Source organism: Citrus clementina, unplaced genomic scaffold (assembly GCF_000493195.1).
Source record: "Citrus clementina cultivar Clemenules unplaced genomic scaffold, Citrus_clementina_v1.0 scaffold_6, whole genome shotgun sequence".
NCBI lineage: Eukaryota > Viridiplantae > Streptophyta > Magnoliopsida > Sapindales > Rutaceae > Citrus > Citrus x clementina.
This window is the reverse complement of record NW_006262139.1, coordinates 8,315,598-8,387,686: the sequence shown is the minus strand read 5'-3', so window position 1 is coordinate 8,387,686 and position 72,089 is coordinate 8,315,598. Positions and strand designations below refer to the sequence as shown.

General features: G+C 33.7%; 2 protein-coding genes, 2 non-coding genes and 1 pseudogene across 5 annotated transcripts; all 5 read left to right on the top strand.

Moving 5' to 3' along the window:
• Positions 1-16,131: 16,131 nt before the first annotated feature.
• Positions 16,132-16,203, top strand: TRNAK-UUU. The gene has a single exon. It is a non-coding gene; the product is annotated as a tRNA-Lys (tRNA).
• A 10,273-nt stretch (positions 16,204-26,476) lies between these two features.
• On the top strand, positions 26,477-27,389 carry LOC18039959 (protein TIC 20-II, chloroplastic). Its single transcript, XM_006428568.2, has one exon. The coding sequence runs from the start codon at positions 26,568-26,570 to the stop codon at positions 27,183-27,185; it is 618 nt and encodes a 205-aa protein (XP_006428631.1). The 5' UTR covers positions 26,477-26,567; the 3' UTR covers positions 27,186-27,389.
• A 2,454-nt stretch (positions 27,390-29,843) lies between these two features.
• On the top strand, positions 29,844-33,022 carry LOC18039523 (pentatricopeptide repeat-containing protein At4g17616). 2 transcript variants are annotated; one of them, XM_024181521.1, is made up of 3 exons: positions 29,844-29,911; positions 30,343-31,678; positions 31,877-33,022. In XM_024181521.1, exons 2-3 carry the CDS (start codon positions 30,520-30,522, stop codon positions 32,656-32,658), a joined length of 1,941 nt encoding a protein of 646 aa, XP_024037289.1. In that variant the 5' UTR covers positions 29,844-29,911; positions 30,343-30,519; the 3' UTR covers positions 32,659-33,022. The 2 variants fall into 2 exon arrangements, with proteins under 2 accessions (XP_024037289.1, XP_006428630.1); XM_006428567.2 differs by having other exon boundaries at positions 30,343-33,022.
• Positions 33,023-42,988: 9,966 nt separating this feature from the next.
• Positions 42,989-43,139, top strand: LOC112097533. The gene has a single exon (XR_002905065.1). It is a non-coding gene; the product is annotated as a small nucleolar RNA snoR136 (small nucleolar RNA).
• Positions 43,140-59,488: 16,349 nt separating this feature from the next.
• On the top strand, positions 59,489-67,236 carry LOC112097326 (annotated as a pseudogene).
• The last annotated feature ends 4,853 nt before the right edge of the window (positions 67,237-72,089 follow it).

Here is a 72,089-nt window from a genome sequence, read left to right as displayed (position 1 = left end):
CCCATTTCCCTATCCTGTAATCTGATTCTCTCTCTTTCATTTTTTTTTCTCTTTCTGTCTCTCACTCTCTCTCTTTCTCAAAATAGATAAAGTTGGTCAAAAGTCAAAGTAGAGAGTGTGGGGTATTGCAGGAATGGACCGTCGTATTGTAACCATATTCTACCGATCCAACCATTTGTTGGGCTGATCAAGTGCAAAGCAATAAAGTCATTGTTTACATGTGCGATTAACTACTTTGGATTGGCCATATATTTGTAGATGATAATTAGAGTTCATACAGAGCGACGCCCTTTGCATTTGAAACAAAACTTTTCACAAAGCACTAACGAAAACCTTGTTGCGCTCATTAGTAATGGACCTTGACAACCCATGTAATTTAATAATATGACTTAGGAAAGTCTTAACTACTGTTAAAGCAGGTAAATGGATGCTTTGAGTGAATAAAGTGAGCATTTATTGGCAGACGGTCTACTACCACTATTATGACCGTATATCTTTATCAGGAAAGAAGACCTTCAATAAAATCCATTAAAATATAAGTACATTAGTTTGTCTAGAATTTCCAGAGGTAGAAGGGGGCTGACTGGGCTTAACGTCTTAATTTTACAAGGCTGACAAGTATCACATTCTTAGATAATTTGCTTGACTGAAGATTGCATTCCCGACCAAAGAAACATAGATCAAACTCGATTAAAATATTTTGAACCTCAAAATGAGTGATTATCTGAGAATATTGCCAGAATTAGAGTTTATGTAGGACTCAAAAAAGTTCAATTCTTCTTAAACCAAACTTCATCCCTCTAATATAAAGGTTAAGAGTTTTATTATGATGTAATTGAACCTGCTCATAAAAAGAACCAAATAAAACTTTATCCTTGAGAATGGCCCATCAATATGTATTGGTAATGAGATAGCCTCAAACTAAAGCTCGGTAATTCGGGACAAAGCATCATTCCTTTGCTGTCAACTCATTTCTTATACTATATCTCATAATCATACCCCAAAATCTTTCATAGCCAATATAGTTGTGTGGGTGTGGTGATGCGCTACTCCACGAGGTACTTCAAACTTCATTGATCCATTAGCACTATAAAGGTCTACTAAAAATATATAGTTTCCACTTCCTGATAGCTTTGACAATAGCCAACATCTTTTTTTCATAAGTTGATAATGCCAATGTTGCACCCTTTAACGCCTCACTAAAAAATGCAATGAGTCTGACTTATTAGAACAAAGAGCACCTATTTTGATTCTGCAAGCATTATACTCCACTATTAACTTTTTGAGAAAAATCTACAAGTTGTATAATTAAGGCAATTGTAAGTACCATTTTAAGTTGCAAGAATATTTTTCTTGTCTCAAAGTTCCAATAGAATCCATCTTTGGAACTTAGATGGGTAAGTGGAGTGACAATAGTTCCAAAACCTCTGATGAATTTGTGATAGTACTTAGCAAGCCTAAGGAATGCATACACATCTTTCACTATTGTAGGTACTGGCCAATCCTGAAAGGCCCAAAATTTTTTTGGGTCCACCGAAATGCCCTTAGAAATGATAATATGGCCGAGGAAATCCACCTAAGATTGTCAAATTTGCACCTTTGACTACTTTGCTCTCAATTGGTTATTGATAAAATCCTCAAGATTGTCTTAAGATGTTGAAAATAGTCTGCCTATGTCCTGTAATAGACAAGAATATAAAAAAAAAAGAGCAAATTTACGAAAGAAAGGTCTAAATATGACATTCACTAAACTCTTAAAAGTGGTTGGGGTATAATTAGTCCAAATGGCAATTACTATAACTTATAGTGCCCTTCATAAGTACAGAAGGTGGTCTTGTGTGTATCTTCCTCCTTAACTCGGATTTGATGGTAACCTAAGCGAAGATCCATTCTTAAGAAAAATTTGTTTATGAGCTAGCCAATGACCAGAATTAGGGATGGCAAAAATTTCCACGGGGACGAGTACCCTCGGGGATTTTTCCCATTCGGAAAGGGTATGGGGATAATTTCATACCCAATTTCTTATTTAGGGAACGAACGGGAAAATTTTTTTACCCAATTTCTTATTCGGGGAGGGGACGGGGATGAGGTGGAATCCCCATCCCCTACCCATTTCCCCATTTTAATTTTTATTTTTATTTTTATTTTTTAAAATTACTAGTAAATAAATTATAAAACTTGAATTATAAAATTATAAATATTGGTAAAAATAACAAATATCAAAATATTTATATTATTAAACTTTTAGTCATAATTAACTAATTAAAGTCCTAAATTTTTATTTAGGACATTAAAAAAATTGGGTAAATTCTATTAGCCCAAAAATTTTGTTTTAATTTTAATATTCATTAAATGTTTTAAACTTAATTTTATTTTTAGATGTTATAATTGTCCACAGCTAATCACAATTTTAATATCTAATCTAATATTTGCTCTTGATTTACTCCGACTTAACTATTGTGTTGTAAAGAGAATAATCCACATTTATAAAGTGCCCACGACACCATTGAAAAAGTTAATTTTGAATCTAAATTCGATTCTATTTTGTAACAATTTTGTATTAGACTATTAATTTATTCATGATAGTTTATAAAAGAAGTTTGTATCCCTTACATGGTGCGTTACTTACTAATTTAATGTATGTGACTTTTGTAATGGATATTAATGTAAGATATATTTCAAACTTTACTTTTATTTGAATTTTTTATTTTAATATGATTAACTCAAAATCAAAAACAAAAAATGTATTAGTTATTCGGGGATCGGGGACCCTCGGAGATCCCCTGTTATTATTCGAGGAGGGGATGTAAATTCTCTCAAGTAATTCTGACGAGGACGGGGAGGGGACGGGAACATACGCAAAATATCGGGGATAGGTACGGGGAGATTGGTCCCCTCCCCTCCCCTCCCCATTGCCATCCCTAACCAGAATCAAGTACTTATCTTTGATTGTGATTCTATTAAGTGCCTTGTAGTTAATAAAGAACCTCCAAGTTCTATCCCCTATTTTGACCAGCAACAATGGTGCATCATATGAACTTAATTTTTAATTAAGTGAATTATTTCATCTTTCTCTTTTAACCTAAAATTTTAAAATTCATTAAACTCATTACAACTATTACTGGCAAATTTAACGCAACTAGATTACTCGACATCAATAAATGGGCGTGGGTTGTCAAATTTGATATTAAATAGGTCATCTTTGATTAGTTTAATAACGCAAAATCGAGATAACCCGATAACCTTGTTGCCAACTTTTATTATAATACTCAAGTCCAATCATTAGCTTAATTTGTATTACGCTTAAAAAATGCAAGTTTATTATTGTAAATTGTGAGTGATAGAGAAAAATAAAAAGAAAGAGACAAAAAGTGAGAAGTTGAACCGAGTTAGACTCAAACCCGTAACGAAACATGAACCTGGCCTAGTCGTCATTTCTTATTCCAGCCACAAGATCGGCAATTGAAGGCACTGATTAGATCCTTAGCCCATACAAGTGATGCTTGCACCATCCAAGCCGAAAGGAAATGGCCAGAAGTCAATGATTGAAACCATAAAGATCCACAACAATCGTCGGCTCATTTCAGTGTAATTTTTTGCTAGATTTGTGACATGTCGCCACCTAGATTTTGTCCCTCACAACAACCACTTCAATTCTTGATTGTCAACCATTACCAAAACAATCGACTTGCCACCGATCAGTCATAGAAGTTCTCACAACTATGAAAGCTCGATCCAACGTTGGTGTGCATCAAAGCACACCGCCGCCACTGTCAGACTCAACACGATCCAAAGTATCTAACTTGACTATCTTGATCACTGTCACTTAATGTCACATTTTTTACTTTCTAGATATAATTTCTAAAATTGAGGATAATTTGGTAATATATGATTCTAAAATAATTCAGCAATTTATGATTTTAGGGGCGTTTTAGTAATTCACAAATGTGGGGTATTTTGGGAGTTTTATAGACACGAGAGTGTATATTGTAGAAAGATATTTGTTTCAAGCTATGTCGCATAAAGCTAGTTATATTTCACATTTACGCAAAGCAATTATGTCGTTTCCCTAATATAGAGGGAACCACTAGCGAGAACCTCTCTACAAACATTGACAATGGCCGAGTTTGAGCATCGTCAATATAAGTAGAACATACCAAATCTATCTTTGTAGTTTATTTTCCTTTTAATTTTAAAGTATAGCAAATCATGTTTGCAAAATAAGTATTTAATACTCCGATTTATTATTTTCTAAAAATGAGTTTTATTTACGTCTAATATATTATTAAAAAGTGTGATTATTGGTTTGCCCATCTATTTTGAGTAACGCATGATAATATTTTGAAGAAACGAAAGTAGTTTATTTTCTTTTATTTTAAAGTATAGTAAAACATGTTTACGAAATCAGTATTTAATGCTCCAATTTATTATTTTTTAGAAATGAGTTTTATTTACATTTGGTAATATTATTAAAAAAATGTGATTATTGGTTTTCTTATCAATTTTGAGTAACACATGATAGTATTTTAAAGAAAAGAAAGTAGATTTAAAGTATGTTAATGAAAAAGAAAAGAAGATTTAAAGAATGATTAAAATGTGTTATGGATATGTGTATAAAAAATTGTTATAAAAAATCATGAGACAAGTACCTTTCCCCTCCAGTTACAGTGATACCAATGAGATGAAAGGTCATTGGGGACCGTCTGAACACACATAGAAGTTTTAAGCCATGTGTTCGGGTGCTTTTGCCATTTGGGGGCTTATGCGGTAGTATGGTAATAACATAGATTTAGTTACTAAGATACATATAAGATAGAGGCTTTTGGGGCCTGTTTGAATACATACAGAAGCTTTGAGCCATGCACTTGGGCACATTTTGTCCTTTGTTGGACTAGTTTATGCATGCAGAGATATAATGAGATATATGAGATAATACAGCACTTGTTCTACCTGTGTAGATCCAGATACAATGGTACCTAATACAATGGTACCCAGGTAGTATAACATTACATCGTCTGTAGAGGTCCGATTATGGCAAGATTATTCCCCTGGGTATTTGTTAAGTGATAGCTTTAGGAGCAAGAATTTTGTATTATAATGTGATACGATTTCCTTGACTATACGTAGTATCATGTGTTCTTTTTTTTTTTTTACTTAGTACATGATTTAAAGTAATTAAGTTATTTATATTCGTTAAATATAGCTTGATGATATTAATTAATAAAAAGATATAATTATTTTAAAGTAAGCTATTCTAAAAAACTATTATACATTCACTAAGTTTTATACTCACCTTACTTCATTATTCTCCCTCTAGGAGGTTGCATGTACAGCAGTCGATCTAGCAACTGTATTTATTTTGAATTTTTGGCCATGTGACAATGCTAGGAGATATAGATAATATTGTTAGGCCTTTCGATCATCTCATTTTTGGATTGTATAACTTTATTAGGATACGATAACTATGAATGTTTAATATATGTTGAGATTAGCTATAATATAATCTTTTAATAGTTTAGAGATGTCTTTGGTAATATTAAATATTAAATATTATGGTTAAGGAAGTTGATCAAGGAAGTTGATTAATGAAGTTGGTTGTATCTTGAATTATTATGGGAGTGCTTGTTTTTGCACAAATTTGCAAGTTGAAAATGTTACAAATATAGAGGAGATTCTATCGAATTTTTGGCAAAATCCTTAGTAATAAGTTTATCAATAGTCAAGTTAGATGATATTAAATAAACTCGCCTTGTGTTGAGTTCAAGGAAGGTCATTTCAACCGAAGACAAAAGGGACTGTCACTGGACCGAATGATTTTGGAATTCAAAAATTCTTACACCATTTTTTCTATCTCAGCCTTTTGATATTATGGGTACTTACTTGTACAATCTTACATGTTGTGAAAAAATTAATATACTCGCAAATGCACAAATCTAAAAATAGAATAGTGGTAACGAGGTCGAACTCACAGGGATTGTTATAAATTAAAAAGTCTAATTTAAATCTAAAATTAATATTAATCCTAACCTAATTGAGCAAATTGAGAGTTTGAGGGAAATAAAACTAATTAAAATAAGAAAACAATTAAATCAAAGGAAAATTCGATAAGACAAAAATTACCAAGGTTTCAAAATCCATCATTATTCAACTAGTAATTATCTAATTGTTAATTAATCCCCAATTTTAGAGTGACAACTCGAAATCAATCTATGTCATCTCATGGATATAACAATTAAGCCCAAATAAAATTAATCTTGTGTAGGTTCTTTTTCTACTTAATAGTATGATATCTAAGTATCTCATGTAAACAAATTGAATAACAAATAGTCAAAGTTTTCCTAAGCACTCTGTGTAAACAATTTAATAAAGGACACAGAATCAAAGATAATAATGTATAAACTTTATAGACCCAAGTATAGATTTAATCGAATATTAATCCTAACAATCAATAATACATGACAGAATTGGTGAAAAGAATTTAATAACATTCAACTAATCATGTGAAATACGAACAATAAACATTAAAGAACATATATAGTAAATTAATTAAATAAAATATAATTATTTCATTGAATATGGTTTCATCATTAACTTCAGTATAAGAAAATTAACTAGACATACTTAAATTGAGAGTAACAAATAAAATAAAACCAACCACGGAATATTGAACTGTTGTTGCCGCTCCTGTCTTCTCTCCTGAATCGCGTCTGCTCTTTTTCCTTTCCTCTGGCGGCTGAACCTCTTAAAAGCCAAAGTTTGGCTTTTATAGTTAGCTGAATCCTTTTCAAATTTTGATTGCAAATAAACTACCTCACATAAGCTAACAATCGGCCCACTTATGTAAAGCCCAATTAAGCTTCCTTTAATCCTCCATGTGCTGGCCACTTTTAAAGTTAACACCACGTTCTCTTCCTTGTCTGCATGTGCATGATGAATGAATTTGTTGAGTACGGTTCCCTGGCTTGATTTCACATGCATATATGCCTAATTGCTCCCAAAAATCAATTAATCTTAATGCTTCCGAAATTAAGCTTCTTTATGCCCCTTTTTTTTATCCATAATCTCCAATTAATTCCCTATTCAATAAAATAATTCAATTAATTAAAAATAACAAATAAAAATAACTAGTAATAATATAATTAAGGATAAAATATGATATGTTATATGCTCATCATTACACTAACAAATTCTTGGATATTTTTTAAGAGAATTCGGTATGCATGACACCATTTAGGGGGAAGATATTCTGACTTAGTAAAGACTTCGGGGAATTCATTAATTATTGGACTCAAGTTTGTTGATTAGACCATCGTATTCTCCTCTTGTGCTTGGAAACTGAGTTCAATAAAAGTTGAAATCTGGAGGTAGTATACTATGCCAATTTGCTATTGTAATTCACTATTGTCAAAGGGCTCTAAGTCAGCTCAAAGCAATCCATAAAGTTCCTGGCTCCATTCATTATGAGTGAAAGTCATTACCAATTGGTGTGTGTAATCTCTAATGCTGTGAGTGTCAATGTATAAGTGTATACAATAAGTAATATACTAATCAGTATTCAAATTGTCTCCACAAGAATTTATGTTATCAGAATTACCACAACAATCTTAACAGTGCAGTTTTGTTTTAATTAAAATAGGACAATTTATGAAACTAATAAACTAATTAAAATAAAAATGTAATGAATAAAATGTAAATAAGAAAATTATCATGTTAACACAAGGATAAAACCAATAGGAATGAAGTAATTGAGTGGATAACCTCACCTAATGACATTGACTATTTTTCAATTACAGTACCGTTGCTACATCATTTAATACAGCACTGAGCAAAATCCCTCATGCATCCTCAGTTGCTGCCTATTGAATATCTTATATCTAATGCAAACCAACAGTGACCAATTGTTACGCCAATATTAAATATAGCATTAAAACGATCTAGGTTCCATTTACCCTACAAGGTGAATCTCTATGTCTAGTTCATAACTAATTCTAGATCAAGCATGACCCTATTCAAATTGATATTAACTCAACTTGGGAAACCGAATTTAAAACCAAGTATTGTCTTAATCAGATCCACTAAGTCAAACCGTTTTTAGGCTCTTTCTTAGCTAGTATCCATAAATGGGTGATCAGCTAAAATAGAGAATTAAAATAAATCAATTAAGATAAAATGTTATAGCAAACACAGAGCAACGTGTGTATATAAGTGAAACATCCATTAAGATTGTTTATCACTCAACTACAATCAAATTCAGTTCATGATTTGCGATAGAAAAATAAATAAAAAAGTTTCAGTCATCAAGTACATCCCCATAATGAAATAGAAAACAAGAAAATAATAACAACAAATTGATTTCTATTTTATTTTTGCGATCTCTCCTCTGTCAACCTTCAATCTCTCTCTTGTATATTCTCTTGTTGTTTCTTTGCGGTTTTTCTCCTTGGTTGATGGCTCTACCTTTTTTCTTTGCGTGTGTGTTTCTTTTATAGCTTAAAATTAGGGCAATCGGAAGTCTAGGGTGCATATCTTCCATTTTTAGAAACCTCATATCACAATCTTCTAAGTATCTTGTGCGAAACCTTTCTGTGTCAATGCTCCAGGATTGTTTCCTTCTATCATTTGATTTATTTATAAGATAAGTGTATTTATGCCTCATTCCCATTAAAGGTTGCCTTTCATCTAAAAACTCTTTCATGTACGCCTCCCTAAATACTAAAGTTCAAGACCTGATTCTATTGGACAAATAAAAGATCCCTGGATAATGCCTTATATCTTTATTAAACCTATCACATAACCCCAAATAATCTCCCAAACATAACATATTCTCCCTCTTTTTCTCTAATACCAAAAGCCACAGCAACTCATGAAGCACCACTAGTGCCCTATTCTCCACAAAGTCACCACCATTTGTCACCAAATGAAAGGCATCCTAAAAATTAAGGCGAACTGTATGGCAATTTCTACCATTGCTCAACCTAATTCATCACTTTCTTCTCTGAATCAAACCCACTTGGAAAATTCATTGAAACCTTAAAGAACATTCCTTTTTTCAAATTTAACAAATCACCACCACACAATCTCTCCTTCAAGAAACCAGCTCAAAAGCCAGCACTTACTTTGTAATTAAAACAATCTTCTACATAACTAAGACAATCTTCTACGTAACAAACCTGAAAATACAAATAACTGTCAAGAATGTACAATCATATAAGTACCCCTTACAAAACACTTCATTGTTAAAAATCATATCTTTCAGTTTCACAAACTTTTAGGTACTCTAGTGTGGACAATCAATAAGAAGCGAAGTTCCATGATTATAAGATAGACCTAGTTCAAATTTAAATTGATTAATTATTGGGTGCAAACGGAAGTGTGAAAGAAATTTGATTTAAGAACAGAGAGTTTACTATTAGAAAATTACTTTAACTTCATTGCTTAACTTTTCTCTCTACTTTCAAAATACCACTAGAGTTCATATTTATATGTGGTATACAAAACTCTAGAGATTACATTAATCATGATTTAGATTTCCAAAGCCACATTGCAAACATAAATTCTACCCTTTAATTCATATTGAAAAACAAGTTGTATGACCCTTCAAACTTCTTACTCAATTTACTAGATTACTGATTAATTACATCTCAACACCCCCGCTCTTAATTAGTAATCTTCAATTGCTTTTTGAATTTTTCAAACTTCTTAATGATAATTGCTTTGGTCAAAAAATCTCTTGGTTGTCCATTAGTGCTAATAGACTCGATGGTAACTTCTCATTCGCTGGCTAAGTCACAGATGTAATGATAACGTAGCTTAATGTGCCTATATTTAACATGAAAAACTACATCATTTGCCATAGCAATGGCTGACATGTTATTACAATAGATTGTTGTTGCAGCTTCTTGATCGAACTGCAGATTATTGAGAATTCTTCTAAGACAAACATCTTCACAAGCTAATTCAGTTGCTGCAATGTAGTCTCCTTCAACTGAGGATAAAGCTACTGATTTAACATGAAAAACAACATCCTTTGTCATAGCAATGGATGACATGTTGTTGCAATATATTGTTGTTGCAATTTCTTGATCGAACTGCAGATTATTGAGAATTCTTCTAAAACCAATAGCTTCACAAGCTAATTCAGTTGTTGCAATGTAGTCTCCTTCAACTGAGGATAAAGCTACTAACTTCTGCTTCCTTGAGCTCCATGAAATTACATTTATATTGTTGTGCAAATTTTATTGAACTCGCAAGTGCATGAATCTATTGTAGAATAGATCAATGGTGATGAGTGTCGATCCCATGAGGAGGTGGATTTTAATTATGTGTAGACTTAATTTTCTAAGTGGATGATTGGATTTGTGGTGAAAGTGATTTAGATTATCCTAAAATTTAAATTAAAATGGTGGGAATAAATTGAAGTGAAATTTATTAAAAGGAAATGCTTAGGTATTTGTATCTGGATCTGCATCAACATGTACCATAGGCTTATTATTCCTTATTAGTGCCAATTAAAACATGAGGGGGGTTTCCACTCCTCATGAACCACACTTTAATCAATATGGTGCTAAGGGTTTATCGCGCCAAATAGTAATAACCTTGCACTAGGGAGCCGGTTATACCGGTGCGGTATCTAGACAAAATTATTACTATCTGTCGACGAAAAGTCAAAACATCCACATAAATTAGAGGGGAAAAGAAAGTAAATTTACTAAATAAAGTCCATGGAACATGTTGAGACTTTACCTTCAACTCAAGCTTGAAAAAAAATTAGCTACTCATAATTGAATTAGAAGTAAAATGGAAATTTATTAAAATACGCTAAAAATACAGGATATAGAAGAAATTACAGAAAATGGAGTTTAAAAATGAATTCAGGCGTGTCCAGTTAGGGGGGGACAACCCCTTTTTTATAAATATAATGAGTAAATCATGACCATCAGATTAAAATAATTTGGCAAGTTCTAATTGAATATAACATATCATCAAGGCTATCATTCAGTGTAATGCATGTATCGTACACACGTTTTTTGGTCCATTGACGTCCTGCCACGTCACCGGTCAACACTACATAATCATTTTACTACAATAGGATCGCGACACATCATCAGTCAACGCCATATAAGAAGTCAATACCAAATCATTCATCCAATCGAACGCTGCCACATCATCGGTCGGTGCCACGTCATCGATCAATGCCACATCATCAGACCGTATATGTGAACAGTGCTGTGAACAATGCCGTTTACCCTTTTATGCTTCTCTTAAGATTTTCGACTATCCTGAGTCCAAAATTGGTGTCTGTTTTGCTCTCTGATCTTTCGTTCATTGAGAAATGAATATGATGCCCCTAAAATACATAAAATACTTAATTAAAATAAAACACACATCTTTAAATCACAAGGGACTTAAATATATAAAAGTAGGGATGCTAGTGAGACTTAAAGTGTAAAATGATGATTTTCTCCTTTATAAATATACACTTTCGAGGATATGTTTCCCATCCAGTTTTCTTATAAATTGACAAATAGAGTCATTTATAGCCAGATTCCTAAGACTATATCGTGCATACTCTTTTTAGAATAATGGTCATAATTGGAGAATTGCTCATTATACGTATCCACTGGAATGCGTTTCAAGAGACCAAAGGATATCATCCAATGACTCTTTATTCAAGTCATCCCTAATGAATTGAATCTTGTCTTCCCTGTTATCAGACACCATTCCTAAAGAACATAGTTTTTTATAGCATCTCATTCTAGCACACTTATGACAAGCAACAGAAAGTTTTTGAGCTCTTTGTTTTCTTGCATAATTTCCTTTACCATAACCAGGCATGTATGCAAAAAATTTGGGAGGCAACTCACCTGCCAATCGTACCTTGGTGTCGATTAACTAGCGGATGTCAGCAGGTATGTTATTCCTCATAAACAATTGTATGTGTTTAGACCGAGCTTTATAGATTGTAAAGAGGGCACTCTGAGGAAGTGAATGGAATCGATTGTGAAGCTTTACTAAAATCTCGTTTCTATCCATACCTTCGCCTCAGAAGATCCATTATTATGGGAAACTAAAGTAACCGACTTTATTGTCATAGAGTACCGTTATCCGTCACTTAACCGGGGTAACAAACTAAAACACACAAAAAAAATTACAATCGTCCTCTGATTTAATTTACCTCAAGCTCCAACTGGATGTTGAAGATACTTTCCTCAATGTCTCTGAGTTGTCTTTCTAAAGCCTCAACATGGGATACTAACTCTGGTGGTTTTAGATCCCAAATATGATGTGTTTTACAAAATCAAATTTGGCTTCTGAGATGAGATTTTACACGTTGAAGCTATCTAAGAAGGTCTAAGAGGATTTGTCTAGCTGAGGCACTCATGATTAACAGTGATAAAAGAAAACTTAATGGTTATGCAAAAATAATTTCAATTAGCAAAAGAATAGTAAAAATAAAAAAATCAAATCACCGAAAAGAAAAATCTCAATTCAAATTTAGTGGGTCACCTAAATTTATTTTGATATCCTCTCTATGTGGTTGGTACTCTAGATATGGCTTTAATCTTTGACCATTAACTTTAAAAGTGACACCGTTTTTTGGATCCTTAATTTCAATTGCTCCATGTGGAAAAACAGTGAACAATAAAGGGGTCATACCATTGAAAGCATAATTTACTTGGGAATAGGTGCAAACGACAATGGAATAAAGATACTTTCTGATCTGGGGTGAAAGATTTTCTCAAAATTTGCTTGTCATGAAAGACTTTCATTCACTGCTTTTAAATCTTGGCATTTTCGTATGCATCATTGCGAATTTCTTCAAGTTCTGCCAAACTGTAATCCTCTTTCTGAGCTAGTTTGCTTCATGTCAAAGTTGAATTTCTTGATGGCTCAGTACGCACAATGCTCGAGTTCCACATGTAGGTGGCAAGCTTTTCCATACACTAGCCTGTAGGGTGACATCTCAATCGGGGTCTTGAAAGCCGTTCTATATGCCCATAATGCATCATCGAGTCTTAACGATCAATCTTTTCTGTCTGGTCTCACCGCCTTTTCTAATATGTGCTTTATTTCTCGATTGGAGATCCCAACTTGACCACTAGTTTACGGATGATATGGGGTCACTAGTTTGTGAGTGATGGAATATTTTGTCAAAAGAGCTTTGAATGATTTATTACAAAAGTGAGCACTACCATCACTGATTATTGCTCGAAGGAATCCAAAGTGTGAAACAATGTTGCTTTTCAAAAATCATATCACCACATTGTGATCATTGGTTCTACATGGAATTGCTTCTACCCATTTTGATATGTAACCAACAGCAACCAATATGTATTGATGGCCAAAAGAAGGGGGAAAATGTCTCATTAAGTCGATACACCATACATCAAAAATCTCCTTTGTGTAATGCTCCTCATTCCATGACACATATCACATGAAGAGCAAAAAGTGTAAGCATCTCGAAATATAGTTGGCCAATAGAAACCACATTATAAAACTTTAGCAATTGTTTTCTTAGCGCTGAAATGGTCTCCACAAGCTTGTTCATGGCAGAATGAAAGGATATTTTGAAATTCACTTTCTAGGACACATCGTCTGACAATTTGATCTGCACAATACTTGAACAGATAAGGGTCATCCTAAAAGAAATTCTTTATTTTTGCAAAAAATTTGTAAAAATAAGATAAACGAAAAATTACAAAGAAAAATAACTTGAAAATTAAATTACAAAATTTTAAAGAATAGAAAAAGAAAAGAAATTTTTACCTCAAAATGCAAATTTACTTTTTTTCTTTTTTTAATAAGAAAAAAATTACAAGAAAATAACTAAAAGAAATTATTTACAAAAATTAATTCTACGAAATAAAATAACTTACCTCCCCGGCAACGGCGCCAAAAACTTGTTGTGTAAATTTTATTGAACTTGTAAGTACACAAATCTATTATAGAATATATCAATGGTGACGGGTGCCAATCCCACGAAGAGGTGAATTTTAATTATGTGTAGAGTTAATTTTTTAAGTGGGTGATTAGATTTGTGGTGGAAGTGTTTTAGATTATCCTAAAATTTAAATTTAAATGGCGGGAATAAATTGAAGTGAAATCTATTAAAAGGAAACGCTTGGATATCTGGATCTGCATCACATTGCACAATGGGCTTAATATTCCTTATTAGTGCCAATTAAATCATGAGGGGAGTTTCTACTCTTCATGAACCACACTCTAATCAATATGGTGCTAGGGGCTTATCGTGCCAAATAGTAATAACTTTGCACTAGGATGCCGGTTATACTAGTGCGGTATCTAGACAAGAATATTACTATCTATCGACGAAAAGTCAAAACATCCACATAAATCAAAGGGAAAGAGAAAATAAATTTACCAAATAAAGTCCATGGAATATGTTGAAACTTCACCTTCAACCCAAACTTGAAAGAAAATTAGCTACTCATAATTGAACTAGAGGTAAAGTGGAAATTTATTAAAATACGTTGAAAATACAAGATAGAGAAGGAATCATATAAAATAGAGCTCAAAAATGAATATAGGCATGTCCAATTGGGGGGGAGAGTCCCCTATTTTATAGATACAATGAGAAAATCATGGTCATCGGATTAAAATAATTTGGACGCTCAAGATTGCGCCACGTAGTAAGTTTTGATTGGATAGAACACATTATCAGGGCTGTCATTCCGTGTAATGCATGTATCGTACACACATTTTTTGGCCCACTGACATTCTGCCACGTCGCAGGTCAACTCTACATAATCATTTTAGTCCAATAGAATCGCGACACATCATCGGTTAACACCAACAACTAGTTATATAACTAGGGTTCTTTTATGGCAATAAATCAATATAATATTTGTTGTACTTTACTAGTTTAGCGCGCAAAGGCTTTAAGAGCGTTGGATTGACTCAATTTGATCCAACCGCTTATATTCAACATGCGGAGGATAACTAATATACGGACATTCAGATAATAGAAATATTGATATATATATATATATATATATATATATATATATATATATATATATATATATATATATATATAAGTTAAATGAAAAAAATAATAGGATTAATTAAAAAAAATATAGGAGTTAAATTAAATTAAGAAATATATTGGGATCCACAATATTTTGTGTGGATTTGTGGTTTTTTTATAATTTTATTTGTGTATTTGTGCGATGCTAGACTTGAATTTATGTTATTCTTGATGTTTGATTTATATTGTAGTATTTTTGTTTGTGACTTTATGGTGTGGTATGTTATTCTAGGTATTAAATTATTGATTGTTGAATTATAATTGAAATTTATTTAATATTATTACGTCAATTATTAAATTTTAAATTATTAAATTTTTATTTTTGTGGATCCAGATATTCGAAATATCCGTCCGCAATCGTGCGAATATTACTCGCATCCGAATCTATATATATATATATATATTTTTTACGAATCCAGATACAAGAATATCAATCTGAATCTGAATTTTGTCATCTCCACGTAGAACCCTCAAACTACTTGCTCAATTTCCTATATTACTAATTAATTACATCTCAACATTAACTACATAAAAGGGTAATTTCCTTGCATTGGTTAGCATCAACAATTTAGCCAGCCTCCTAACGACGTCATCACGCTGAGCTGGCAAGCCGTGAATGGCTGATTCTTCCTTGCGGACAGTCAAAGCCTGTGGGGAGACTTTGACGGGTAGAGAAGCGACGGCAGGGCTGGAATCGGGTTAAGACTGAGGGGTATTTTTGGAAGAATATAAGGGCAGTGGTAGTGGGGAAGTCGGGGTGGGGGTTGAGTAAAGAGAGTGAAAAGAGAGGGAGGTATTTGGAAGGGGAATTGGTGATGATATGGTTTTCGAAGGAGAGGATTTGTTTTTTCTTAGGAAACGACGTCGTCGAGAAACGGATTGGGTAACCATTTCACTCTGGCGTTTATGAATGTTCGGAAGCTGTCGAGGCGATGTGGGAGCTTGGCGGCCAGCACCGGCAGTGGGTTGGAGCCATGAGACGAGTCTTTGGCCAGGGAGGATTTCTGACCCGCAGTAAATGGCGGTGCTAATCCCTAGTAATAAATTAATTTAATGTATGCTACGGCATTTCGTTGAACACAGCCGTCTTAGCTCAGTGGTAGAGCGCGTGGCTTTTAACCACGTGGTCGTGGGTTCGATCCCCACAGACGGCGTAGTGTGATTGGATAATTGGATTTAGATTTTTAAAGTTTTGCGATACCGTTTTGCAGTCAGAAGGCTTACGCCTTGTCATACAATCGTCAACGATATGTCGGATGCGGTGCATCCGGATTAAGATCAAGATTTATATTTCTATATCCTAATCTGCAAAAAACAGATGCGGATTTTGATGTATGCAATGTCCACAACACATGCAGGCTGATATTCTGAATATTTATATCCGCAATAATTAAAATTTAAAAATTTAATATATAATTTAAAAACTCAACAATTTATCTAATAATATTAAATAAAATTCAATTATAATTCAACATGAATAATATACAATAATTTTATAAATCTACAAATAAAATTTAATATTTTATTTTTAATATATATTTTTAATTTAAAATAAAATTCAATAATATACCTAATAATATCAAATAAAATCCAATTATAATCCAAAAATATAAGCTCATAAATCTACAAATAAAATTTACTTTTTTATTTTTTATTTCATTTTTAATATAAATTTTTAATTTAAAATAAAATTCAATAATTTACCTAATAATATCAAATAAAATTCAATTATAATCCAACAATTAATAATTCAACATGAATAATATACAACAACATCACAAATTCACAAATAAATTTATTTTTTTATTTTTATTTAATTTTTAATTTAATTTTAATTTAAAATAAAATTTATTCGAATCTGAATGACTGAATCCATGCGGATCCCAAATTTCCATATTAAAATTTGTATTTTTTAATATGCAGATTTAAATTTTTCAGATGCAGACCGGATCCTGATTTAAATATCATCCCTAGAACTGTACAAAAATGTCTCGGTATCAGACTGGAAGGGTTAAGCATTAAACGACAACAAGTTACTGTCGTTTTGAAGAATAGAAAACTCACATTAGGAATGGCAAAAATCCCCACGGGGACGGGTACCCTCGGGGATTTTCCTTATTCGGTGAGGGTATGAGGATAATTTCGTACCCAATTTCTTATTCGGGGAAGGGACGGGGAAAAGTTTTTACCTAATTTCTTATTCGGGGAGGGGACGGGGATGAGTTGGAATCCTCATCCCCTACCCATTTCCCCATTTTAATTTTTAATTTTATTTTAATTTTTTAAAATTACTAGTAAATAAATTATAAAATTTGAATTATAAAATTATAAATATTGGTAAAAATAATAAATATCAAAATATTTATATTATTAAACTTTTAGGCATAATTAACTAATTAAAGTCCTAAATTTTTATTTAGGACATTAAAAAGACCGGATAGATTCTATTAGCCCAAAAATTTTGTTTTAATTTTAATATTCATTAAATATTTTAAACTTAAATCTATTTTTTTAATTTATTTTTAGATGTTATAATTGCCCACAGCGAATCACAATTTTAATAGCTAATCTAATCTAATATTTGCTCGGACTTAACTATTGTGCTGTAAATGGAATAGTCCGCATTTATAAAGTGCCCACGCCACTATTGAAAAAGTTAATTTTGAATCTAAATCCGATTTTATTTGTAACAATTTTGTATTAAACTATTAATTTGTTCATGATAATTTGTATCCCTTGCATGCTGCGTTACTTACTAATTTAATGTATATAACTTCTGTAATAGATATTAATGTAAGATATATTTTGAACTTTACTTTTATTTGAATTTTTTTTTTAATATGATTAACTCAAAATCGAAAAAAAAAATGTATTAATTATTCGGGGATCGGGGACCCTCGGGGATCCTCTGTTATTATTAGGAGAGGGGATGCGGATTCTCTCAAGTAATTCTGAAGGGGACGGGGACATACGCAAAATATCGGGGATGAGTATGGAGAGATTGGTCCCCTCCCCTCTCCTCCCATTGCCATCCCTAACTCACATGCACTGCACTTGTGGTCAAGGGTGGTCAAATGGTTATTGAGTTAGTTAGAGAACACTGGGCATTGGAACCAAGATATTTAGCAATTCAACACCTTAACCACTAAGCCAAGCTATTAAGGATTATATAATGTAAACATATATTTAAGTAGGGTAGAGCAAGTTCAATCATTCAAATATTTTAAACTATTCAATCATTCAAAATTTTTAAACTATAATAAAAATAAAAATTAGTCAAATTATAATATGTTCTATTAAAATTTTATTAGAAGGGGATTAATTCATTGACTCGGGCATATTAAAAGAAATTATATTTGCATAACATAACAACTAAGATAGACAAAAAAGGCCGGTCCAAGCCTGCAAGCTTAGGTAGGGGTGGCAAAATGAATAAATGAATAAATAAATAATATTCAAATCAAATCGTAAATAAATTGGATCAAAATTATGATGATTCAGTTTCGATTTATTTATTAAACGAATTGAAATTTTAAGATTAAAATTCAATTAGTTTATTAAATGAATATTCAGATTAATTCATTTTATTCGTTTAGTAAAATTAATGAACGAATTGAATCGAATCTGGATCCATTTACAATTCATTTATCCTATAAAGAATCAAATTGAATATGAATTCATTTACATAAATATAATTAATAAATAAAAATTGAGTAAAATAAAATATAAAAATAAAAAACTTAACTTCCTAATTCAAAAATCAATAATGAGTCAAAAAACCTAAAATTATAATAGTAAACTCTCTCTTAAGCGTTAATTAGTTGAGAAGGTGCTTGAATTAAATAATTAAATATTTAAGCTCTTATTTGTTTTATTTTCTTTATTTATTATTTTATTTTGAAATATTCATTTTCATTAATTCATTATTGATTATAATAACTTGTTGATTATTAACTCATTTCGAGTTTACAATAATTTAACAAAAAATTAAAAAAACTTAATAAATATTACAACTTAATTACTATACAAATTCAATTTAAATTTAATTGATAACATATTAATTTATAATTTAAAATAATGTGAATAATAAAAATTCAACTCAATTGAAATACAGTAAAATATAATTAGATTTAATGTTACTCAATTCAATTACATTTATTGAAAGAATATATTAGTCTAATTAAATTAAAATTAAACCATAAAATTATATGCATGTTTTTTGTGAGCCTTTTCACTTGTCGTACTTTGGCCCGTCCCAAATCATATTTAAGACTAGCCCAGTCCATGTGCATGTAGTTCCTTACCGCATGTCTTGTCGAAACGTGTATGTCCCATGCCTGAATATGTATACATAAGATGTATATCTAAGATGATTCGTGCCTGGATTATACTATGAAAAAGTATAGATACTATTTCTAGTTTATGATAATTCTATATATTTTATGAGAATTGCAATCGACTGATTTTCACTATAAAATCATTTTTATTTCAACAATTATAACTTTTGATTTGGTAATTCTATTTTATTTGTATTTTTGCTACTGCTATTGATCTTGGATGTCATGAAGAAGTAATTAAGCTCCTGCCACCTATCCCTACTCTTTGGTAGGTATAAGTTATACATGGTTCATGTAGGTATAAGTTATACATGGTTCAAGCAGTAGTTTGTGATCAATTTATTTTTGTGTGTTAATTTTTGTTGATTGTGGAATCTTTTGTGATTTCTCTTTCTCTTTGGGTGCAATTGACAAATCATCTCACTCCACACTGCTCTTCTCTTGGCTTTTATATCCAAATTGTTTTTGCTATTGATATTTCTTCTTATGTTTTTGCTTCTTCAATGATTATGATCACATGCTGATTTCTACGGAGGCTTTTATTGTTTAAGCTGCTAGTGCTATTTTTTCCTTGCGGTTGTAGTACATTTGATGTCACCAGTACGATAATTTGGATTTTATTTGCTTGTATACAGTTTAAACTCCACAAATACTTATAATATTATCACGGTACTAGTCATTGTAACAAAACGTCTTTCGCTGCACAAAACAATCTTTGCACAAGAGAACGAACGGTAGTTGAAATTTCAATTTTTGTCGACATGTGTTGTGCTTGAGATAGAGCTAGGGGTGGCAAAACGAATAAACGAATCGAATTCGAATCGAATCGTAAACGAATTGGGTCAAAATTATATGGATTCGAATTCGATTCGTTTATTAAACGAATTAAAATTTCAGGATTCGGATTCAATTCGTTTATTAAACGAATATTCGGTTCGATTCATTTAATTCGTTTAACAAAATTGATAAACGAATCGAACCGAATCCGGATTCGTTTATTATTCATTTATCCTATACGAATCCATAACGAATCGAATCGAATTAGGATTCGTTTACGATTCGTTTACAATTCATTTAGAAAAATATAATTAATAAACAAAATTAAGCAAAAAAAACACAAATTTAATATCCCACAACAAAATATGAAAATACAAATAATTCAAATCATATTATACAGTCATCCAAATACCAAATACCAAATCCTTAATATTACAAATAACAATAATTCAAATTCAAATTATAAAGAAATGTAATTTCTTTAATTCTCTTCATTTATCTTTGTCACCTTAAAAACAAAAATCCTACACCAAAAAGTAAATAAAATGTTATTAACATGCTGCAATATTGATAATAATCATTGTAAAATTTCAAAAATCAAATATATAGCAAATTTGTAGCATTTTCAAGGAAATAATAATTAAACAAGATAAAAACTTTACCTACCACACTCACACACTGTCATTTGGACCATTGACACTCTCTGCAGATGGAACACAATTAGTGCTCATGGTCATAATGTTTTGAGTAAGTTGGTCCACAATGACATCTAAATTTTCTACAATAATTTTATAAAAATAAATCTTAATTAGAAAAATTGCACATAATATTATAAAAGAAAAGTAAATAAATTTTATGAGCAAGTTTTACCAATCTCTCCAAACTTCCAATCTCTAGTAGTAATAATTGCTTGGACTGTCTCTGGCTTCAAAACACTTCGAAATTGATCAAGAACTCGACCGCCAACACTGAAAGCTGATTCAGATGCAACAATGGATATAGGAATGCTCAAGATATCACGAGCCATGAAAGAAAGGTTAGGATAACGAAATCCATTTCCTTTCCAAAAACTTAGAATGTCCAAATCAATCTTTCTATCAATTCTTGGCTCATCTAAATAAAGCTCCAATTCAGATTTTCTAACATAAGCACTACAATCCATGTTATCAAAATCATCAAACTCTTACAAAATAATTAAGAAATAAGAATAGTCAAAATTCAAAACAAGCATCTAAATAATAAGTCTTACAATGAACAAATAAGAAAATTGTAAATATACCTTGAACATATCCATGGTCCTTTGGTTAAGTGTACTTTAACTATTATCATTACGTCCCGCACTTGAACCAACATCACTCATTTGAGTGAGTACGGATGTAGTGGAGGAAGATGGTGTGATCAAATTATACTCACCAAAAATTGAAAACAACTTATCTCGAACATGTTTCAACTCCTCCGAATTTTGACCATAAACCTTACTATAAGCAAACTCAATAAATGCCATCTTATATCTAGGATCCAAGATGATCGCTATGGCCAAAATGGTACAAAAATCAGACCAATACTTCTCAAATTTTTCGATCATTTTTTGTGCCATAGTTTTCATGTACACATCCTCACTACACAATAATTGATCCAAAGCAACCTTAGCTGCAAACACCTTCGGAAAATACAAATTTGAAGTGGGGTATTTTGAACCAGAAAAAATGCATGTGATCTCATAAAACATAGACAAGAATTTGCCAATCTTTTCTATTTTCCCCCATTCTTCTTCAGAAGGACAATTCTTGTAATTAGAATCACTCAAATGTAAATGACGGAAAGCATTTTTGTAATACAGAACACTATCAAGCATGAGAAAAGTTGAATTCCATCTTGTAGGAACATCTTGTAGGAACATCTTGTCTTAATCCTTTCTTGTCATCTAGAGATACTTGCTTAACACACTCTAAAAATTTTCTTTTTCTCACTTGTGACCCTTTGACATATTTCACACTCTCACGGGCTTTTTTTATTTCTTTCTCAATTTCTTTCAATCCGTGTTGAACAATTAAATTAATAATATGAGCACAACATCGAATATGAAAGAAATCTCCATCACACACCAAAGCATTCCTTAATCTCAATTGACTTTTTAACATTACAACACAAACATCATTACTTGAAGCATTGTCTACAGTCAATGAAAAAATCCTTTTCTCAATACCCCATTCACACAACAATGACAATATTTTTTCAGCCAAAGCAACCCCAGTGTGTGGAGTTGGCATTTCACAAAAATTCAGCACTTTTTTCTGTAAATTCCATCCCTTATCAATGAAATGTGCAGTGAGACACAAATAACCATCTGTAGTTATAGAAGTCCATAAATCAGTAGTAAGACATATTCTACTAGGAGCTTCTTCTAACATGCTTCTAATTTTTATCTTTTCCCTATTATGCATTTTTAACACATCGGCTTTCGCAGTGTTCCTACAGATGTTGGGCACTTCATCACACAAATAATTCCAAATTCTTCTAATTCCCTCATATTCAACAAATTGAAATGGCAAATCATGCATAATAATGGCACAAGATAATAATTCACGAAACACATGAGCTTCAAACTTGGGAACACGAGTTGACAGTCCATCACTACGATCTAACATCATTTGTACAGGATCACGCTTTTTAAATTTTGCACAAGTTTCATAATGTCTTCTTAGATTACCTGTACCAGAATTGCGCACAGCCACGTACTCAATGCTGCATTTTTTACACACTGCTCTCGGCTTGTCCGGATACTTATCTCCCAAAACCTTACGGAACAACGACCAAACTTGTGAAGTTAGTTTCCTTTGCCGTGGTGCCTTTTGTTCGACTGGCCTTAAACCTTTTTCAATCTCTTCTTCCAATTCGATTATGTCATTTACATCATCATCTCCAACACTAGAATCGTTAATTGTGTATGTTGAATTACTTTGGCTTGTGTCCATTCTCTTAAAAATAAAATAATTCTAAATTATTTAAGGGCCCTGATTAATCAAAAAAAATTATTTCAAAAGAAAAGAAACAGAGAGTACAAGAATAAAAGAAAGCCAAAGCCACATGAGTATAATTAGAATCTAAACAAATCTAAGACTAATAAATCAAGGAAAAAGTATAATAAAGACAAACCCATGCCAATACGTAGTAGTTACTAGTTAGCACTTGCTGGTAATTAGAATCTAAACAAATCTAAGACTAATAAATCAAGGAAAAAGTCTAATAAAGACAAACCCATGCCAATAAGTAGTAGTTAGCACTTGCTGGACTTGAGCCTGGATGCAAAAATTAAAAAATAATAATAAAAGAAAAGGATTTGGAGCTTACTGTGAGTCTGTGATTTACGCAAGATGGTTGCTGTTGCCGGTTGAGAAATTGTTGAGATGGTTGTCGGTGATTTACTAGCCGCTAGTTGCTAAGAGATGGAATTAAAGGGAAAGATTCAAAGAGATGGCAAAACGTAGTAGAGCAGTGGCTGGTGAGTGGTGTTTGGTGATTAGATCTACTCACGATTTTGACTTTTGAGTTGCTAAGAGACAAGGGAAAGAGAGACAAAGTGTGAACTGTGAAATTAGGGTATTTGACTTTATATATTAGGCTTAAAATTACAATATTAACCTTAAAATTTTAAAAAGCTTTTAAATAAATTTAAGGATAAAAAAGTAATTTAATTAAAAGAATAATAAACAAATTTTAAACGAATTGACCCGTATTCGATTCGTTTATGACCCATTTATTAAACGAATTCTAAACGAATAAACGAATCAAAATTTTCAAACCCGCATTCAATTTGTTTAATTAACGAATCGAATCGAATTCATCCATTTATTAAACGAATCAATTTTTTCAAACCCAAACCCATTTAATTCGAATCTAATCGAATCGAATAAACGAATCCTGACCCATATTGCCACCCCTAGATAGAGCATCCTATATAGGACATGCTAAAAGTAAAGCTACACATGTTTTTACCAAAAAAGTGATGTGAGATAGGCTAACCCATTATGTTGGATATACAGGCCAGTTAAGAATGTAAATTTAGGCAGGTAACTAGAGACTAAATTTTTTTGTCCATTATTGTATTAAAATTTTCGTTTGTTGGTACCTTAGAGAAATCCTCACTTTATTATAATGATGATCTCGTCATTGGAAAATTAGTCATATATATATAGAGAGAGAGAGAGAGAGTTCTTCTCCAATGAGTACATCTTTACTTTATTCTAGTGAGAATGTTACCAAAATACAAAAGATACATATTTCAACACAGTGGGAGACTGATTGTGTGCGTGTTTATATATATATAAATTCTTAAGTGCGAGCACCTCATTTTTCTCCTAATGCCAACATGCTATTAAGTCATTGTTTAATATAATTAGTTTTTAATACATTATAAAGAGATTTGGTTTAATAATAATATGTCCACACTAACTTTATTAAACTACACAAGTTAATAGTGTGTCCGTATGAAAAAAAAAAAGACTCGCATAAGAAAATGATTCTCTCTTTCTATATACATATATATATATATATAAAAGATTTATTAGTATTTGTCTCGTACTACAAAAATATTATAACGTAGTATTAAAAAAAGAATCCACTTCAAATTTTTTTTTTTAAAACTAAATTTTGAATTTGCCATCAATATAGTTCAAACTTCAAAGATAATATGCTAAACATAAAGATAATAAGTTCTAACTATGGGTGGGCAAAAAAAGCTGATTAATTAAAAACCGAACCGAACCGTTCGGTTCGGTTCGGTTTTTTTGCGGTTTTTTTACATTCAAAAAACCGAAATAGTAATTTAGCATAAGTAGTAAAATCAGTCGGTTCGGTTTTTGGTTTTAAAAAAAAAAACCGAAAAACCGAACCGACCACACGAAAAAACCGAACGCAAATTAATTTTTACAAAATCCCTAATCTAACACATTCTGATCTTCACAGACTTCACAGCTTCACTCTTCAAAAGTGTCGTCCCTGCTGCTGCTGCTGCTCATCCTTGGAATCTCGTCCCCGCTGCTGCTGCTGCTCATCCTTCACGAATCTGATTTGCCACTGCTGCTCATCGCCGACTCTCGTCCCCGCTGCCACTGTCACCTACCGCTGTCACCTACTATCAACTGTTGCTGCTGTCACGGTGCTCCCCTGCTGCCATGACTGCTGTTGTGAGGTGCTGCTGGTAACTTGAGCTGCTTGAGCTTGAGCTATTTTTGCGGAGAACTTGAGTTGCTGCTGGCATGAAAAGGTGAGATTTTCTTCGGTGCAACCATAATTAAAGTGATTGTGTGAGAGTGGGAAGGGATTTTAATTGTTTTCCACACATAAAATAAGGTGAGATTTGAGAGTGGGAAGGGAAGAGCCTTTTAATTTTTCTTGTATGCAAGAATACACAAAAATAATGTGAGGCTGGCGATTTCAGGCCTCTCATTTTTTTCTTCTTTCAATTCCTCAGTAACACCTCATCGTAATCTTGATTGACCCCAGCGCTCTTTTATTTGCCATCTAACTCGATTTGGAAGATCGTCATTGGAAAGAATGGAATGCCTTATTTGGACTCTTGTTGATGGGTTATTGTCTTCTGTGACAAGGTCCAGAATATTTAAGTGGTTGACAACGTTAATTCTGTTAGATTAGAAAAACAAATGAGCTACTTTCCATCTACATGCAATCTCTAAATTGTCGACAGTTTTTAGTTGTTCAAAACTCACTCAATTATGTTGATTTAATCCAATATATGATAAATAACAAATTAAGTTTTATAATTATCTATTCTTTAGTTAAGTTAATTGTAGATAGTTGTTGTGAAACAATTGTTTGGCTAAATTTAATCCATGATAATTAACAACTAAATTTTTCCTTGATCAATAAATTTGATGATTATTTTGAGTGAATTAGATTAAATTTTTTTTGTTTGTTGTTTGTTAACTTTTTATGTTTGTGGTAGATTTATTAATTTAAGGTTTTAAATTTAAAAAAACCCAAAATAAGCCTAATAGGCCCATAATCGAAATAATCGAACCGAACCGAATCGAATTATTTCAATTAATCGAGTATTTGATTATTTCGGTAATTTGATTAATCGCGATTATGATTTTAAAATAATCGTAATCGAACGATTATGAAAAATTTAGTAAAAAATCAAACCGAACCGAACCGAACCGCGCCCACCCCTAGTTCTAACTTGTAACAATCCACTAATTCGTGAAAAACCGCATCCGCATTATTATATATGGCAGGGATCCGTGTAAGAGAATTACAAATTATATGTGTATTTGTGATTTCATTAAAATACAGGTTGCCCCTACACCAAATAAATAGTATTGCCACTCCGTTGCCTCACTAAAACCCCCAATGCACTTGAACCCTAATTCGTCAAACTCGCCATGGCTTCTCCTCTCAGTCTCTGTCTCTCTTTGCACTCTACTCCAAAACCCTTAACCTCTAAATTCACCCCACGTCTGCCTTCCCTCTTCAGATCAACAGCCACGTTCCCAAACCCTATACCCAAAACCGCCATCACTGCCGCCAAAAACTCGACGACTCCGGCAACCGACCGCATAATCTCTGCCGCCGCCTACACTCTCCCCTTCTTCAACTCCCTCCAGTACGGCCGCTACCTCTTCATGCAATTCCCCAATCTGGGTCTCCTCTTCGACCCGGTACTCCCCTTATTGTCCCTCTATAGATCCGTCCCTTTCGCCAGCTTCGTCGCTTTCTTCGCGTTCTATCTGGGCGTCGTCAGAAACCCTAGTCTCAGCCACTACGTGAGGTTTAATACGATGCAGGCGCTCGCTTTGGACGTTCTTTTGGTGGTGCCCTCGCTCTTGACCCGGATTTTTAACCCGGGTCGGGCCGGCATCGGGTTCAAGTTGATGATTTGGGGGCATAATGCGATTTTTATTTTTACTTGTTTTTGTTTTGTTTATGGTTTTGTTTCTTCTTTGTTGGGAAAGACTCCGTACTTGCCGTTTATTGCTGATGCCGCCGGTAGGCAAGTTTAGGCTGTACCTTGCTGTTGCTTTTTTTTTTCTTTTAATGCCATTTTGGAAACAACGTACAACCCGTTGAAGCGTGTCGTACCTATGGTTCATGCCATTCAGCAATACGTTTTAATTACCTGACACTTAGTGGTTGAAGCATGGCCTATATAAGCTGAAGCAAAAGGAACGTAGCATTTGGGCTTTCTTATTTTATTTTTTTTGGGTGTTATAGATTAATGTCATTTTCTTTTGTGTAAATTTTTTGAAGGTAATACAAAAATAACAACATTATTGAGGGAATAACTTATTTGTTGCCTTGAGAAAATTTTAGAAGCTAGAATTGGTTGCTTTTCGTTCAATGTGTATATAAGTTAAGATTGCTAGAATTTCCCGAATCCCCGTCGGCATTTGGATCACAGTCCATTGGAAACAAAATCCGCAACCTAAGAGGAGATGTTGAATTAGGATTTTAAAAATTTAAGTAATTAAAACTTAATGCAATTTAAACAAAGTAACTAAATTTAAAGGAAATAAAATAATGTGTAATGAAAAATAAAAAGATAGGGTAAGAGAGAGCTGGTTCGGTTAACTGTGTTTACATCCACGCTTCTGAACTTATTAGGCTTGAGTGTTTCACTAAGTGAGTTTTCAAGGCTTCAACTAAGTAAGCTTTCAAGGCTTCAACAATGCTTACAAATGACTTTTAATGTGTCAATGGACTTTTACATAAAAAGATTATCTCTAATTTCTTAATCTAAGTGTATCCCAACACCTTGATTTTACAAAAAGGATACAAATAAATTTTCCTTACACAATGTGTTTGATTACAAATGAAAGCCCAATGTGTGAATGAATTAAATGAATACACAAATTTTAAACTTAGATTGTAGATGAATGCTCAATGATAACAGTAGTTGTTGAATTCTCATTTGAATTTGATTAAGTCATTTTAAAGTTGGAGCAGAAAACTAACCGTTATTGACTTTCTAGTGCTAATCAGCTTGCCGTTTATGCTAACCAGTTTGCTGCTTGATGTTACCGTTATAGTAAAAAATTTGAATTTCTGCATAACCGGTTTGTTGCTTCTCATTATCCAGTTAGCCATTTTTATTTGAGAGAGATTTTGCCTGATAATCGATTTGCTGCTTCTGAATCTGGTTAGCCGTTTTGATTCAAGAGAGCATCTCTTTGATAACCGATTTGCTGCTTCTGAATATGGTTATCCGTTTTGATTCCAGAAAGTTACTGTCTCTTAACTGAGTTATCGTTTATTTTATCTAGTTATCCGGTTAATTCTAGAAATACATTTTTGTTTCAAACATACTCATTTTCTTGTTTTATAAGATTATAAAGTGTAATTCATTATTTATCAAAAACATGTGATTTGTTATTAACTTATTATCAAAATCAACATTTTATAGCCATATAGGCTAACAGGTACAAAGAATTTTATTTCAATTTATTATTTAGATCGGGATTTGAGATTCAAATTTGTCTTGATTCATTGTTCCAACAAGATTCTAGACATTTGAAAATCTCAATTGGAAGTATAAATGTCTTGAAATTAGGGTTTTAGAAATGTATGACAAGTCGGTTTAATAAATTATATAAATCTAATGTGTCGGTTGTATATGTATGATAAGTTGTCATGATAAATAATATATATGACATGTTCATTATAGGCATATAATATGTTGTTCATGATAGAATTTATAGCATATGATAGAAAATTCATATCATCTGAAACAATTCAGGATCTAGATGGGGACATGATTAAGTCGCATTTTTGTTTCAATTTATTATTCGGGACTTTTTTTTAATCCAAATAATCAATTAGGACATAATCAAGATCGGTAAATTTAAGCTCATCCTGTCCATTGCCAATCCTAATACAAATATTAAAATATTTTATAAAGGAATTCCAAAAATTGATACTAAGAAATTATTTGATAAAACCATAATATCAACAATACCTTTTATGAAGCCTTACTTGTAACAAAATGCACACAACAAGCATCATTATAGCCTACAATTTGGTTTAAAAAGCTAACTTTGTGTGATACAAATTTGTAAGTCATTATATATTTTTTCCCTGAAAAAGAAAAATGCCTCAAATGATGGAGCCGTTTTTATCTCTCAACATATTAATTGTAATTTTTAACAGATTTTTAATCTTAATTTACTTTCACTAAATTTCATCATTAAATCCTTTTAAATAAAATTACTTGAAATCAATTTTTTTTTCAAATATTAGAATATTAATTTATCACAATATTTATCTAATAACACACTACTAAATTTTTTTAATCATAAAAGTCCAACAAAATGATTTTTAATTAATTTTATTTGATTGGCTGTGTGAGATTAATTTAAATTTATTCTGAAAAAAAAAAGACAAAAATTTATTGTCTTCGCAGCATTTTCTCAGCTCTTCACTTATAATTTATATGACAGAAGAATAAAACTGGAACAGTTTTATTCATTCAAGAAAAACGAAATTGAATAAATAGCAGTTCAGTCATTTCAATAGGGGTATGTGACATCTTATTGAAACAAATGGAAAGCTGTGTAAGGAATTATAAAACCTTAAGGACTTATATGTTATTTTACCTACTTCATTCTTTAATTGCATCTTTTAAACGCTTCTCCATTTTCAACTTCCAGGATTTTACCCCCTCCATTTTGAAAGACAGAGAAGAAATCTTCGCTTTCACATATACACAATTTGGTGAGCACTTTCTGATCATGTAAGATTTTACTCTGTTTGAATCACAAAGTTCTTAATGTTCTATTAAATTTTTACTGAAAGCAATTATGATATATCATCTGGGTTTTTCATTTTTGTTTTATGAAGTGCTTTTAGCGATTGGGTATAGTTAAGAACTTAAAAGCTGAAGGGGTATAGTTAAGTGCTTTTCTAAAAGCTAGCAAAGCAATAGCTTTTTGGACAGAGAAAGCATTTACTAAGAAGCTCCTTTCAAGTGCTTGTCTAAAATTCACTCCCAACAATTTTTTGTTTATATAGTGTTTTTTCTTTTTTTGAGCCGATAATAGAAAATGGAGAGGACTTTTAAGAGTCACAAAAGAACTCCGAAAAAGACTATTAGTGGCTTTGATTCGTATTATTGGTTGCGTTAGCAATATGTTGTGCCTCATTCAGATAATTTCTTCGTAACAGATGATTTGTTGAAGATATCAGAAATTCAGAGTTTTAGGAGGCTTCTATTTACTGAGCATAAGTTTCTATCCTGGATATGTTTGTTTGATGAAGATATTGGTGAATAAAGTTTTGGTGCTTGGCTTTCTGGTCTTGGAAATACTATAGATTAGTCCAATGTGAGTTTGTTTTGGCATAATGGCACTAACATTGACTAGAAAGATATTAGTGCGTGGCTGCTTTCTTAAGAGCAGCTATCCTTTGCGATTCTTTGTGACTTCAGCTGCTCGGAAAACTGTGTTTGTTAGCAATAGTTTTGGAAAGTTTCGAGTATCATATGTGTTATGTGCCTATAGTCATCTGTTGAATCTTCAGTGCTTTTGTTCTAGTAGTGTTCAGCAGGAAAAATTATCTTGGGAAGGTTCTTCTCGTGAAGTTCTTCTGAGAAAGCTTGAATCTGCATCAAAAAATCATCAAGCGGGTGAAGCATGGGAAACTTTTAATGATTTTCAAAGATTGCATGGTATCCCTGAGCGTCATGTTGTGAATAGGTTCATTATTGATTTGTGTTATTCGGCTGAGCCTCACTGGCTACAGAAAGCATGTGATTTAGTTTTAAAAATCCAAAAAGGAAAAGCAGATTTACTTCAGCTTGATCTCCTTGCTAAGCTGTCCCTGTCTTTAGCAAGAGCTCAAATGCCTGTTCCTGCTTCAATGATACTTAGACTGATGCTTGGGAGAGAGAATCTACCTCGCAGTGATTTGCTGTCGTTGGTTTTTGTGCATATGGTGAAGACAGAAATTGGGACATGTCTTGCATCTAATTTCTTGATTCAGTTATGTGATGTTTTCCTACATCTATCTGCTGAGAAAAGTAATGGTGCTGAGCTGATCAAACCTGATACAATGATCTTTAACCTTGTGCTTCATGCTTGTGTGAGATTTGGATCATCTCTTAAAGGCCAACATATTATGGAACTTATGTCACAAACTGGTGTTGTTGCTGATGCCCACTCAATCATTATTCTTGCGCAGATTCATGAAATGAATTGCCAGAGGGATGAGCTGAAAAAATTTAAATGTTACATTGATCAATTATCGACCCCTTTTGCTCATCATTACCAGCAGTTCTATGAAAGTTTGTTAAGCTTGCATTTTAAGTTCGACGACATTGATGCTGCTGGTGAGCTTATATTGGACATGAATAGATATCGGGAGCCTCTTCCTAATCCAAAACTTAGGCAAGATGCACAAAAGCCTTACCTTATTTCAATAGGATCTCCTAATCTCAGGTGCGGATTGAAGTTACAGATTATGCCAGAGCTGCTGGAGAAGGATTCTATCCTCAAGATGGAAGGTAAGCAAGAGCTTGTCCTCTTCAGAAATGGTAAACTTCTTCATAGTAACAGGGCTATGGCAAAACTCATTAATGGATACAAAAAACATGGCAAAAATTCTGAGCTCTCAGGGCTGTTACTTAGCATTAAAAAGGAGCATCATTCATTTGGAGAATCCACTTTGTGTTCTGATGTGATTGATGCATTAATCCAATTAGGTTTTTTGGAGGCTGCTCATGACATTTTGGATGACATGGAATTTGCTGGGCATCCCATGGATTCTACTACATATAAGTCGCTTCTGACAGCTTATTACAAAGTAAAGATGTTTAGAGAGGCTGAGGCACTATTAAAACAGATGAGGAAGAGTTGTTTGGTTCAGAATTTGTCTTGTGAGATGATTGTCTCAGAAAGATTTTCTGAAGTAGAAGATAAAAGTGCTTCATTTACAGACACATCATCTTTGATGGATAAATCAGATTTAGCCGAGTCCTTGATTCAGGAGATGAGAGAGGAGGCAGCGCTTTCTATGATATACAAATTAAATTCTTCTATTTACTTTTTTTGCAAGGGAAAAATGATTGGGGATGCTTTGAAGATATATCGGAGAATGCAAGAGATGAAAATCCGACCGACAGTTGAAACTTTTTATTATTTGGTATATGGATATTCTTCTTTAGAAATGTATCGTGATATTACAATCTTGTGGGGAGATATTAAGAGGAACATTGAGAGTGGAGTTTTGGCAGTTAGCAGGGACCTATACGAGACCTTACTACTGAACTTTCTTCAAGGTGGTTACTTTGAGAGAGTGATGGAGGTCATTGGCTACATGAAAAAGCAGAATATGTATGTAGATAAGTTGATGTATAAAAGTGAGTTCTTAAAGCATCATAAGCATCTCTATAGAAGGTTAAAAGTATCAAATGCCAGAACCGAGGCTCAAAGCAAGAGGCTTGTGAACGTTCAGGCATTTAGGAAATGGGCTGGCATTGATTAAAGTTCCTTGTAAGTATTCCTGTATAAAGGGGATTTGAATTGAAAGTTCTTACTGACCTAGTCTTGCAAGTGACCATCTTGGACTTGCCTACGTTACATTTTTTTTTTTTGCTGCTGTACGTGAGGGTGTATGATTTGGATTGTGTTGTGCCAATGTAAGAAGAGCTCAAGATCAAGCTAAAGATGTAACCTTCACTATTCCCAAAGTGAAGGAAAGCACAAAAATTAATTTAAGGTGCTCAATCTTTCTAGTTGGTAATATGACTTTTATAAATGTTTGCTGCACCATCAGCCTGTCTGGTGAGGGTGCCTTACTGTTGCATCTAGTACTTTGTTATATTCTCTATAAAAAAAAAATTGTTGAAAACAGGGACTTTGTATCGTAGTTGTTGATTTCATGTACAAGTTTGCTACAATTTTCTTCTTTGGTTTCATAGTGAGGAGTTTGCATCTATTTGCCTATAAACTGATAATTATGTGTGTTTCAAGTTCCATTATTCATTTATTTGCCCCTCCTGTCGTGCATAAGTGGGTGATAGTTTTGTCGTCAAGAAATGTGCCTACTGGTTGCAGAGGTTAGTATTAATTTTGGTGGAGATATAGTGTGTATGCTTTGGCTAGAAGTACTCACGGCATTAAGGCACAGTTAAATGAAGAAGAAAGTATGAGATTGACTAACGTAAGCTGTTAGGGACAAACCTGTAAATCCGTGTCTTACCTTCTCTCTGTTTTAATTCAAAAAATGGGCCAGAAGGCAAGAATTTAAATGATCTAAATTGTTGGCAGCAAATCTTGATTCTATTTCTCTCCTCCCCGTTTTCTTAACTTTTTCTTTTCTTGTCTTCCTGCTCATGGCTGTATGACGCTGGGAACAAGGCCGGCTTTAAAGTATACGAGGCCTTGGGTAAAATTTTTTTGTGGGACTTTTTTTATTTTACAATTTTAATACTTAAAGAAATATAAAAGACTAAAAAAATCATTCGGCTTTTAACTTTTGAATTTTAATAGTAATAAAAAATATCTTAAAAATTTTCAAAAACCAAACCTAAAAAAATAACTAAGAAGATATCTTTTTTACTTCCATTAAAATTATTACAAAAATAAACAAACAAATAAATAAAAATAATATTATTTTCAAATAGAATATTTAGAATAGCCGAAAGTTGAGATAATGAATTGATTATGAAATAATAGATATGCACTTTATATTTTAAGAAACTAATTTTTTTATTTTTTACATGAATTAATGAATGTAATAATTCTCTTTGTAAAAAAAAAAGAGCAAGAAATCTATTTATTTATTGATTTTTATATTATATTACAAGGTTTTAATTGTAATTAAAAGGAATATTAAAAGTCAAAGAATTTAATTTTTTTAGGAAACTTAGAAGGTAAAAAATTAATTTTTTTTGAAAAAACTAATAATGAATGAACTAATAGCTAAACAATTTTATTAATTATCTCTTGAACATTAAGGTTACCAAATATTGATTTTCTATAAAAAAAAAAAAAAATTCTTAGTTGTGGTATAATTGTTAATTATAAAGATGTCTAATTGGCTTGTCTACAATACATAATTAAAAAAAAGGATATTTATTAATTAAAGAACTATTAAGAAATACTAAAAAAAAATGAGGCCTTCAAAAAATATAGGGCCTTAGGCAATCGCCTTGTTCGCCTATACTTAAAGCCACCCTGGCTAGGAAAATAATAATGGTGGTTACGCTTCTGAAATGGTGACCAATGAGCAGCGTAATTTGATTAGTAACTCGGTGAACTGTTGTGTCTGGTTTGAAGACATGACGACTATTTGTCAGCAGTATCAGATTTCCAGGCTCTTGTTTGTTGTTCAAGTACAACTGGTCTAAATTTTACTTGCAATGATTCTTATTAATATTGTTATGGTGTAATAAAATTAGTTTTTGCCATGCGGGCTGCTGCTGCTAGTTAAACTACTGAGATTGAGTTAAAAGTTAGCTTAAGGGGTGGAATAAAAGCGCAGTATTTGTAAACTCCGTGTTGATATTTGTATACAGAGAGGTTGAAGAAGAACTACCAATGTCAAAATTTTGTCACACCCATCACTACCACAGCTGCATGTTGCAACCATCATAATTGCCCTGAGTTCCTCGCCTGGATATTTGTTTAGATAGGACTCCGACAATTCATGCTCAATGGCGAAAGGTTAAGAGGCAATGATGCAGTGATTTGTTAAGTATCAAAAGTGATGCTTTTTATCAAAAGTGTGTGGAAATAAAAGAAAAAAATTTCAATATTTATTTTTTTTAAAAAAATTATTAGCTATGTACACCATGTTGTGCTTTTTCAAGAGCTATTTTCTCCTGTGTTTCATGAAGGGATGAATATATATTGAAGTATGAAAGTAAAAAGATTAAACAATATCAAGTACCATACTAATATTGGTATTGCGTTTGGATATGCATGTTCCTTGGCTGATTCTTATTGCATATGTTGATTTCTGTACTAGCAGGAGGACACATACCGATCATCGGCGATATCGGAGTCTCTTGAAGTTAAAGTGTAACTGCAGCATCCCTCGTTCAAAAGTGCACTTGAATCCTTGCTTAGAACTATACTCCCATTCTCTGTTAACAATTCCGAACGCTATGTCTTCGTAAGGAGGTCCTGCATGGAACCTTATGATGCAAGTCTGGCTGCCAGTGCTCTCAGTGTCCTCCTCGAAACTGTAAGTAGGTGCTTTCGTCTTGAGACTAAAGTCTGGGTAAAAGATGTTGAATTTGTATCCTTGTACCGTTTTTTGGAGGAGGGTTTTCACGGTCGTAGTGAGTTCGATTGTATTTGTTCCATTCATATCCAGTGCGTACATGATTCAGATACTTTGGTTTTCTTGGCCGGTGTTTATCGTGCCAGAAACATTCCTGTGAGTCTAGTGTCACTTCTGCGCTGGAATCTAGTATTAGGTCACCCTCTTCCATGGCTGCCATTGCAATTTTTTCTGATGCTGATGATGCCATTGCTTGCTTTCTTGCTTGATGATTGTTTCAACAATACTGTGTCTGAATTAAGCAATCTGATGATATGATGCGAGTTAGAATGAAAATAAAGGCACTGTATTTATAGTGGGGCGCAATCCAAAACAAAAGAGGAAAACTTAAGGTTTATTTGTATGAATTAAGCAATCTGATGATATGATGCGAGTTAGAATGAAAATAAAGGCACTGTATTTATAGTGGGGCACAATCCAAAACAAAAGAGGAAAACTTAAATGTTTATTTGTATGAAAATAGAAATTCTATTCCGAAACTGATAAGGAAACTTTAATTTACTTAAACAAATACCAAGGATTGGAGCATGTGGAAAAGTTGCATTATGATAATCCTCAATGAACCAGGATATTAAAAAATTAATTGCCAATCATAATTTGCTGTAGCTATAATGAGAGATATACTCATTTTTGTGGATAAGGGTTGAAGTCACGCTTATGCAGTATGGAATAAATTTTCTTCTAAATTCTATGTTACAATATTTTGGTCCTGCCATTATAGAGTTAATCAATGCAAGATCCTAGTATTATGTTGACTGATATAAATAATTTTACGAGTCATAAAATTGATATTCTAATAAATTAGGATTACATTAGTGCTTGGAGTATGACTCTTCGATAAATTGAGATTATCTTATAATTCTTTCACTTGGAGGAATTATTCACCTCACCAATTTTTTTTTTTTAAAATAATTTTTAGAAGATGCTTGGGTTTTACCTAAATTAGAGAGAGCTCTGTCCTATTTATCACCAACACATCTAACAATTTATATAACCAGGCTAGGCTCGGTCTTTTATGCAATGTTAATTTTCTTCATTTCTTTCCATATTTGTCGTTTTACTATAAGTTTCCACAATTCTACCTTTCTTCTGCACTTGAATCATGCTTTCAAATTAATTCCTTTTCATATTTGTCATTGTTTCAGGGTTCAAAAGCGCATGCTAATATATCGTAACAAGTCCAAAAATTCATTAATAATCGATAATATATGTAAGTTATCAATTGAATCAGTGCATTATTTTTTCAAACCATATCTAGGCAACTGAGATTTAATCAAATACACTTTTGATAACATATTAAGAAATCATAAATTCTTCTATAAATATGTCATTATTCTATGAATTAATTTCAGTTTACCCCTTCATAAAATGACATAACTCAATTTACTCTTTAAACTCTTGAAAACATTAAGCCACCCCCATTTATCATTAAGAAAATAAAAACTTTGAAATCAAAAGTTTGATGAAGAATTTGGTCAATGCAACCCTCAATTTCCCAAATCTTTAGAATGATAAATGGGGATGCATTGATACTTTTAATAGTTTGAGGGCAATTAAAAGTATGTCAATTTATGAAGGAAAAAAATTAAAATTTATTGTTGATATAAAATTTTTAAAATCACGCTTTATGAAAAGTTGCGTGTCTTATGCCATGAATAAATTATCAAAGTATTGATATACTCTAATAAAATTCGAATACGAATCCTTGGCTTTTCTTTTTTTCTTTTGGTCGAAACGGTCAAAAATTAATTATAAATTCCACACATTTTATATTTTATTGAAGAAAAATAATATTTGACTTGAAATTCCGTTAAACCAAAATTTATCATTATTTTTTTGGGTCTAGGTGGTGGCTGAGCGATGGCCTAACACTCAATCTAGGTAATGGGTCATCACTGAGGAGATGTGATGGGTGATGGCCTATCACTCAATTTTGAATTGATTTTAGCATAAAACATTAATTTTAGAGTGTCGCTACTAGTAATCCCTAAAAGTCCTCTTAAAAACCCTTTTCTTTAAACATTCATTTAAATATTCAAAAAATTTGTAATTTCTTTTAACACTCCATTTAATATAAAAAATAACTTAATTTACCTATTCATAAGCAACTCCATTTATAAACAAGATATAAAATTCTTTTCCAGGTGTGTCGTTAAAAAAATAATAATAAATACAAAAACACTAATGGGAACTTGTTTGTCTGCTTAACAATTTACTACTGCCAAATCTTCACTGCTTCAATTATCACCACAAGTCCATTTGTAACCCAAGTCGATAGAGATCAGCTTTCATGGCATGAACTTCAAACTCAAAATTTTAAGACGCCATGATATAGATTGATAATTAACTGTTTTACTGATCTTGTAAGCAGTCAAGTCATTAAAGGAATTGAGCTTCCATAATAATTAAGGGTCAACACGTTGGTCATCTCAAAAGCCTATAAATTCATCCGGCTAGCCCGTTCTTATGTCACATCATCAACTGACCATTGTTTTTTGATAAGGTAAATATTTGTTTCTCTATTCTTCATCAGCCTATTTCCAGCTGATTGCAGGCTTCTTAGCGATCATATAATATTTTCTTTCATTTCTGAGCACTCAGTAAACTTCCAACATGGATGCTGTATCATTGGGGTCATCTAAGTACACGTAACAGAGCTATTTGCAGACATTAACGATTTGTATTGCCAATGATGAATTTAACAATCTTATTCTCTACACAGCACTTAAATAAATTAAACTAATTAATTTTACCGAAAGTAATAAATTGCAGAAAATAAAGCACGCTTGTATCTTTTACGTGGTTTAAAAACTTTCATAAATCTACGAGCCACATTCAACAGCAATTCGCTGAGGGTAGATAGATCACAACCAGCTAGACTTGAACAACTTAAGGCACCCTCTTACAAAATTACCATAAATTATATACATTTGTTGAAATCAATCTTACCTGAGATATCATTATCACTGAGATAAAATCTTCTTCAAACGGAGTAATTAGAAAAGTTTTTCTACAATTTCTCCAGTAAAGAGAATGTCATCTAATTTTTAAGCACGGCAAGCTTCTCAAGGTAAAATTTCTAGAGAGTACATGACCTTGCATGTTGTTGTTTGATAATAAAAATAACTCAAAATTAAGGCAAACGATCATTAAGTGATCAGGAATTTTACTAGTCTATTGACTATTAGAGAAAGCCCTGACTTCCCTATTCGTTCATATAACCAGACAAAGAGGGAATGCCACCGTTGAAGGAATTTCTAGAAAATAAAAACTAACATCAATACTTCCAAGTTATATGCGTTGTGAATCGGCAATTATAATTTTCTTATTTCGGAGCAAGTTATACATGTAATATAATGAGGATTCTAGTATATGTTGTAAGTTGAACAACCTGTTTCGAAATGGCCTGAAAAACAATACCAAATAATTGAATCCCACGTAATTTACATATATACATATAAAACCGTGCAATTGAAGTTTTATCTTCTTATATACTTACTCTTTAAAGGCAAAAGTGATACCAAGCGCTACTCTCGTCACATGGCCACACCTTAAAAAACCCTAGTACCAGCAAAATCAAACTGCAAGAGTTCAATTAAGTTTTTGTTCATATAATAACCCAATGAATCAAAATCCATTGGTGAAGGAGGATGAATACAGAATTTTCCGGGTCCTGGTGAAAACTCCAATCATAAAATTGAGGTGAAATCTGCGAGAGTAGATTATCACCCTATCCATATTTGAGGAAGTATCCCCAGTAATGATGTATGGTGTACTTGAATTCACTCGCACAATTTTCATCTTCATCTCATCTTTTACTTGAAGTAGTAATGACAACGTACAACCACCAAGAACAATAACTTGTTATTTAAACTTTTAACTTGTGTCCACTTCATCCTTGTTGAATCAAACTTGTAACCATATACCTAAATGGTATATCAACTCAAATTTTGCTAGTAATTATTGTCACCTGAGTCAATTAAGTAATCAGTAATTACCAAGTATTTTTCATCATCGCATTGAGGGTACGGAAGCAATTTTCACTGTTTCATAGCAGCCTTAAAATTTAACCCAACCAATGCTAATTGAGCATGCTAATGGAAATATTTTCCACCATTTCTGAGCAACGTAACACGATAACATTAGAGTCAATGTTATATTTACTATATTGTTAAGCTAATTTATGGATTTACATTGTCTCTCTTATTGGAGAAGGATTAGGATTTAGTAGCTACTAATATAACTACTTTTATTATCATAAACTTTCAGACATTTCATTAATAATATTTTAAATACTCAAAATTCCTAAAATAAAAAAATCCTAAACTCTTTTGAGACCTTTCTATATCAAGCCTCCTCCCAATCGATATCATCTCCTTCTCCGTCCTCTTTCCGTTTTCACTTCATGCCCACTTGGCGATTAGAAGATACACCAAAAAGACCATCAAGCACAGGTTCCTGTTGATTCTTAGCAGCTTCTTCTAATTCTTGTTGTTTCTTCGTAAGAGCAGCATTATACTCCTTAATATACTCATTTCGTAAACTTGTTTTATCATCTTCAGCATTTGACTCCTGCTTAACCTCTCCACATTGTTCCATTGTAAGGTTCATTTCTTTTTTGATCATCCAAGGAGGTAAGACTTTCGGAGATGTACTGTCGGGTTTCTGATTTGATATCCACTTGCTTGCCTTAGCCACCAGAAAAGGCAACTTCAAGCTTTGTGTCTCCAAGAATTGGCATTGTTGTCCAGCCATATCCCTGAGAAGATTTTTTTGGATCATTGGAACTAGAATCTCCATTAGCAGCACGTCTAGCTCGGACTTCCCATGCTTCAAGTTTAGTGAACCAATTATAAGAAGCCACGTATCAATAATAGTTAAATAATTAAAAAAAAGAGTTCATTTTGTTTCCAGCTAAACTCATCCACAAAGGGCACAAAGCCACAAATTAAGAAGCCACGAACTGGATTTGGATTTAACTAGATAAGATTATCTATTCAAAATTTTGTTCTTTGGTTATATAAAAAAAGGTTAATTAGACTAATTCTCTCTTTAGTATTAAGATGTTGTAATTTTTTAAGCTATAGCAGTGGAAAAAAAGTTGTAATAATGAAAAATAATTTTGACAAAATAATAAAGATATTATATATTTTTCATCATACAATTGTCGGATCAAATAAACTTAACTTCTAATTCACAGTAGTTGATATTTACCAAACACTTTTGTAGCTACATTGCCCAACCTCTAGGCCTAAATTAGTATTTCGAACGTTTAAAATGTTTGGATTAAGTTAAATTTTTTAGGGTTTGATTTGTTATTACTTAATGTAGCTCTAAGCTTGTAGGGTTTTGATTAAGGTTATTTTTCAATGCATGAAGAGAGAAAAATCAAAATCCAAATCATATTTTGAATGTTGTAAAGACATATGAAAGCCATGTATCCCATTTTCATAGTATATTTTGTCTCTTTTATCGAACCTTGATGCACGATAACATTCTATTATAGATAATTAAGAAGAATTGGACAAGACAGAATTAAAAAAGTAAAAAGAGGCATTGCTAATAAAAGAAAAAAATGGCAAAAAAAATATAGAACAAATTAGTTTTTAAGCAATGTAACGCTTAATAAGTTTTCGGAGGAGGTATTGCTATTCTGTAAATTGTAGATTTTGAGAGACAAACGACTATGTCTAATGATCAAAGACAATTTTTTTGTTCATTTAAAAAAAAAATTACAAGCACAAGAATTGAGAGATCAATTTATACAATGGTAATTTTGACCTTCAATGGGGTTTATTAACAAAATAACACATTTTAAGAAATTATAATGGGGGCATATTTAAAACTTGAGTGTTATCACAGAAAATTTGGGGGAAATATCAGCGTTCTCTCCTTTAACACTAACGACTACTGGTCTCTGGTCATATTAGAGTCCTGAATTTTGATTGTCATGTGCTCTATAATCATTTTAAGTACTTAATTTTGCTGAATTGGAATTACTGTAGATTGGGAGGAATTGAATAACAAAAAGTTATTTACAGAAGCATTCTCAGGATTAATTGTTTCGGAATTAGGGAGTTCAAATTCTGTTGGGAATGATTTTATATTTCGCCAGGAGATTGCCAATTTTCCTCCTACTGTAATCAATATATAACATTTACCCATATTGTTTATAGTAGCCAATAACCCCTCTAATAGCATAAGTTTACAATATTGTCCTTATTTTCAAATACACTTTTATTTATATTTATTGTAGATTAAATAAATCCACATGAATGGAAATTAAAATGAAAAATTAAGTATTAAAAACAAGAAATATATGTTTTGAAGTGAAAAAATTAACAATAATTTTTTTGTACTTTTTTATTTTGTAAACATTTTCTTATAATAAATATTTTATAATATTTTAAAATTAAAAGTAAAAAGTACAAGAAAATATTTTATTATTAATTTTTTCCCATCAAAACATATATTTCTTGCTTTTAATACTTAATTTTTTTATTTTAATTTCCATTCATATGATTTATTTAATCTAAAATAAATATGAATAAAAGTGTATTTGAAAATAAGAGTAATATTATAAACTTATATTGTCAGGGGGGTTATTGGCTATTATAAAAATAGTAAGAGTGTGAATGGTATATATTGATTATAATAGGGAGTAAATTGGTAATCTCCCTATTTCACCACATCTCAGGATCTTGGCAATGAGGCAGCCAATTGGCTATCTAAGTTAGCTTTGATGAATTCTGATGGTATATATTGATTATAGTACTTGGATTTATTTATCGTAAAAAGACTTGCTCTCTTTGTTTATTGAAATATTTTATTTAAAAAAAAGTACGACAAAAACTGACCAAATGTGGATTAAAAAAAAAAGGAAAAAGGACACTGAGACCCCCAACGTTTAAATAAGGGACACAAAACTCCTTAATGTTTTAAAAAAGACACTGAGACCCCCATTGTTTAACAGAAATCGTTTCGTTAAATCATTACAAGGTTAATACCGTAATTGCAGATTAATAACAAGTGAATTGACTAAAAACCCACACACACATGACACGCACAAACAAACCACACACACACTGCTTCCAGACAAATCCTTTAACACACACACTCACGGTTTGCCTTGCCGAAAACTGTTGGGGCTGCCGGAAGTTGCTGGAACTGCTCGCGCTACCAGAAGCTGCTGGAACTTCTGCTCGTGCGTCGATCGAGACCGCGTCTGGTTGCCGAAACTGCTCGTGATCGAGGAAGCTGCTGGAACTGCTCGCGTTTGGCTGCTAGAACTGCTCGCGTTTGGCTGATGCTTGTGCTCGCGTTTGGCTGCTGCTCTTGCTTGTGGAATCTCGCGTTTGGCTGCTGGAACTGCTCGCGTTTGGCTGCTGCTTGTGCTCGCGTTTGGTTGCTGCTCTTGCTTGTAGAATCTCGCGTTTGGCTGCTGGAACTGCTCGCGTTTGGTTATTTGTGCTTAGTTTATGTCTGTTAGTTTTGTTTGTGTATGGAGATTATTTCATCAGTTCAAAGGGCTTCAAATAATTTGATTTTCGTTATTGTTTCTTACTTACTATTTGTGAGGCAATATCATCACTCAATGGAGCCCAAAAATTTGTTCCCCTCGCTATCCAGGGCGGTATTTGTATTTGTGCTGTACTTGGACGTCGGGGACTACATTGTTTCAAAATGTAAACTGCAATTTTCTTGCCAAAATTACATTTTCTTTTCTTTGTTGAAGAAAAAAAGCCTGCCATAAAAAATTTGATGAATCAGATCCTGATCCTGATCCTGATGTAAAAATAAATTTATTTAGTTTGAAGAGAAAATTTGACAAAAATTAAATGGAAAAATTGGGTAATGAAGGTATATTCGTAATTTTATTAATAATATAGGAATAAATTAGACAATGAACAATTATTTTTTAATATAATATAAGGGTATAATGGTAATTGCACTTTAAAATTATAATTTCTATTAAAAGAAATAGTTTCTGTTAACCAATGAGAGTATGAGTGTCTTTTTTGAAACATTAGGGGGTTTTGTGTCCCTTATTCAAACATTGAGGGTCTCTATGTCATTTTCTCAAAAAAAAAAAAGACTTTTCCAATAATTGGAGGTAGATTTACTGAATTTGGCAGAATGGTGTTGTGCAAATTTTAATGTACTCGCAAGCGCATGAATCTATTGTAGTATAGACTAATGGTGACGAGTGTCGATCCTACGAGGAGGTGGATTTTAATTGTATGTAGAATTAATTTTGTAAATGGGTGATTGGATTTGTGGTGGAAATGATTTGGAATATGCTAAAACTTAAATTAAAATGGCGAGAATAAATTCTAAAGTTGGAATTGAAATGACGAGAATAAATTGAAGAGAATTCTATTAAAATGACGTACTTTGGTATCTGGATCCGTATCAACATGCATCATGGGCTAAATAATCCTTATTAATGCCAATTAAATCATGAGGGGGGAATCCACACCTTATGAACCACGCTCTAATCAATATGGTGCTAAGGGCTTATCGTGCCAAATAATAATAACCTTATACTAGAGAGCTGGTGTAACCAAGGCGGTATCTAGACAAGATTATTATTATTTGTCGACGAGAATTCAAAACATCTACAAAAACTAGAGGGGAAGAGAAAATAAATTTACCAAATTAAGCCCATGACACATGTTGAGACTTCACCTTCAACCCAAGCTTGAAAGAAAATTAGCTACTCATAATTGAACTAGGGGCAAAATGAGAATTTATTAAAATACGAAGAAAATACAAGATGGAGAGGGAGTTACAGAAAATGGATCCCAAAAATGGATTCAGAGATATCAAATTAGGGGGGGGAGGCCCCCTTTTTATAGATACATGACGTAAATTATGGCCATCGGATTAAAAACAGTTTGGACGCTCAGGATTGCGCCACGTCATCAGTCAACAGTCCACGGTTTGACCACGCGGATGAACAGTAACACGGTTTGACCCGGATGAACAGTAACGCGGTTTGGTTGAAAATAATCCTGTGTGATGCATGCACCGTACGCGAGATTTTTCGTCCACTGATATGCTGCCACGTCACCATCAACAGTACATAAGAATTTTAGTCCAACAGGATCGTGACACCTCATCAGTCAATGCCACATCATCGGTCAATGCCACATCATTGGTCCGTCTATGTGAACAGTGCTGTAAACAGTAACGTATACAGTACCGTATACGTGAATAGTACCGTACATGTGAATAGTGCCATTTTTCCTTTTATGCTCCTTCTAAGGTTTTCGACCGTCCTGAGTTCAAAAGTGATGTCTGTTTTGCCGTCTGATCTTTCCTTTATTTTGAAATGACTATAATGCCCCTAAAATACATAAATTACTTAATTAAAATAAAACACACGTAATTAAATCACAAGAATGTTAAAAACATAAAAGTAAGGGTTGTTAGTAAGACTTGAAATGTAAAATGATGGTTTTCTCCTTTATAAATATGCATTTTCTAACACTCAACACACCCCCCAACCAGCTTATTGCTAGTCTCTAGCAAATAAAGCGAAAACAAAATTCAAATTCAAAATGGTTTTTTTTTTTGAAACACTCGTATTTATTCAATCAGATGAATGATAGCAATCAAATAAAAGTATAAGCATTATCTCCAGTCTAAAGAAATATCACACCCATATTAACCATCCACATGAATCAGCCCAGTAGACTTTGTTATAGTTACTTTCAAGAATGACATGTCAAACCCCAAAATCTCACTGGAAGTAGTGACACTCTCACAAATAAATTAAACCCAATAAAAATAGTCACTTCAATGAATGGTAATTGAGAGAGAAAATAATAAAGAAGTGATATCACATGCTCTCACCAAGATGAAATAAATATGCCCTCAGCTTAGAAATAATATGATCTCAAGTCAAACAAAAATGCTAGTCAACCCACTTTATTTATCTTTTTTTTTTATGCATCACTACATCTTTTTAGCTTATATAACTAGCTTCTACTTCAAACTATAGTTCCCTAAAATCAAGAAGGACTTTTATTAGGACGTAACGTAGGCTAGGGACATGGCTAACAAAGAAGGGAAATAAGGAAAACAAAGTATATGTTTGAGAAAAATGTAGCGATTTTTTTTTTTAAGAAGATGCGAGGTGGATTTCACCTATTGTTGTTATTTTTATTCTTTTGAAACAACAACTTTTGTTTTGTTTTGTTTTTTTTTTGTTTTTTTTATTTGGCATAACTTCACTGAACAAAAAATTATTTATATTTTCTCAAACATAAATAGGTGATGGAACTTATAAGGCATCGGGTAATACTCCAAATCAGAGTGGGTCAAGATGATAAGTTGACAAAGAAAAAATATATATTTTTTTTAAAGGCTCAAAAGGGTTAACTATGGATATTTAATAAAAGGGATTGCTAGAAAGGCTCAAACGGATCAAAGATGGCCTTTCTATCGTCTTTTAGGGCTCTAAATAATCATCCATATCTACTAGTTAGATAGGCCTCCAAATGTAGCAACACACATTTTTTTTTCTTTTTTTTCTTTTTTTTTCTTATTTTTTTAATTTTACAATTTTTTTTTAAGGGTTAACTCAAAAGAAATATAGAGATCGTGTATACAATAATAAACTGTTAAGCTGTATAAAGAATGAGCAAAAGGGTTACTCTCCAAGAAAAATGATAGGCTCAAAAACTCACTTGGTACTTATTATGACATGTTCATTCCTTCAAGCAACTCATATTTATCTCCAACATCAACATGTAGAGTAGCAAACATAATGTAACATCACTTAAGACCAAAGATAATACAAATACTAAAATTTGAAATTAATCATGTCATCTAATGTTAAAAATAACCACACAATTTTTTTTTTAAACAACATTCTACCCCCCAACCTATTCTAAACATAAAAGAAAAATATGCATGCAGAAATGTGAAAATGATATAGAAAAATTAATTAGAAAAGTTATACTTAAAATGATAGAAAAAAAAAATGATTTTTTTTTTTTAAAGAAGATGCGTTTCTAGAGGCACTACACTCCATATTCAGCCATCTTCGACTCAAAAGTTGGAAAATGTATATTTATAGAGGAGAAAATAAAAAGAAGAAGAAAAATAAACATAAAAACAGAATAAAGAAAAAGAAAAAGTCTGAATTTTTTTTTTAGTTTTTTAATTTTTTTTAAACGGTGAAGATGCGTTTCTAGAGTCACTACACTCCATATTTAGCCATCTTCAACACAAAAAGTTAGCAACAGTTAGTTTCTACAACAAAAAATTAGTAAAAACTTAACCAAAATTCTATAATTGTCGACTATTCCCTCCCTCCAACCAGAACGAAACATTGTCCTCAATATTTGAAAGGAAAGAAGTAGAGTTTAGAAGACATCACCTGGGTGGTGCAACACAGAAAACAATATTTACAAGCGGAGAGTTAAATCTAATTTGTACTTCTTACTGCGGCTACTGTTACCATCATTATTTGGATGCTCCAACACAAAGGTCCAGGGGTCTGGCTCTGGTCTATAAGCTTGTAACATATCAAGTAGCTCATTAGCAGTGTGAGCACAAATAAAGAGTTTTTTCACATTAGAGGGAATGGAATAGTTTTTTATTGCATGGTTAAGAAATGCGATAAAGCCATCATAAAAGTTATTGACATTTAACAAACCGATGGGTTTCTGGTGGATGTGCAGATGGGCCCAAGATGCTAGTGTGATAAGTGCCTCTAGTGTTGCAAGATCTCCTGGAAGGAAAATAAAAGCATCAGCATGATTAAGCATTTCAGTTATTCTTTCTTGCATACCTGAGACGACTAACTCTTCTCCAGTTGATGAGTCAGACGAACTGCCCAAAGGTTTTAGGGCTCTTGGGATGATGCCTAACACTTGGCTGCCTCTGATAAAAGCTACTTCTGAGACCATTTTTGATAACCCTTGATTACCTCCTCCATACACCAAGTGTAATTTTCTCGCTGCTATGCTGCGACCACAATCTATGGCTGCCTCAACGAACTCTTTATGTTTGCCATATGTAAATCCAGAAAGCACACAAATGTTCTTGAATTGTCTATTTGGAGTAGCTGCCATTGGGATACTTCTCAAAAAATAATTTGTGAGTGCTTGACAAAAAAAATCACATTTAAGAGTCTTGGTGACAATGGGTCACAGTTGTGTATGAGGTAACATGTCAGTGTCAAATAACGCGTAAAGCAAGTGGCTCGCGAGTCAAAAAGGAAACAGTAAAAAGGAAAAAGCAAACAGTAATAAAATTATTAAGGACAATAATACACACAATAAAACAATAGTGAAATAAAATAACAGTAAAGTGAAAGGATATTTACAGGTAGTTGCGACTGTGGCTCACATCTTCCTCTGGTTTTACGTCCAGAAACGGCTTGAACGCCCTCTATGGGTCGAGGATAGGCTTCCTATCCAGTTTTCTTATAAACTGGCAAACATGGTCGTTTATAGTCAAATTCCCGAGACTATATTGTGCATGCTCTTTCTGGAATAATGGCCATAACTGGAGAATCGCTCCTTGCACATATCCACTGGGATGCGTTTCAAGAGACAAAAGGATATCATCTAATGACTCCTAATTCAAGCCATCCCTAATGAATTGAATCTTATCTTCCCTGTTATCAGACACCATTCCTAAAGAACATGGGTTTTTATTGCAACTCATTCTGGCACACTTATGACAAGCAACAGAAATTCTTCGAGCTCGTCGTTTTCTTGCATAATTTCCTTTACCACAACCAGGCATGTATGCAATAAATTTTGGAGGTAACTCACATGCCGATCGTACTTTAGCCTCGATTAACCAACGGATGTCAGCAAGTATGTTATTCCTCATGAGTAATCGCATGCGTTCGGACCGAGCTTTATAGATCGTAAAGAGGGCATTCTGAGGAAGTGAAGGGAATCGCTTGTGAAGCTTCGCTAGAATCTCGTTTCTGTCCATACTTTCGCCTCAGAATATCAGTTATTATGGGAAACTAAAGTAACCAACTTGATTGTCACAGAGTACCGTTATCCGCCACTTCACCGGGGTAACAAACTAAAGCACACAAATAGAAAAACAAATTAAAACACACAAAGAAAATTAAAATCGTCCTCTTATTGAATTTACCTCAAGCTCTAACTGGATGTCGTAAACACTTCTCTCAATGTCTCTGAGTTGGCGTTCTAAACCCTCAACATAGGCTACTAACTCTGGTGGTTGTAGAGCCCAAATGCGTTGTGTTTTACAAAATTGAATCTGCCTTTTGAGATAAGTTTTGACATGTTGAAGTGGTTTAAGAATGTTCAGAAGGAACGGTCTAAGTATGAGACTCATGATTAAAAATGATAAGAGAAAACTTAATGGTAAAATAAACACACTTATGCAAAAATAATTTCAATTAGCAAAAGAATAATAATAAAAAGAAATACAGAAAAATCAAATCAACGAAAAGAAAAAAAATCAATTCAAATTTGGTGGGTCACTCAAATTTATTTCGGTGTCTTCTTCATGTGGTTGGTATTCTAGATATCGCTTTAATCTTTGACCATTAACTTTAAACGTGACACCGTTCTTTGGGTCCTTAATTTCAATTGCCTCATGTGGAAAAATAGTATGAACAATAAATGGGCCAGACCAACGAGAGCGTAACTTACTTGGGAATAGGTGCAAGCGAGAATTGAATAAAAGCACTTTCCGACCTGGAGTGGATGATTTTCTCATAATTTGCTTATCATGGAAGACTTTCATTCGTTGCTTGTAAATCTTGGCATTTTCGTATGCATCATTGCGAATTTCTTCAAGTTCTGCCAGCTGTAATCTTCTTTCTGAGCTGGCTTGCTGCATGTCAAAATTGAATTTCTTGATGGCCCAATACGCACGATGCTCGAGTTCCACAGGTAGGTGGCAAGCTTTTCCATACACTAGCCTGTAGGGTGACATCCCAATCGGGGTCTTGAAAGCCGTTCTATATACCCATAAGGCATCATCAAGTCTTAATGACCAATCTTTTATATCCGGCCTCACCGTCTTTTCTAATATGTGCTTTATTTCTCGATTGGAAATCTCAACTTGGCCACTGGTTTGTAGATGATACGGGGTCGCCACTTTGTGTGTGATTGAATACTTTGTCAAAAGAGCCTTGAATGCTTTGTTACAAAAGTGGGCACCACCATCACTGATTATCGCTCGAGGGAATCCAAAGCGTGAAACAATGTTGCTTTTCAAAAATGCTATCACCACCTTGTGATCATTGGTCCTACATGGAATTGCTTCTACCCATTTCGATACGTAGTCAACAGCAACCAATATGTATTGATGGCCAAAAGACGGGAGAAAAGGTCCCATGAAGTCGATACCCCATACATCAAAAATCTCAACCACTAAAATTGGATTTAGTGGCATCATGTTCCTTCGTGTAATGCTCCCCATTCGTTGACACCTATCACATGAAGAACAGAAAGTGTAAGCGTCTCAAAATATAGATGGCCAATAGAAACCAGATTGTAAAACTTTAGTCGCTATTTTCTTAGCACTGAAATGGCCTCCACAAGCTTGTTCATGGCAGAATGAAAGAATATTCTGAATTTCATTTTCTGGGACACATCGTCTAACAATTTGGTCTGCACAATACTTGAACAAATAAGGGTCATCCCAAAAGAAATTCTTTATCTCTGCAAAGAATTTAGCCTTATCTTGCTTGGTCCAATGCTCTGGAAGTTTACCTGTAACAAGATAATTAACTATATCAGCATACCAAGGTAATACTTCCACACTCATTAATTGTTCATCTGGAAATGACTCATTCAATATTAATGGCTCTGTAATTGTGTCAAAATGGAGACGAGAGAGGTGGTCCGCCACAACATTTTCTGTCCCTTTCTTATCTTTGAATTCCAAGTCAAATTCCTGCAAAAGTAACACCCAACGAATTAGTCTAGCTTTTGCATCTTTCTTTGTGAGAAGATATTTAAGAGCAGCATGATCTGTGAACACGATTATTTTACAACCAACGAGATAAGATCGAAATTTCTTTAATGCAAACACTACTGCTAGCATTTCTTTTTCAGTAGTTGAATAGTTCAACTGTGCATCATTCAATGTCATACTAGCATAGTAAATAACGTGGGGAATTTGATCAACTCTTTGTCCTAATACTGCTCCTATTGCATAATCAGATGCATCACACATAAGCTCAAATGGTAAGTTCCAGTTCGGGGGCTGAATGATGGGTGATGATGTCAACAAATGCTTTAATTTTTCAAACGCAATAAGACATGAATCATCAAAGACAAAAGGTACATCCTTAGCAAGTAGATTGCATAAGGGTCTAGAAACTTTGCTAAAATCTTTAATGAAACGTCTATAAAAACCAGCATGCCCAAGGAAAGATCTTACTTCTCTAACTGTTTTGGGTGAAGGAAGATTAGAAATGAGATCCACCTTGACTTTGTCAACCTCAATACCTTTGCTCGAAATGATGTGACCGAGAACAATACCTTGTTTTACCATAAAATGGCATTTCTCCCAATTTAAGACCAAATTCTTCTCGATGCATCTCTGCAGAACTAGTGTTAGATGATGTAAACATTGATCAAACGAGTCACCAAAGACAGAAAAATCATCCATAAAGACTTCAAGGAATCGTTCAACCATATCAGAAAAAATGCTCAACATGCATCGTTGAAATGTAGCAGGTGCATTACATAATCCAAATGGCATTCTTCTATATGCAAATGTGCCAAAAGGGCAAGTGAAAGTAGTTTTCTCTTGATCTTTTGGTGCTATGGGAATCTGATTATATCCTGAGTAGCCATCTAGAAAGCAATAAAATTCATGGCCTGCTAATTTATCAAGCATTTGATCGATAAATGGTAAAGGAAAATGGTCTTTACGTGTGACAGAATTCAACTTTCTATAATCAATGCATACACGCCATCATGTAGTTACTCTAGTGGGTATCAATTCATTATCGGCATTGGTAACTACAGTGACTCCTGACTTTTTGGGGACAACTTACACAAGACTGACCCATGAACTATCAGAAATGGGGTAAATGATACATGCATCTAATAGCTTAAGGACTTCTGTTCTAACAACTTCTTTCATATTAGGATTTAACCGACGTTGCATTTCCCTAGTAGATTTAGCATTTTCATCAAGGTGAATGTAATGCATGCAGTCTACTGGGTTTATACCTTTAATGTCTGCTATGGTCCATCTTAATGCTCCTTTGTGCTCTTTTAAAACATCCAACAACTTACCTTTTTGTTCGTCATTTATGGATGATGAGATGATTACCGGTAGAGTACTTTCTTCTCCCAAAAATGCATATTCCAAAGTGTTGGGCAATGGTTTGAGCTCGAGTTTCGGTGGTGATTCTGATGATGGAATGAGTTGCTTCTCTGATGGTGCTAGTTGCTCAACTCTTGACTTCCATTTATTAGTGTCCATAGATGGTTCTGAGTCAAGTAGGGCGTTGACATCATCGACCGATCTGTCAATATCAAAATCCAAACCAAAGTGAGTTAAACAATTGTGTGGTTCCCTATACTACATGAGATAGTGGGGGAGCCTGGGTCTGTGCATTTTAAAGGAATTTTATGTTGGAGTATAGAACTAACGTTTTCTGTTAAAAATGAATTCTTTTGAACATGCATATTTCTCTTTGGTACAAAGGTCTTTAAGAAACTTGGCATAAGATGGAACTTATTTAATAGCATCAAGCAAAGGGATGTTAACACTTACCTGTTTGAAGATTTCAAGAATCTCACCTGTGGATTTTCCCTTCTTGCCTTTAGCTAACCTCTGGGGAAATGGAGCTTTCGGAACATATTCTCGTGGGTTGGTTTCTTCTTTTTCCTCTGGTGGTGAGTCTTCAACATTCACAGGTACAATTTGATTTTCTTTTGTCACCGGAATCTCCACTTTGTTGTCGACTTCTTTTCCTTTTCGCAAGGTCATGACTGCTTTGACCTCTCCATGTTGTTGTGGTGAACTGGTACTTGCTTCATGTACTCCTTTAGGATTAGGCACTGGTTGACTTGAAAACTTGCCTTTCTCAACAGTCATTGCCAAGGTCTGAACTGAAGAAGCAAGTTGTCCCACCATCTTCTCGAGGCTTGAAACTGATTGAGCTTGTGAGTTGAAACCTGTTCTCAACTCATTTCGTAGTCCATCAATGGTGCGGTTTTGTTGCTCAATCGTGGAGTGAGTAAGATTCTTGAGATTCTGGAATGAATCCTCCCATGGTCTAGGTTGAGAGAAATTCTGGTTCTGATTGTATGGTCTAAATGGTGGCTGAGAGGCTTGAGGATTTTGTGGAATTGGTGGAGCTGGAGCTGCTGGTCCATTCTGTTGGAATCCTTGAGACCATGAAAAATTGGGGTGGTCTCTCCATCCAGGGTTATATGTGTTGGAGTATGGGTTGTAATTTGAAGGCTTTCTCATTACACCTATGACATTGGCTTGATCTGGATATGAGTCAGGGTCATGTGGCTCTGTTGATTTAGCAGTCGATAATGATGCTATTTGTCGAGAGAGACCTTCAATTATTGCTTTGACTTCTTTAATTTCTGAACTAGATTCGCCAATGTGAACCTCATTCACTCCCTTAATTCTTCTACTATTCCTGAGTGATCGACTCCGTTGTTGGGAATTATCTGCTTGTCGCTGGAAGAATTCCCAAATCTCTGATGTACTTTTTGACATTAGCTCTCCTCCACTTGTTGCCATTAGCCATTCTTGCACATTCGGCAATAATCCCTCCAAAAAGTATTGGCATTGATGCCATTTCTCGTACCCATGATGTGGACACTTCAAGAGTAGCCCATTAAATGGCTCCCATGTTTCGAAAAACTGCTCGTCCTCTCTCTGAGTAAACTCCGAAATTTCCCTGCGAATAGCATTGGTTTTATGCACTGGGAAATATTTATTCAAAAATTTTGTAACCATTTGTTCCCATGATGTGATGCTATTAGCAGGCAAAGTATTTAACCATGAACGAGCTCTATCCTTCAAAGAAAATGGGAATAATCTGAGTTTAACATCATCGTCTGAAAAATTTTCGTATTTAAAAGTTTGACAAATAGCATGAAAATCATTCAGATGATTATATGGATCCTCATTTTCTAGGCCATAAAATGTTGGGAGACAATTTAGCACACTAGGTTTTAGTTCAAAACTCCTAGCAGCTAGATTTGGGTATCTTATGCATGATGTGCTCAAATTAGCTAAGGGACTAAAATAGTCCTTAAATGGCCTCTCTTGTAGTGCTTGTAAATCCATTCCAAATTTATTTTTAATGTGCTTTTGTGTGCGAAGTGTTTTTTCTAATTCAAGGTCTATAGGTTCAAGATTAGGAAATAATGACCTACGACCATGCATGCAAAACAAATAAAATAAAAATAAAGATGGGAACAAAACAAATAAAAATAAAGAAGAGGGAGAAATTACGATACTAACCTTATTGCGCTATTACAACCTTTCTATAAAAATACACAAAAATAAATACGTGAAATAAATTAACTAAAAATTAAATTAATAAAATAAACAAAAAAAATTACAAAGAAAAATAAATTGAAAATTAAATTACAGAATTTTAACGAAGAGAAAAAGGAAAGAAATACTAACCTTTAAATGTAGATTCACTTTTTTTTAATAAAAACAAATTACAAAAACAATTAAATGAAATTATTCACAAAAATTAATTCTATGAATTAAAATTACTTACCTCCCCGGCAACGGCGCCAAAAACTTGTTGTACAAATTCTAATGTACTCGTAAGCGCACGAATCTATTGTAGTATAGACTAATGGTGACGAGTGTCGATCCCACGAGGATGTGGATTTTAATTGTGTGTATAATTAATTTTGTAAATGGGTGATTGGATTTGTGGTGGAAATGATTTGGAATATGCTAAAACTTAAATTAAAATAGCGAGAATAAATTCTAAAGTTAGAATTGAAATGGCGAGAATAAATTGAAGAGAATTCTATTAAAATGACATACTTGGGTATCTAGATCCGTATCAACATGCATCATGGGCTAAATAATCCTTATTAATGCCAATTAAATCATGAGGGGGGAATCCACACCTCATGAACCACGCTCTAATCAATATGGTGCTAAGGGCTTATCGTGCCAAATAATAATAACCTTATACTAGAGAGCTGGTGTAACCAAGGCGGTATCTAGACAAGATTATTATTATTTATCGACAAGAATTCAAAACATCCACAAAAACTAGAGGGGAAGAGAAAATAAATTTACCAAATTAAGCCCATGACACATGTTGAGACTTCACCTTCAACCCAAGCTTGAAAGAAAATTAGCTACTCATAATTGAACTAGGGGCAAAATGAGAATTTATTAAAATATGAAGAAAATACAAGATGGAGAGGGAATTACAGAAAATGGATCCCAAAAATGGATTCAGAGATATCAAATTAGGGGGGGGAGGCCCCCTTTTTATAGATACATGAAGTAAATTATGGCCATCGGATTAAAAACAGTTTGGACGCTCAGGATTGCGCCACGTCATCAGTCAACAGTCCACGGTTTGACCACGTGGATGAATAGTAACACGGTTTGACCCGGATGAACAGTAACGCGGTTGGTTGAAAATAATCTTGTGTGATGCATGCACCGTACGCGAGATTTTTCGTCCACTGATATGCTGCCACGTCACCATCAACAGTACATAAGAATTTTAGTCCAACAGGATCGTGACACCTCATCAGTCAATGCCACATCATCGGTCAATGCCACGTCATCGGTCAATGCCACGTCATCGGTCAATGCCACGTCATCGGTCCGTCTATGTGAACAGTGCTGTGAACAGTAACGTATACAGTACCATATACGTGAATAGTACCGTACATGTGAATAATGCCATTTTTCCTTTTATGCTCCTCCTAAGGTTTTCGACCGTCCTGAGTTCAAAAGTGATGTTCGTTTTGCCGTCTGATCTCTCCTTTATTGTGAAATGACTATAATGCCCCTAAAATACATAAATTACTTAATTAAAATAAAGCACACGTAATTAAATCACAAGAATGTTAAAAACATAAAAGTAAGGGTTGTTAGTAAGACTTGAAATGTAAAATGATGGTTTTCTCCTTTATAAATATGCATTTTCTAACACTCAACAAATGGCCTGCATAAAGATAATTGGAAAAGGTCGTGCTCTCTTTGTTTAATGAAGTGTTGGAAATATTTTACTTGTGTTGTCAAGACATCAAGAACAAGTGCAATAAATATTTTACTTGTGTTGTCTTTGTTTAATGAAGTGTTGTAAAAGGTCTTCCTCTTTATTTATTAAATTTTTTCTACTATCACATATTCGTGTTCGTTGTCATTTACAAAACAAACTTTTTATGGTTGAACAACTTCATCGTGCTCTACTATGCTTCTACTTACAATCTTTATGCAATGTTTAACAAAGAATCTAAGGTCATAATTTCTATATATATTTTCTTTAATTCAGTTGATAAAAACAAGTTCAATAAGTCAATCAAAATAAGATGTGCACAAGTATTAAGGGAACAATAGTGAAAATTATTGTAACGTGAAATTAATTAATAGGGATTTGATTGACATCAAAATGTCCAAGTTAAATAATTTATTTAGGATTTAGATACAAGAGGAAACTAAGATATCAACATATCACCTTAAGAATGGGAGTTTAATTTATCAAATTGTATCTACACGAGGTGAGTTGGCTGGACTTTCGCATGAAATTGAAATGTGAAGAGGACGAGGGAGATGATCATGTTAATTGGGAAGAGGCTTCAATTGCAGGTAACACGAATGAAAGTTTCAAAGTCAATTATTTGACCATTGATGCTGAGGCTTTTGCAGAGGATGTCAAAATAAGAAACTGATAGTACTCCATGCAAAGTCTAACCTTGGATGATCAAGCAAGGAATGAACCTTACAAAGCAACAATGTGGAGAGGTTAAGCAGGAGTCAACGATGGATGGAAGTTCATCAACTAAAGGATTAACGGATGACAAAAAATCAATTGTTGAATATGATAAACGAATTGAGAGAATTAGTATATTAAAGTGTATCATGCCGCTCTTCTAAAGAAATAACAATAAATCTTGATGGTCTTTCTGTAAGAGAGATTGTAACATCTTTCAAGTTTTTTGGTTTGATATTCTGGACGAAAACGGTTTGCCGTTTATTGAGAAAACGGCTAATCGTTTAAGTCCAGAGAGCATGTTTTCTGTTCTGGGTAAAACAGCGTACCATTTATGGAGAAAACGGCTAACCGTTTAACTCCAGAGAGCATGTTTTATGGTCTAGAGAAAACGGCTCACCGTTTATGGAGAAAACGGCTAACCGTTTAAATCCAGAGAGCATGTTTTTTTGTCTAGAGAAAACGGCTCACCGGTTATTGCGAAAACGGTTAACCATTTATGTACTGAGAGCAACGTATTTGACATTCTGGAATAAAACGGCTCACCGTTTATTGAGAAAACGGTTAACCGTTTATTTCCAGAAAGGCGTCAACTAGAAACGGTTGACAAGCTTGAAAATTTCAAGTGTTAATCGTTGCAAATTCAAACCAAAAGAGTTTTTTGAAGAAGTACCATTTCGAATGGTTGCGTTCTTTTGAATTAACATCTTCTTCATAAAGGAAACATATACAATTAGATTAATATCAGATTTTGCAGTTTTCATACATGTTCTGGAAATACAATCTTATTTGCTAGAGATTGTATTCAGGATTTGATATATCTTGGGGGTAATTTGCCATTAAAACTCTATAGCAAACCAAGTTGGTGAGGGCAAATAAAACCTTAAAGGAAAGTGTGCAAACACGTCTCAAATCCTAAGTAAACTTCTTTTTTCTTTGCCTCCATATTCTTATTATTCTCCTACAATCTTTAAGGTTTTATTTTTGTGCAAATGGAGGCTGAGAAGAGTTTGACATCATTTCTGAATCCTAGTGTCCATCTCGATCGTTTTGATGGAACTAATTTCACTCGTTGGAAGGGAAAATTGTTCTTTCTCCTTACTGTTCTTAAAGTGGTATATGTTCTTGATTCGAAATTGGAACCATTTCCAGAACCAAGAGAAGATGATACCGAAGTTGTTAAGGCTACAAGGAAACGTCGTGAAGATGATGAATTGATGTGCCGGGGTCACATACTCAATACACTTTCTGATAGGTTATACAATCTCTACAATTCTATGACTTCTCTGGTTGAAATTTGGAATGCTCTTGAGTACAAATACAAAACGGAGAAAGAAGGTACTGACACATTCCTTATATCTAAATATTTTGAATTTATTATGGTAGACACAAAATCCATTCTTGATCAAATACATGAGTTACAGATTATTGTTGCTAAGCTTCGAGAGTTAAAAGTTGAAATTTCTGAATCATTTCAAGTTGGGGCTATTATTGCTAAATTGCCTCAAAGTTGGAATGATTATAGAAAGAAACTTCTTCATAGTAAAGAGAACATAACTTTAGAAGAATTGCAAAAACACTTGGTAATTGAAGAAGAGACTAGGTCTCGCGAATCCAAGGATAAGTATGATTCTACTAAAGTTAATGTTGTTGAAGCTAGTAAATTCTCAAAGAATTTTAAGGTCAAGAATGACAAGAAATTCAAAAAGTCCAGCACACAAAAGTTTTCTGGAAATTATTTCTTTTGTAGTAAGAAAGGTCATCGCCAAAGTGATTGCAGATTCAAGAAGAAAAAGGAAGAAGTGAATTCCCATAAAGCTAATGTCATTGAAAACAAATCTGAAGAGATTTGTGCTATGGTTTTTGAAATGCAAATTGGCATGATTACCGAAACCAATATGGCTGAAACTAAGTCCTATGATTGGTGGCTCGATTTGGGTGCAACAATTCATGTTTGTAATGACAAGAAATTTTTCTTATCATACAAAGAAGAAACGGAAGGACAAATGGTTCTCATGGGGAATAATAATGCAGCCATAGTAGCAGGGAAAGGAGTTGTTGAGATCAACTTCACTTCTGGAAAGAAAGTCACATTGTATAATGTCTTTCATGTACCTTCCGTTAGGAAGAATCTTATTTCTGCTAGTTGTATGTGTAAGCATGGGCTTAAGATTGTGCTTGAGAGTAATACTTGTATTATCTCAAAGAATGGATTATTTGTTGGGAAAGGGTATTCTTGTGATGGAATGTACAAACTCAGCATTAATAATAATAATATCAACTTAGCTTATATTGTTGAATCTTGTGATGTTTGGCATGCTAGATTAGCACATTTGAACTTTAGATCTTTGAAATACATGTCTAAGCATGGTTTGATTAATTGCAATGATGTTAAACGTCATAAGTGTGAAATCTGCATCCAAGCTAAATTAACTAAGAAGCCTTTTCCTAAAACTGAACGAAATACTCAAATATTGGATTTGATACATACCGATATTTGTGAGTATAATGGCATTTTAACAAGAGGAGGTAAGAGATACTTTATCACTTTTATTGATGATTGTTCTAGATACACTTATGTGTATTTACTTAGAACAAAAAATGAAGCTTTTGATAAATTTAAAATTTTCAAAGCTGAAGTTGAGAACCAAAAAGATAAGAAAATCAAAATGGTTCGTAGTGATAGAGGTGGTGAATATTTCTCAATTGAATTTAATAATTATTGTGAAGAAGTTGGAATTATTCATCAAAGATCAGCTCCATTTACTCCTCAACAAAATGGTTTGGCTGAAAGGAAGAAAACCAAACTTGATGTATTTAAGGGTCTGGGGTTGTTTAGCTTTTTATAAAAGACATGATCCTAAGTCATCAAAGTTGAGTGCTAGAGGTATTAAAAGTGTTTTCGTAAGATATGCTGAAAATTCCAAGGCATATAGTTTGTTAGATTTAGATTCTAATGTGATTGTGGAATCTAGAGATGTTGAATTTATTGAGAATAAATTTCAACATGATTATAATATTGAATTAGAATCAAGTATTGATCAACCATGTGTTAATACTCCTGGTACCTCCACTAACAATAATAAAAGGAAAGAGTCTATGACATCTTTCGAACCAAGGAGGAGTCAACGTGAAAAGAAAGAAAAGAGTTTAGCTCCGGATTTTATTTCATCACAAACACTACTCTTCTTGGTTGAAGGGGATAGAAAGAATGTACTTAACAAAGTACCATTGTTGTTAAATATTGAAAAAGATCCAAAGACATTTAGCGAGGCTATATCTTCTAGAGACGCTTCCTTTTGGAGAGAGGCGGTAAGTGATGAAATGGATTCGATTATGTCGAATCAAACATGGGTCTTGGTTGATCTTCCTCCAGGATCTCAACCAATTAGCAACAAATGGGTGTTTAGAAGAAAGTACAATAGTGATGGTTCTTTGCAAACTTTTAAGGCTAGATTAGTAGCAAAAGGGTTTAAGCAAAGAAATGGTATTGATTATTTCAATACATATGCTCCGGTAGCTAGGTTAACTTCTATAAGAGTGTTGTTTGCAATTGCTTCATTGAACAATTTATATGTGCATCAAATGAATGTTAAAACAGCTTTTCTTAATGGTGATCTTGATGAAGAAATCTATATGGAACAACCTGAGGGATTTGTTTTGCCAGGAAATGAGAAAAAGGTATGCAAGTTAGTCAAATCTCTTTATGGTTTAAAGCAAGCACCAAAACAATGGCATGAGAAGTTTGATTCGGTAATTTTATCTCATGGCTTTAAGCATAATAATGCTGATAAATGTATATATTTTAAATTTACGAATGACTTTGGTGTGATTATATGCTTGTATGTTGATGACTTGCTTATCTTTGGAACAAATATGCAAGGAGTAGATGATACAAAGAAGTATTTAACTTCACAATTTAAGATGAAAGATCTTGGTGAAGTAGATACTATCTTAGGTGTCAAAGTGAATAAACATAGTAGGGGTTACTCGTTGTGTCAATCTCATTATATAGAGAAAGTGCTTCTTAAATTCAATTATTTGAAATTTAAAGAAGCTAATACCCCATATGATTCTAGTATTAAATTACTAGAAAATTCAGGCCGAGTAGTAGCACAACTAGAATATGCTAGTGCTATTGGTAGCTTGATGTATGCTATGCATTGTACAAGGCCTGATATAGCATTTGCAGTTTGCAAAATGTCAAGATTCACGAGTAACCCTAGTGTTGAACACTGGAAAGCAATTGGTAGGATACTTGTTATCTTAAAAAGACCATTAATTTGGGTTTGTTTTATAATGATTATCCTGAAGTATTGGAAGGATATTCAGATGCTAGTTGGGTAACCAATACAAGAGATAATAAATCTACTTCTGGTTGGATTTTTACAATTGCTGGAGGAGCGGTTTCTTGGGCTTCAAAGAAACAAACGTGCATAACTCATTCAACAATGGAAAGTGAGTTTATAGCACTTGCAGCTGCAGGCAAAGAAGCAGAATGGCTGAGAAATTTGTTGTTTGATATAATGTTGTGGCCACAACCGATGCCATCTATTTCTTTGTACTGCGATAGTGAAGCTACATTGTCTAGAGCTTATAATAAAGTGTATAATGGAAAGTCTAGACATATTAGCTTAAGACATGAATATATGAAACAATTAATAGCAGATGGTATTATTAATATTGTTTATGTTAAGACTAATAAAAATCTAGCAGATCCTTTAACAAAAGGTCTTTCAAGAGACTTAGTTAAGGATACATCTTTTGGAATGGGATTGAAACCTTTACACAATAAAGTCACCAACGACAGTAACCCAACTATGTAGTAGTTATACCGCTACTCCATAGTTAAATGGGTAATAACAAGTTGTTGTTATGTGACTGGATTGGCACCAAGTAATAAATAATCACATTCGCGATATTCGGTGCAAATAGCTACAAGGTTGAGGTTGAGTATTTATTCTTAATGAAGTTCAAGTCTTATAGTAGCTAAAGACATGATTTGAAACTTCACCTAAGTGAACATAAGAAATGGTGCCGTTTTAACAAGGTCCTGGTTTAATCTTGTAAATGTTCATGAATCCAAGATAGAGCACAAGGCCGGAATAGTGCTAACTATTGGAACACAACTTTGAACGCTGGGATAACTTATATGTGATGTATCTCCGGTATTTACTTAAAAGACAAAATTTAATGCTTAGCACACTATTGTCTTGTAAATGCTTTGAAATACACTCACTAATTAAAGGTTAAAATCGAAAGATACCTTTTTGTATGTATAAGTTTCTCATTAATAAATCTGAAAAAATATTACAATCTAGTGGGGATTGTAAGAGAGATTGTAACATCTTTCAAGTTTTTTGGTTTGATATTCTGGACGAAAACGGTTTGCCGTTTATTGAGAAAACGGCTAACCGTTTAAGTCCAGAGAGCATGTTTTCTGTTCTGGGTAAAACAGCGTACCATTTATGGAGAAAACGGCTAATCGTTTAACTCCAGAGAGCATGTTTTATGGTCTAGAGAAAACGGCTCACCGTTTATGGAGAAAACGGCTAACCGTTTAAATCCAGAGAGCATGTTTTTTGGTCTAGAGAAAACGGCTCACCGGTTATTGTGAAAACGGTTAACCGTTTATGTACTGAGAGCAACGTATTTGACATTTTGGAATAAAACGGCTCACCGTTTATTGAGAAAACGGTTAACCGTTTATTTCCAGAAAGGCGTCAACTAGAAACGGTTGACAAGCTTGAAAATTTCAAGTGTTAATCGTTGCAAATTCAAACCAAAAGAGTTTTTTGAAGAAGTACCATTTCGAATGGTTGCATTCTTTTGAATTAACATCTTCTTCATAAAGGAAACATATACAATTAGATTAATATCAGATTTTGCAGTTTTCATACATGTTCTGGAAATACAATCTTATTTGCTAGAGATTGTATTCAGGATTTGATATATCTTGGGGGTAATTTGCCACTAAAACTCTATAGCAAACCAAGTTGGTGAGGGCAAATAAAACCTTAAAGGAAAGTGTGCAAACACGTCTCAAATCCTAAGTAAACTTCTTTTTTCTTTGCCTCCATATTCTTATTATTCTCCTACACTTTCTAGGGTATTTTTTAATCATCAAGTGAGCGTGAAGTCTAAATGGGAAGAGAGTGTTTTTGATATTTGAAATATTATTAATGAAAGGCAGGAAAGGTTATCATAATAAAATAATTTAATAACCCTATTTAGGCTCTGTTTGAGATTGAGATTGAAACTCAATAAAGTACTTATTTTATAATTTGTGACAAAAATAGTATTTGATAAATTTTGTAATAACTTCTTATTTCATAATTTTCTCTATTTTGATAGTAGGATAGCTTTACATAAATAGTTTATTAAATAAACTACCACATCTTTTTAAAGTTCTTATTATAACCTTAATTAATATTTTAACAAATATAATTATGTCATATTTTTCCATACACTATGATATATAAGTCATTAGATATCATGTTATCACCACAATCAAAATTACCAACACAACTACTATATATTCTCTCCAATATCAAAGTTTTGATCTAATAAGTTTGTATTTTCCATATTATACTTGTATTTCTATTATAAGATTAAAAAAGACTTGCATATAATCATGTAAAAGTTTTTGAACAATAAACAATTTCACATGAAAATTAAACATAACTTTTAAAATCAATTTTATAACCATAACTTTTAACATACAATCTATTTATATTTTTCTATAGTCATGGTGTTTATTGCAACAAGTTTAAGGTGAAAATAATGTATATTACTATTTTATTTTATCTAGATTATATATTAGTATGAATTTTTATCATATTTTATGTAACAAATTATTAAATTTTTTTCACTTAATATAATTTTACGTGTTTTAAAAAGAAAAGGGCATGTCTAAACATTATTAAACATACTTCAAAAAAATAAAAGATAATTTAAACTTATATCTATTTTGGTCATTCTATGATAAAATAACATGTTTGTAATAAAATTTACCAAACACATGTACATTGCTTTTAAAATTCACAACAATAGTAACAACATAGTTTATCAAATATCAATGTGCCTTTTTAATCAGCTGCTTATTATATCCGCACAGTAGAAGCAGCTTATTCAATTAGCAACCACAATCCCAAACTAGTCCTTATACCAGTAGCTATTAGATTTTAATTCTTCTCAAATAAGCATACTAAAATAAGATAAATTCTAATAAAATACGAAATATAATATTGATTCAAATGTTAGAATGTTCAATTAGCACTAGTTAGGATATTTTTTAGCGTTGCCCAAACAAGGGAAAATACTTTCATATCCTCAATCTGATGATGAAAAAAAAAAATCACCATTACCACATGATATGTGGTAGTGTATTTTTTAGGCAATTTTGAAATAGTGTTGTTCAACTTACAATAGATGTTATAATTCATAGTATATTACACACATAATTGAGTTGCAATCTCAATATTTTTCTATTTATCCCATTTCTCCCAACTTTCCATAGCATTTCATATAGTTCAATTTCTAATTAGTTGAAGTTAGGTCACAACACACATTACTATATATTTTGCATTCTCAGCACGTTTATTTTTATAAGTATATATTTTGAAATGTATATATATATTTATAAAGAGAGAGAGAGAGAAAGTTGTGAAGTGTGCAAATACTGAATATGTTTTTGGATGAGACACGAATACTATTATATGATTATAGTAGAGGCCTGAAGCAAGATCTATATATTCACCTATGTTATGATCTTTAAATAGGAGCTTGAGATAAGAAATATAGTGACTATCGTATGACCACGGCCGACAGAGAGGTCGGGTCGGGTCGTGTCAGTTACTTTCATCATTCTTCTATTGCTTCTTTTTACCACTCCATTTTCGACTTCCAGGATTTTACTCTTTCCATTTTGAACGATAGCGAGAAGAAAACTTCGCTTCATATAGAATTTGCTGAGTACTCTATGATCATATAAGCTTTTATCAATTATTTTTACACTGTTGTTTGAAACACAATAGACAGTGATCTTATTATTCTACTAGATTTTTTCTGAAAACAATTATATATCTCATCTGGGTTTTTTCGTTTTGTTTTATAAATGTGCTTTTAGCAATTGGGAAATTTCTAGCGAGTGACGCCTGAGTATAAGAACATAAAAGCACTTTCTGAAGAGGTAATACTAAGTGCTTTTGTAAAAGCTCGCACTGCAAGAGATTTATTTATTTATGCATTGTGACTTTCTGAGGACATGAAATTTGTTTTTGGGACCGAAATGGAAATGAGAGAAAACGTTTGTTTCTTAGGGCAGATAAACTTCAGTTTAGGGGTCGTATTGCAATTAACTGCTGACGTGGCCAAAAGCCGTTATCGCTGTTAAGTTGTTTCTGGAAAAATTCCAGAAACGTTAGTATAAAAGGAGCTGTTGCACAGCCCCTGGTGTATCACGCTTTTCTCATTCATTTCTTTACCAAATTCCATGATTCTTATTCAGCTGTGAAGCTTGTAATATCTTATGTAAAGGGTGATTGATTTGTAGCCAGTTTGAGTAATGAAAGCAAGTTGATTTTTCTTTAAAATTAAGAAGCTTGTTCTCTGTGATTGTCTCTGATTTCATTGATCTTGTTATTTTGTTCTTTGATTGATTGCTTTGGTTCGAGTTTCTTGGAGTCAATAGTCTTCTTAAATTCAAAATTTATTTAGTTTTTTTGGGATGTTGAAAGCATTTACTAAGAAGCTCCTTTCAAGTGCTTGTCTAAAATGCACTCCCGATAATTTTTTTAATGAAGTTCTTATTTTCTACTTTGAGCAGACAGATGATTTTGTCCCTCATTCTGATAATTTATTTGTGAGGAAGAATTTAAAACGACACTTTCCATCTCTTGCTTTCATAAAGAAAAAAAACATAGAATTTAGGAGATTTTGGAGACAATCAGAAATTCAGAATTTTGATAAAGTTATTACGTCAAAAAAATTTTGGTGCCTCTTTCTTTGGTCTCGGAAATGCTATAGATCACTCCAGTGTGAGAATATTTTGGCATAATGGCACTTTGACAAGAAACATATTAGCACGAAGCTAGCCCTGGACTTACTGAGTTTCACTGGCTACAGAAAGCATGTGACTCAGTTTTAAAAATCCATAACGTAAAATCAGATTAACTTCAGCTTGATCTCCTTGCTAAACTGTCGCTGTACTTAGAATGATGCTTGAGAGAGAGAATCTACTTTGCAGTGATTTGCTGTGGTTGGTTTTTCTGCATATGGTGAAGACAGAAATTAGGACATGTCTTGCATCTAATCTCTTGTTTCAGTTATGTGATGTCTTCTTACGGCTATCTGCTGAGAGAAATAATGGTGCTGAGCTGATCACACGAGATATATTGGCAGGCAAGCATAATAATTACAGAGCACATGCAAAAATGTAATGATGACATGCAATGATGACTTTTGACATGCAATGATGATTTTTAAAATAAACATAATAATTACCAGCAACTCCACTAGACAACTGCTACCCTCCTTCATTTATTTTCGTCAATTTTTCTCTTGCAATTGTTACAATAACTTATTTATTTATATCATTATAAAATAGACGATAAATGATGAATAAAAATTATTTCCTTTCCTTTGGTTTCTTAATAGGATAGAATGATCTTTAACCTTGTGCTTCATAGTTGTGTGAGATTTGGATCATCTCTTAAGGCCAAATTATTATGGAAAATTTTGTCACGAACTGGGATCCACGCTGATGCCCACTCAGTCATTATTTTTGCCGAGATTCATGAAACCAACTGCCAGAGAGATGAGCTGAAAAAATTTAAATATTACATTGATCAAGTATCGATCCCTTTTGCTCATCATTACTGACAGTTTTATGATAGTTTGTTAAGCTTGCATTTCAAGTTTGACATCATTGATGCTGCTGGTGAGCTTATATTGGACATGAATAGATATCGCTAGTCTCTTCCAAGTCAAAAACTTAGGCAAGACTCACTAAAGCCTTACCTTGTCCCAATAGGATCTCCAAATCAAAGGTGTGGATTGAAGGTACAATTACGCCTGAGCTGCTGGAGATGGATTCCTTCCTCCAGGTGGAAGGTAAGCAAGAGCTTGTTCTCTTCAGCTTATTACAAAGTAAAGATGTTTAGGAAGGCAGAGGCACTATTAAAACAAAAGAGGAAGATTGGTCTGGCTCAGAGTTGGTCTGGCTCAGAGTTGGTCTGATGAGATTGTTGCCTTAGAAAGATTCTCAGAAGTAGCAGATAAAAAAGCTTCATTTACAAGCACATCAGCTTTGATAGGTAAATCAGATTTAGCTGAGTCCTTAATTCAGGAAATGAGAGAGGAGGCAGCACTTTCTATGGTATATGAGTTAAAACTCTTCTATTTACATTTTTTTGCAAGGGAAAATTGATAGAGGATGCTTTGAAGATATATCGAAGATTGCAAGAGATGAAAGTCCGACCCACAATTGAAATTTTTTTCTATTTGATATATGGATATTCTTATTCGGAAACGTATTGTGATATTACAATCTTGTGGGGAGATATTAAGAGCAACATGGAGAGTGGAGTTTTGGCAATTACCAGGGATGTAGGAGACCTTACTACTGCCTTTTCTTCAAGGTGGTTACTTTGAGAGAGTGATGGAGGTCATTGGCTTCATGGAAAAGCAGAATATGTATATAGATAAGTGAATGTATAAAAGTGAGTTGTTAAAGCATCATAAGCATCTATATAGGAGGCTAAAAAGCATCAAATGGCAGAACCGAGGCTCAGAGCAAGAGGCTTGAGTATGTTCAGGCATTTAGGAAATGGGCTGGCATTGATTAAAGTTCATTGTAAGTTTTCCTTTATACAGAGCATATGAATTGAAAGTACTTACTAACCCTGTCTTGCAAATAACCGTCTTGGACTTGACGATGCTACAGTTTCATTCGCTTGACCTGAGGATGTATGATTAGAATTGTATTGTGCCAACGTAAGAAGACTTTAGAGCAAGGCTTGGTTAAATCAGTTTGTGGACAGCTAGTTTTGTAGTTTCAGAGAGAAATTAGTTTGCAAGAGTGTAGTTGTGTAGTTTCAGGGAAATTTACAACAGCAAAAACCAACATGACAGGGGAGTCGACAAAGGACAAGTTGGTGCACTTGGGAGGCAATTGTGAATATATTACAGCATGACTTGGAGAGTTTGGCTAAGAACACAAAAATCAACTCAATCGAGATGGCGGGTGTGAAGCAAACTTGTGCAGAGTTTGTGAGCGAATTTTCGGATAAGCTGAACAAGGTGACAGAAGCTATTGCCGCACTAGTGGAGATATTGAAAGGCCACATTGGGGATCTTGAAAAGGAAGTGGGATTGCAGAAATGTACAGTAGGCAACACTTCTTGGGCAGAGGATAGACATTGGAAAGTCAAGGTGCCCGAACCGAAGGCTTATAACAAGACTCAGAATGCCAAAAAGTTGGAGAACTTTCTATGGATATGGAGCAGTATTTTCGAGCTGCTCGTGTACCTGAAGCGGATCGAGTCACTATCACGAGCATGTACCTAGAGGGTGATGCTAAGTTGTAGTGGTGGAGCAGGCTTCAAGAGGATGCTGAAGCGCAATGACCAGTGATTAAAACTTCGGACATGCTCAAACGAGAACTGAAGGGATAATTCTTACAGAGGAATGCTAGCTGGCTCGCGAGGGAGAGTTTGAAAAAGCTAAAGCATACCAAATCGGTGAGGGATTAGGTCAAAGAATTCAGTTCGTTGATGTTGGACAACAAGAACATGTGGGATGAAAACAAACTCTTCAATTTCATGTTGGGTTTGCAGTCGCGGGCTCTAAAGGAATTGCAAAGACAAGCTGTGAGGGTTTTACTAGCAACAATAACAGTGGCCAATGGCTAGGTAGATTTCATATTCGTGAACGTTTCTCTTTCCGAATCTAAGAAATCAAAGGATGGCAAGCAAGGCAATTTTTCGCGTGATGGTGGGAAAAAAAAATTTTCGCATGATGGTGGGAAAAAAATAACAGCCCAAACAAAGCCAAGCAAACAATCCGCAAGGAAAGAAGAGTTCAGCGTGCTTCATTTGCGACAGACCACATCGGGCAAAGGATTATCTGAAGCATGATAAGCTAAACTTTTGGGTGAAGGAATTAGAAGGGGAGTATTCGAAACCTTCAGAGGCCAAAGTAATGACAGCGCGCATGAATCTGTTACAACTATTGAGCAACACAAAAGTCAAGATAGAGGAGGAACCCATCGATCAAGAGGTGCTAGCGAGCATCCTGAGGGATAAATTCTACCAAAGAGGACTAATGTGTGCAATTGTGAAGTTAATTGGGGTTGAAGTGAGGGCAATGATTGATACGGGTGCTATGGTGACTCTTGTAAAGGCAAACTTGGTACCACGCGTTGGTCTGCAAGTTGCTAGAGCCAACATTGCCGTGTATCTTATTTCACATCATCGGGTGGTTCCAATTGGCATAGCGGTGGCCAACCTAAGTGTGGGCTCTTGGGTGCTTGAGACAACGTTTGTGGTGATGGTTATGTCTAGATTTGATGTAATTTTGGGAATGGAGTTCCTATATAATGCAGAGGTGCATGTACTACCTCACTTGTCATGCATTTGGATCGTGGGCATAGAGGAGTCGTGCATGGTTGAATGCGAGTATCAAAGTTTGAGGAGGCTGGAACCATCACTCTAGACTACCAGTAATGGTTTAGATGAAGGGAATTCAGTGATAATGTCGATCGTTGAGGAGAAAGATGAAGTTGAAGAGGGGCTTGACGGGTATACCAAGGCATCTAGACAAGCGAACGGATGATGATAAGAACCAAGGCAAAGAAGAATCACAAGTTGAGTCCCAGCAGGTAGTTCTAATTACCAGAAGGCTGACAACAGTAAGAATGTGAGAGACATTCGAGAAGGTACCGACTGTGGTGAGTCTTTGTTGTGTAAAAGGAAATGCGGGTGCATTGGCAATGAAGTGCAAAGATTCAAGCACTTTGAAACAACAAGTGGGAATCCAGTAAAAGATTCACAGTGGGCTGCCTGGTTCATATTGGTGTTGTTGGGTGTAACGGCATTGTTTTCTATTTATTGGTGCACACGAGGGTGGTGTGAGCATTAAGCATTGGACAATGAAATGCGGTTTAGCAGGCTGAAGTGGAGAGGGGCATGTGTGGTAGCCGAATCCATGGGAATTTCAGTTTTTCTCGACAACATGGCAGTAAGGTTGGAGTTTTGTTGCGGGGTCTATAGAATAGACAAGCAAGGGCTTGTGTGGATAGAATGATTCATGGGAATTCGAGAGGGAACAACTGGTAGCGACAAGTGCATTTTTAGAGAGAATGGCCAGTGGGAAAATTACTGGTATGGAGTCATTTCATGGGTGGTGAATGATTCCACCACTTAGACAAAACATCCAAAGGACCAAGGGATGGCGCAACATATGCGTGATGAGCCAACGTTGACACGTAGATGTGTGTCGAGGATAGGGATGGCAATGGGGAGGGGAGGAGAGGGGACCAATCTCCCCGTACCCATCCCCGATATTTTGCGTATGTCCTCGTCCCTTTCCTGTCCCCTTCAGAATTACTTGAGAGAATCCTCATCCCCTCCCCGAATAATAACAGGGGATCCCCGAGGCTCCCTGATCCCCGAATAACTAATACATTTTTTTTTGTTTTCGATTTTGAGTTAATCATATTAAAATAAAAAATTCAAATAAAAGTAAAGTTCGAAATATATTTTACATTAATATCCATTACAAAAATCACATACATTAAATTAGTAAGTAACGCAGCATGCAAAGGGAAGGGATACAAACTTCTTTTACAAACTATCATGAATAAATTAATAGTCTAATACAAAATTGTTACAAATAAAATCGAATTTAAATTCAAAATTAACTTTTGCAATGGTGGCGTGGACACTTTATAAATGTGTACTATTCCCTTTACAACACAATAGTTAAATAAGAACAAATCAAGAGCAAATATTAGATTAGATTAGATTATATATTAAAATTGTGATTCGCTGTGGGCAATTATAACATCTAAAACTAAATAAAAAATAGATTTAAGTTTAAAATATTTAAAGAATATTAAAATAAAAAAATTGGGCTAATAGAATTTACTCGGTCTTTTTAATGTCCTAAATAAAAATTTAGGACTTTAATTAGTTAATTAGACCTAAAAGTTTAATAATATAAATATTTTGATATTTTTTATTTTTACCAATATTTATAAATTTATAATTTAAATTTTATTATTTATTTACTAGTAATTTTAAAAAATTAAAATAAAATTAAAAATTAAAATGGGAAAATGAGTAGGGGATGGGGATTTCACCTCATCCCCGTCCCCTCTCCGAATAAGAAATTGAGTAAAAAAATTTTTCATCATTTTCCCGAATAAGAAATTGGGTATGAAATTATCCTCATACCCTCCCCGAATAGGAAAAATCCCCGAGAGTACCCATCCCTGTGAGAATTTTTGCCATCCCTAGTCGAGGAGAAGAAACTGCAGGCTTTGATATGGCTTTGCGTGGGGGAAGTTATGGCAGATGTAGGTACCCCGCTGATGAGGACGTTGCGCTTTTTGGGTAAGGGGGTTTGTCACTACCGAGAGTCATAATGGCCAACTGTCTTGGCTTGGCTTGGGGCCTTGTGCCAAATCGTGACAACAACATGCTTGTGCTTGGGGGTGAGCAAGAAAGCAAGGGAAGTATGATGCGTGGGCTGGGGTGCGGTAGCAAGCGTACACTGTGGCATAAGCGCATGGAATGTAGGATGGCACGGGCAAGGGCATGCATGGGCAGTGCACGTAACATCTCGCAAGTGCGTGGGCACAGGGGCGTACGTTTGCTACCGCGCCCCAGCGATGGGGCGAAGTACTCCGCTTAGCCAGCCACTAAAAAATGCCCAACGAAAGCTAATGCGTCGCAAGAAATTCAAGACTCGCAATGAAGGTTATGCAAGAGAGATTTCTCACTAACACAAAGAACAATGCATATAAGCCACAAGAATACAAGTGATTTTACTTTTTACGGAGGCATCAACCCCCAACATACATCCCCATTACTATTTATATACATAAGTTTGCAAATGACACCCCCATTTGCTAAGGTTGAGTGGCGCGCCACCCTTGCGGCCATCTCAATTTCCCTCCATAAATTTTAGGCACCACCAAGCAAGATTTAAAGATCACATCTCCACTTCCCCTTGACTCAAGCAACCGTTGCCTATTTAGTCTACTCAAAGAAATCAAGGGATGTAACCATTGTTGCCCACCTCCTCGATGAGTAACCACCACTGCCCACTTTCTTTGCCTCTCATTTTTAGGCATATGATCCAAGGTCATGTTCCTCCACTTAAACTAAGCACTCATGCTTGATTTTAAGGCCACTTTTAAAGAGTTGCAGCCATCATGCTTCCATGTTCAACTGCCACTATCTGCGCACAACCTGCACATGAACACCTTTTATTTTTCATATGATTTGGGACCCTGTGCATGCCTTGTGCTGCTGCACGCTTGTGCGCATCCGACATGCAATTACGCCACTATCTCGCGTTATTCTGCAAACTGCACATGCAATTGAGCCACTGTCCCGCGCACTGTTGCATCGAGTGCTCGCCCTTGCACGCTGTTGTGCCTTGTGCTCGAGAACCCCTGCGCCTCGCGCCCGCA

Bases quoted from the DNA above. Each gene is read 5' to 3' on its own strand.
- LOC18039959 (XM_006428568.2), top strand. From the start codon at position 26,568: ATGGCTTCTCCTCTCAGTCTCTGTCTCTCTTTGCACTCTACTCCAAAA.
- LOC18039523 (XM_006428567.2), top strand. From the start codon at position 30,520: ATGGCACTAACATTGACTAGAAAGATATTAGTGCGTGGCTGCTTTCTT.